We start from the raw sequence: 72,089 nt of genomic DNA, 5'->3' as shown, positions 1-72,089 counted from the left end.
TTTTTACTTGATTATGATCCCAATTGCTTATTACTATAATAGTTTTTAAAATCACTCTTAAATGTAAAATGCTTGTGTGCTATCGTGCATTATAATTATATACTTCAGTCTGTGGTTGATCTTTCGCGTATTAAGGAGGTTTGGTAGTTAATTCCTATTAACATTTCAAATATAATACTTCTTGCCATAAACTGTAAAAAAAAATTACAACAGTCGTTTGGGATGTAAAATTAAATATGTTCCTACATGTATTTATTAATATTGAGATTTTCTTCTCAAGGAAATTTATGCATTGATGCATAGCCCATAAATTGCAGCGACCATCGAACCCTCTTAAATTTTTGAAATTCTGTGGGAACAATATTGCATTTTTATTTGTAACGAAATATCAAACATCTGAACATATTAGAGAGGTCATACAACCGCAAGGACAATTAAAAGTTTATGTGACCTTAGCAAATCTTAATGCTAAAATTGATGTGTTTATATTAAAGCTATGATATCTTGATAAATGGCATCGTTATAATATTACTTTGCAGTGCGTGTAAGAATTAACGATAATGTATCGTTAAAAAAAAAAATGACGACCTCTAATTGTATTTGAGGTTTCATAGATCTGACAATTCGACACTCTTAACAGATGTAAATGTCATATTTCGCATGTCAGAATTGTAATTATATAACCGCGGCTTTTGATGCCTAATTAATTTTAGTTTGATTACAGAAATGTCGATTAAGAAGTTTGCTTTCTTAAATCGGTAACATAAAATATACATTCTTAGGAAAACAATAAAGGCATAGCATTGAAAATTGGCCTAGAAATATTTTTTTTGGCATTTTATAAAATATTATTATTAGTTATTGAATATATCAAAGCACGTCAGTGCTTATAAAAAAGTATCCATTCCATTTACAGCATAAATAAGAAATCGGTGACCTTTTTAGCAAATCAAATGCATAATATAAGTTAAAAAAGAATATTCAAGGAAATATGTGAACCAAAACTTAAAACAACTTGTATCGGAACTCTTTCATATAGAATAAATGAACCATCGTAAACATCAACTCCTTTTACATTTAATCACAATATATTATCATCAATTTACTACTCTCTGGTGATTTTTTTAAAGAATTTGGTTGTAGTTCATATAGAAATTCCATTGATTCCATTTTTTCTTAAAAAGAAAGACTCATCTGTTTAATATGCATAATACAAAAAAATGTCAAATTTTTATATCACAGAGCAAAATCAGTATTATTTTTTTCAATTTAATTACATGCACTTCAGTGAAATTATATTTAAATATACAACAACATTGGTAAGCAAAGAATAAACAAATAGAAGCAAAATTCCTTGCAATAGCTTTAGAGGAGTAACTAAGTTAAAACAAAACAATATCAAATAGAACATAATGCCTTTGTAAATTCTACGATTTAAAAGAAACACAATAGTACATACTAGATCAATACTAATGTAATCAAATTATTTGGTTCCTATAAATGGGAAACTGAAGCTAACACTTATTCCATTAAATCATTGTACAACTTTTATATAAAATTTTGCAAACTGTAAGCGTTAAAATGAATGCAATATTAAACTTAAAAATATAAAGTAAGATACATATTGAATTACAAAGGGAACTGAAAACATTACAATGGAGATTTACCTTTTTGACATTAATTGGTGTAATGCATTGACATATATTGACAATTACATTTTTTGATGTAGCATCGATTCATTTCCTCATTATTTAATTTTGAATTGTTCTCTTACAAAAACAGGCACGTTTATACATGTACAACATAAAATACATTTAAAATACATTATTCGGACAACCGATAACTGATAATATTAAATCAAGTGTCTAAGTAGTCGTTATCCTTTACAGATTCAAAGCTGCAAAAAAATAGATACATGCTTAATTGAAGTTAAAATGGTATTTCTTTATAGGAGAGAGAGAGAGAGAGAGAGAGAGAGAGAGAGAGAGAGAGAGAGAGAGAGAGAGAGCGAGTTCATTACGACTGGTACAGTGAGAACCGCGTAGCCATTTACCTCTGTGATGTCTTAGGTCAAGTCATTTTCCATATGCGCGCAATTACTAATTAGAACAAATATCATGTTTTGAAATTTAGATTGTGCGGGAATACGATGAATAATACATTTATTTCCTGAAGGTCTTATTTTACAGCTTAAGTTTATGTGTTTCCTTGTTAACTGTGGACTCAATCGTAACGTGAAAAAAAGACAAATGCTTCAATGCATATTCAGCTGAAAAAAGTAAAGAAATATGTACCTGTTTCTGACTAAATATTCTCACTTTCTTATAATGCAGTAGCCAAGTCGCAGTAGCTTAAGTGCCTGCATGTTCAAATTACTCCAGATTCTAGGAAAGACATATTGGTTTGCAACCTGTAAATTGTTTAACATGTATTCATCGATTGGTACTGACCATGCATGTGATCTATGGTGGAAAAATACCACTGTACCAAATTTTGAAGCCTTGTCGAAAGTTCAATGTATGGAAAAATATAGAATGTTCAATAGATTAATGACTATCAAAATAGTAACTTTGGCATATTTTAACAAACCCCTAAAATTGTTAAACGCATTTTGATAACAAAGCAAGAATTTTGAATTCATGGAATATTTCATTTTTATGACTGATCCTGCAAGACTATATCAATAACTGTTCTTACTTATCTAAAATATTAAATTATTTAACAATCTAAACTATGAAACATAATTTAAAAACTAGCTAAATCACCATGCTTATCTACAAAATTTGGTATCTGACACATTCACTAGACACAAATTCTTAGGCTAGGGTTTGGATCATTAGCAAAGTGGGGAGACTGCTTTTATATATTTGTCATTCTGTAGAAGTATAAATCACAGCTGAAGACTCTAAATGTATGCATGACATTGTGACAACCTATACGACCGTTTTAATTACAAACAAGGTGCAGCTGTTTGGGGGGTATGTTATCTTTGTAGTAAATATAATAAATTTTCATCTTACAATTCTTTAAGTTTTATATATTCAAACATATGATCAACCAATTTTTGTATGAACATGTTTAAATATCATTTTAATAATCATATGTTTTCATTCAATATTAAATAAAAAAAATTCTAACTTTCAAACAAGATTGTATAGCCCATATATAGCAAATAAATACTTATGTATTTTAGAGACTTAGTATTTGTTTAGGAACGCATCAGTGTATAGCAATGGCAAATACATTACGCAATGTATTAAGTGAATAATGTCTAACAAAGAATCTTGACCCGAACTTCCCGACCCGTAATTAAAGCGCTTGTCGGACATGACAACTTAATCGTCTTGGTGACAGCGACACTGTCCGCCATCTTGACCTCACACATTATGCCCCAACATGGAAGTCGCGCGAAGTGTCATGCATTATTTAATAATCAACGCTATGTACGTGATGGAATGTCAATTAAAAATTTAAATGAAGCCAAAAAACTTCAAGAGCAGAGTGGTGAAGGAATCTTGTGATTTTTTTAATTTTATTTCTTCGCACATAACACATCTGCACTTTATACTTTGTTTTGAATATTTGTCTAATGGCCCAATCGAATCTCATTATACAATCAAGTGCTAAAGATTTAAAAAAAAAATGATTAAAATGACCTTGACTTAGATTAGTATGTCAGCCAAAGGACTTGAAAATATGTAAGTACGATTTTTTAATTGCTTATTATGCTTATTTCAAATTTGTACAATGGGATCGGCTGATTAATTTGTGTTAGTTTTAAGATGATATAGACTGCGTGTATGGCATCATCAGCCAAATGACTACTCCGCTCCCATGGTGAACATTGATCAATGCTAGGGATGTTAATCTAATGTATGAGGTAAGGTTAGACTTAGTATTGTTAACAGATGTAATCTCTCTCTCTCTCTGTCTCTCTCTCTCTCTCTCTCTCTGTCTCTTTTTCTCTCTCTCTGTCTCTCTCTCTCTCTCTCTCTCTCTCTCTCTCTCTTCAATACTGGCATAAGAAAACTCTTTGTTCACATGATGGATGCAGTTTTAAAGCTACATTACTAAAGATGCCTAATTAATCAAGAGTACTCATTATTTTCTTTTTTTCATTCATTGACAGAAACTTGGTATAACCCTAACTCTAAAATAAGCTTTTACATGCAATACATCAAAACGCCATTTCATGAAGCTATGCTAAAACTGATTTTTCTTTAAACATTTTGACGCAAAAGTCAGACGAATTAGTTTGTATTAACACCCACGATCTAAAAATATGTCTCTAGTTCTTACTCAGAAAAGGTTTTAGTCATATTCATCTCATTCTAAAAGATCGATTATTATACGTCATTGACATTTTTGTGTTGTAAATGATCATTTTATGAACTCAGAGCACGTTCTGTTTACTTCCAACTAAAGATTAAAATGTTAAGGGAAATCCAAGCCAAATTGATAATAAGGTGAACACATTGCTATTGCAATATTCCAATCTTACACTTTTATTTAGCTTTAGAAATCCGACGTAATATTTAATTGTAAGTCAACGTATAAACACTTAGTATTTTTTAACACTTAAAAAAACAATGCAGTTGTAACGGGATGGGAGAAATAATGACGGGTCAGACCGCGATTCGGACCCAGGCCCCCTGAATCTCTAGTCAGGTGCTCTACCAACTGAGCTATCTGGCTATATGGTATTTGAACCGGTCTTACCGTCACCAGTAAACAATAAGGGTCTCTTCACCGTTTATTGCAAGAACATTTAAAAAAAAACACTGCGGGATATACAATAATTCGAGATATTGATGATTTAATTGCATAACCACAGAGGAGTTGATTTTCTACATTATCTAACGTTCCCCTGATAGTCGAAGTAACGATGCTCAAGTTTAGCTGCGTATGCAACAAAAACCGAAACATTTATTAACAGGTAAACAAATCGGGATGATAAAAGTTTATTTTTTAAGCTAAAATAAAATGCTGTTTCATGAGATCATAATTATATATCAAGTAGTTAAAACAGAAATAGCAGGATTCTGACGCCTAGAATTTTTTTTCAAAATAAGTTTTGTTTGTTTCGTAACCTTATTGAATCTTATAAAAAAGATATGATTTATGTATGAATATGTTCCACCTTTTTTTTTAATTTTGCAACATAAACACTGCATATCTACCTCATCACTTGAAACGCGTGACGTTATTTCTATATATATATATATATATATATATATATATATATATATATATATATATATATATATATATATATATATATATATGCCTTAAACTCTAACGGTCCACTCTTTCAATTCAATATTCTATCAATAAAAATAGACATAATGTTTAACGTTGGATAAGATTCACGTGTGCTAACATGAGCTTAGTGCTGAGCATGTTCTTTAATTGTTGCAAAATTATCATTCTTTGAAAAAACGGCTTCTGATGATCTGAGGTATCTGTCAACTTGTTTGACGATATATCTGTCTGTGAAGGTTTTTCTGGGTTTGGTTCAATTCAAGTTCGTGTCTTCCCGTGCATTTTCGATTTTTGTGATTCATAAATTGAAAATTTAAGTATGAATATCTTAATCAGTGGATTTTGGTGGAGTGTGCTTAAACCAATTGAACACCTGTTAGTTGTCTTTATGAGTGTTTTGAATTTAAAATGCAGAATTCAGTTGAAATAACCGTTGAGCAAATGCCATGTTATTTTTTTTAAGTACGTGTACGTGCATAACATGCTTTCTGGAGAAGAAACAACAACATGAAAACATATTTCCAGCAAGATATAAGTATTGAATTTACAAAATCGGCAGTGCTATTTCAAAATATAGGTTTTTTTTCAATAAATTGCAATTGCAAAAAAATTCTAACAAAAGTTCTATCTAGGAATTTGTTATTTAAAAAAAAAAACACAATTAATTATGTTTTGACTTATAACAACCTTAATTCAAAATGTCTTAAAATGGAGAAATTCAATAGGTTAGAAATATTTAATTTCCACATTTTGTCATAAGTATGAAACATTTGAAATTTATGGAAATACGATTTTGATGATAACTAATACTCGACAACTATTTATAAAATCAAATCCATCATTCACCGGTAGTGTTTCATCAAAATTAATAAGAAGTTCAACTTTTCCAATTTGGCGGTAATGTTCTTCTTCAACTCCTTAAATTTCTAATGACACAACCCTAATCTATGACAGGCCATCTCTCATTTGCATATATACCTCTTCGGGAGAGAACAAAAATTGACAGCATTAATAATTAACCATTCAAAATTAACGATGACGGTGATCCCATATATAAAGCCAATCGAAGCTTCAACTGTTTTCATAACATTGTATAGGTCTGAAGGTGCCACATCGCTGGATGAAGGTGGGAGATGTGGGACATCGGACAGAACACGATGAAAAGGCGACTGCACATATCCGCCATGTTGTTTCTTCTTCTACTGACCCTCCAAGCTTTATTTGTTTCATGCCAAGGACAATTCAACTTGCATATGCTGGTAAGTCCGATTTATTTATTTGTTTACAATAGTTAGTGATATTAATACTAAAGAGAAGACGCTTAAACTTATTGAAAAACTTATTCTGATACCTCATAGCGTTTACGAACAGGCCTTGAATTTAGAGTGTACAATATAATCATCAAAGCACATTATGACAGAAGCATTTCTATGTTGCATATCACGCATGTGCATTCCTACCAGCTTTGCTTTGATTGCAACTGTTAGAAACTTAAAAAAACGTCATAATTCAGTTTCAAGTATACAACTTGTGTATCAATAATTTTTCCCCAACTCGTATATATATAGGCTTGCAAAGACAAGATGCTTCTTCCTTACCTATTAGATTTAAATTATATGATTTATGAACTTTAAAAAGTTCCAATGGTATCAAAGGTGAATAGCTGTAGAAGTTTGACATGAATTCGAAATGAATCTGCCTTGCTTGTGTGTCCGGTTGGTTTGGTTGATTTATGGCAAAAGAGATAGTTTCAACATTCACTGGCATGTTGGCCCGTTGCCATAAAACATGCAATTATCTGTTTCGTGTTACCTTTGAAATTTTATAATTTAAGCCTTTCAATTTTCAAGGAAATATCACTAAGAAAGTTGGCTGAAGACCACAATTTAACATGTATTGAATTTTAAATATTGAAATCTTAAAAAACAGGAAACTATTTGACTGCTACATTATGCGATATGAATAGTATAAGTGAATTACAAAAAAAAAAAAATAACAACAACAACAACAAAATCTACCAAGATGTGGTTTAATAGCAGATAATTTATTTGCATATGTAATTCTTGAAAAAAAATTGTGAAGACATTACATGCAACCTACGTATACTGTAATACAGTTTTGTTGCCAGTACTGAATGCGCGCTTAAAACAGAAAACGGAAACAGGTGTTACATGTAATCACTAACCACAATACATGGAAATGTTGATCATTTGTAATAAATCACGCTTCGACATGTCATTTACAGTACAAATATGAATCATAATTCGCGCAGAGTGATCCATCAAATATTGGTGCTCATTTTCTTTTTCTTTTCAATTAAACATATCATCGATTATTCAACCTCTGCTGAATTAATTACTTTCATAATTAATTTCCTAGACCGAATGAATAAACGTTTATTTTGACATAAAACAATCAAACACTAATATATTATGTTATTATCATGTTATAAAAACCTTATTATGTATTGATGACCTTTTAATTATGCATTTCAGAGACAACATATGAGCTCGGGGCGTACATTTCCTCAACAAATATTGAATAACAGATTTCAAAATTTTAACCCCCAACAACTCCACGGACAAAATCGACCGAACCATGTCCAACAGCGATTTCAGCTGCCGAACATGGCTGCCAACAATACACCAAGACTTCCTATGCAACCAACTTTTCCTGGATCATCCGCGCAAGTGGTGCCACAGATTAACAGATCTTGGCAACAAATCCAGCCTCCAAGCGTCCAAAACACTCAAATACAGCAGCCTTCCCAAAGCAGCCCGACTGTACCAAATGCAGGACCAAATCCTCTCGCTGATCCTAACATCGTACAGAGGCAAATTCAAGAGTTCAATAGGCTTCAAGTCATGTTGCGGCATATTCAACAACAGAGGCAAAGACAGCAACAACAGCATCAGCAACAACAACAGCAACAAAGACGACAGCAACTGCTTCAACAAATTCAGGCGATCCAAAGAGCAAGGGCCCAGGGAGTCAATCCACAGAATACGGGATCAGGACACGCTTCTAAAATTTCCCAGATGGAAAAAATGATAAGAGACATGATCAAATACAGAGACCAGTTAAAAAAAGAAGCAGCTTTCCGACAAAAGACGAGGCAGGTTGAAGCAACTAATGCGTTACAAAGGGAAGATGTTAGGGCTGGTCCATCTATATTGGTCATGGACAAAGAAATGGTCACTGAAATCCCTGTAGTGACGACAAAGAAACCGAATGGAAGTCAGGGACAGAGTATGATTGTTTTTGCAAAAACTGCGAATATCCACTCAAACGTTGAATCACAAACAAATAACGCAGCGGACCAGAAACAGCCGGAGCCTGCAAGACAACCAACTTCTACAACATCAAATCCATTGGTATTACAAAATCAAGGCCAACAGCAACAACAACAATTTGTAATGCAGCATCAACCTAATAGTATGCCTCAACTTCATTTACCGCCTCTACAAACTGTTCAAGTACCCAAGATCCCTACAGAAGTCGCAACTTTTGGACAGAATTCTCAGAAAAGCCATCATGTCATGCCTTCCCAAAGTCTACCTCCAGCCCCAGGTCACCATCCAACCATTATGAACAACAATCATCAAATTGTACCTCATAAAAATGTTAATCCAGGTCATCCTCACCAAAATAGAAACGCAGCACATATCAACAACCGTACAGTAAACAGCAACCATGGTCAACAACATCAACAAATTCAACCAAAAGGCAACCAGGGTAGAGTACCACTTCCAAATAGACCACCTCAAATTCAGTTACCTCCTCTAGGGAATGTGCAACAACAACCTCCTATTGAGCAAAGAACTCCACCACCTCTTGTTCAGTTACCAACACTGAATTTACTGTCAGTGAAAAACCAACAACCAAGGATTCACACTGGCCCACGACCTTCCTCCGCAGGATCAAGCCTTGAACAAGTTCATGTAGGCCATCACACATCTGGAAGCCAAATGCCGTCTCATCAAAACAACCATATCCATTCAATTATAAGCACGGAGCCACCTAGAAAATTGAACCTAGAACGACATCAGTTTCAACACACAACAACTTCAACAACTACTCCACTTCCAGTTCATTTCCAAAAACCAATTTTTAAAAGACAATTCATGAAACGTCCTCCGAGACCAAGACCAGTAGGTACGACCACTACAGTAGCGACAACAACAACAAAATCTACAACAACCCCAGTGCCTTTTTTCCATCATCAGAATCCGTTACCGTATAATCCTAACTCCCATGTTCAGTCAGGAGCAATGAGACAAGAAGTACGAACTGTCCCGCCAGTCGTTACTCCACCATCACAACAATACATTCCTACGACTCTTCCAAATACAACACCAAAACCCTCTCTTAATGACTATTTCAACAGGATGTCTAGGCCAAGACCACAGAAAGTTAGAATCAGTTTTAGAAAACAGAATTCACTTGCTGGAAGTGCAGATATTCCTGTTCAGCAAGTAACAACCCCCGCACCTATTCCAACACAGCCCACAGTGATTCCATTTGTTCCAACGTCACCCAGGTACCAGCCAGAACCAACAACACAGCCTCCAATTGTACAAACACTGCCAACCTATCAACCTGCACCGCAAGGCATTCCAGTGTATCAACAACCAGTAGAACATGTTCCTAATCTTCTTCCCCCTCCTCCTCCGCTGCCAACAGTACAGCAAGTGCAAAATTACCAGACGAATTATAATCATCACCCTCTACCTGCACGGCTTCATGTATCAACAGAACCGAGTATTCAATATTACACAACTACAAGTACCGCTCCACATCATCAGAGAATAAATCATCACGGTGGACAAACAATGCCTCCTCTACATCCGATTCCCAACTTTAACAAGAATCAGAATGCACAGCCTAATGCCAATAGATATGTTCAACCAGCAACGACTACTCAAGCTACCACACTTCATTTAAGCCACTTGCAGAAATGGGAGGCTGAAATGAAAATTAATACACGTCAATCAAATTCACAATCTAGTCAAGGCAACAAAGGTGTTCCTATACATCACGGAGTGACAACAACAACAACTACAGAAAGACCTCGTTTTAATCATCCTACCCCACAACGCACAGACAACCCACTTGCAAAGTTATTGAAGCTGTTACAACGGAAAAGGTCATCCATTAAGTTTGCAACAGATCGGCAGAACCATCAACGCAATTCAGGAAATGAACAACGAAACATGCCAGTAACAACCACTGAAAGACCTTTAGAGCACAGATCATTCCAACATACACAACGCAATAGACAGTTAAAAAGAAATAATTTTGGACAAGTGCCAAGACCAACACAGACTCCTCAAACAAGCCCATGGTCTAGCAATAGACTCCCGACAGCTGATCCGACCGCTTCAACAAAAATGCAGACAGCTAGGAATAATTTCCGGCGCTTTGATGTTTCACCTTTCTCTACAAGACTCCCGGTGAATAACCGTAATTCTCGTATACATCCAACAAGTATCCCTTCAATCCAAAGAGCGGCTAACTCAAATAGGCATAGGCAACCGCCTGCTTTAACAAACACAAGAAATAGAAATATTCCACAAAGACGACAGCCATTTCGAAACGCCGCCAAAGAAGTGAATCAAAGAAAGAAAACTAACACCAAACCAGCTGGTCCTGTAAATCCTGCTCAACTTTTGATTGCGGCACTAATACAAGCTCTCCAGAGTGGAAATTTATTGAAACAGCTTCAAAAACACCAACAAAGCCAACAACAGTCGATGCATCAACCAATCCATGAACATCAACCAGTTGAGGAAAATCACTTCCAACCACCACCTCCTCCCCACAATCAGCCAGTTGAACAACAGCAAGAACTTACGTTAAACATAAAAGAACAAAACCAAGTTGATGTGCCGTATCACCATACGCAAGAAAACCATGTGCAGCAACATGCATTCCAGCCACACACTGAGAGACATCAACACTTTGGAAATGGAAACCAAAACAGTAATCACCACGAAATTATACGATATAATACAAAGCCACAAAAGAAGGCGCCAAAAGATATGCCTGATCTGAGTATGTTACAGGATCAGGATGTTCAGTTCACTGATGTGAATACAGGCTTTGGCGGAGAGTCCCCACCTCCGGTCATTATTCAAAGAATACCTAAAAATTCACGATCAAGGTCTAACGGTAATTCAAACAGTGTTTCGTATGAATTCCCAACAATGGCTCTTCATGAGAACAGCGCAGTTGTTATAGATACATCAAACGGAGATAGTGATGATACAAATTCAACATCCGATAAAATAAGTTCAAATTTTACTGATGATGATGAAGTCGCTCTTCCTAAACTTTCCACCATATTTGCAAGTAAAACGACTGTGAAAGCAGTAGTGTATTCAACAACTACCATTCCAACCACAAATACCAACAAGATCGATCTTTCAAAATCAGATTCCGATATGAAGGAAGACATAAATGAAGTAAAAGGTAGTGAAAAGATTGACACTGTATTGGTAGATGATTATAAGAATGGAAAAGTTGACAAGCAAAAAAATTTGGTATTGCCAAGTTTCTCGCCATTCAACCTAGATTATGAATCAAATGACCTTAGTACACCCCCACCACTTTTCGAAATAAAGAAATCTATTCCGTCGCCCAGTACAATCGTTGACAATGAATCACGTAAGAAGAATGATAGAGATGATATAACAACGACTACCGGTCCGTCAATGTATTCCACAACGACGACGCCAAAACCTTCAACGATCAAACTGGAAATGTCAACAATGTCAACAACTTCAACAAGTTCGCCGGCGACAACAACTTATTTAAGAACCAAAGAAACTGAATCAACAACAAGTAACAATCAAGAAATTCTTATGTCTAATAACCCTGAGGGAGAGGAGATAAATCAAAACTTACAGACATCTACGACATCTTCGACTACCACTGCAAATGTTCAAACAGTTCCGACAACAACTACACAATCAACCAGTATTCCTATAACATCACCAAGATCAACAACCTCTACCTCTAAACCTATAAAGTCAACTACTCTCGGTGTGATTTCATCGACAACAGAGGCACCTGTTACAACAAAGTCGAACACACCAACTCCAACGACAACTTTGGAAGCAATGACAACAAAGCCATTTGAAATATCAACAAAACCCACAACCCTTTCTGGAACAAAGATTGAATCTACAACTTGGCCAATTCCTGATTTGAAAATACAACAAGAAGGTGTTCAAAAACCTTTCAGTTTGGTGTCGTTACACGTAAAAGCTTCAAAATCGAATTTAGAAAGAAATGACGAAAACGAATACAATGCAAAACTTTTGATCACAACAACCACAACATCTAAGCCTAAAACAAGACCTGTTATCCAAACCACACCAGCTCCAGTTAAGACAACTACTGAAAATAGAGCATTTGATAACATAAATACAATGCCTTTTTTCTTCACAACTGTCGACTACCGTGAATTGTATCCTGAATTGTTTGGTTTAAGGCCGCTCATGGTTGAACCTGTCAAAACCACAACTACACCTCGCTTAACAACAACTACACCGCAAAGAACAACAACTACCTTCTCTACTACAACTACACCAACGACCACTTCCTTAAGGACAACTACAGTGAAACCATTGGTGACCGAAACAACAACTCTGAGTACAACTTCAACAACAGGAAAACCAATAACTACGACAACTACAACAAAGAAACCAATAACGACAACAACCACAACAACAAAACCAATAACGACAACAACACCGTTACCAGTTACTCTTCCACAATGGATCAGAGAAACAACACAGTATACAACGGATATGTCACCATTTACGTTTCCAACAACAATTGACTACAGAGATATATTTGCGGAAATGTTTGGAAGAAAACCAGTACCAAGCATCTATGGAACACAAGAGGCGGCGCTGGAGAAATTAATGATTCCTGACACAACCAAAGCTACCGTTACAACAACTCCACGACCTGTTGTCCAGAGAACTGCTTTTGTTGGAATGTCTCTAGAGAACTCCAGGCATTACAGACCAGGACAAAACATGTCGCCGACCGTCTTGACCCATGGGTCTAGTAATGTCGAAACTGGGATACCAAAGCGTACACAATTAACCAAAACCGTTGTGGAGTCTCCTCAATTTATAGTTTCCAGTACTCTGAATGGTGGCCATAAACTATCACCACAAACGTTTTACTCAACAACACCCCGAAGTATAAGAGTGTTAGGTCGAGATATCGTCGTGAAAACGACAGCTCAAAGTTTTACGGCGAACCACATCTCAGAAACAACACAGATGATAAACCAACCTGTAAACCATGTAACAGATTTCGTCCAAGATACCAAGGCAGGATCCTTGTCCCAACAAAGTGTTATTCGAGAACAACAGAATACTAATAGTCATTTTAACAACGATATTTCACAAAATGCCGGGTCGCAAGGGCAACATTTCGATGTTGTTGATATTCCGTATGATCCCCGTTCTGACCGTGCGGCTACTTTGCTTTCGGGAAACAACCTTCCTCAGCAATACAGGGAAGAACCAAAAGTAGCAAGCACCAACGTTCCAACAATTCAACAGGAACAACAGAATTCGGCATTTGCTGAGCCTGAAAACATCATTGATTTAAATGCTTTTAGCACAGGATCCCTTTCAGCAAACCCGAATGGTGGCGGTGTTGCATCACCTTCTAACGCACAAGGTGGTGTCGCTGATGTTTCTACCCAACTTGATTCGCTCCTGAGTGCTTTGGGAAGTGACATCATGATCCACGAGCAAAAGAGCAATGATGGACACGTCCAGTATAAAATACATGGCGGGCATAAGGACCTTCCAGCTTTTGTTCTTAGAACTGGCTACAAATGGGCCGATACATTTGGATAAAGACATTTTAATTTATTTATCATTGCGAATCATGTTCATTGCCAATCAATATTTCATTTCTTCATTATTATTTATTACTTTCATTTTTCCCATTTCACTTGCATCAAATGTCATAGCATTTTTGGATGAAACCATTATGATATATATAGTTCCTTGATCCAAGAATGAAACTTAGATTCTAGTCTGTGATATTAGATCATCTGGTCTTCATTTACCATTATTAGTTATTTTTATGAAATCCAACAACTGTTATCTCTTGAATAAACTACAAAAACTTTAACAACTCTTTTTTTTTTTTTTTACATTTTACATGTAGTGTCATAATCGGATAGCTGCAGTATACTCTGTTGTTCACCAGCATTATAATGACCGCAGATCAATATTTTGAGCTACGAATTGCTTATTACATTACATGTAGTACTAGGTAATGAAAATGCACAGTGTAATACATAATGTACTACATATTGAAAATATGTTAAAGTTTATTCTATAGTTTATCTCAAAGCATATAAACCAAGCAATGTTTTTCAATTGTCATATTCGTTTGTCAAGCACTTGTCAATCACTTAGCGCAGTTCTCTCGAGCTTATGAACTTTCATAGCGCCTTATCAATAGAACATAAATACAGTAAAAGCTTGTGTTTCCCTACATTATAATAAAAAAAATACGAAAAACGTATACAAGTGCAAACTTTAAGTTGTTTTACACAAGTTAGGAAAAAAAAACATTTTATCTTCTGTATCAATGCATAATAATTCAGTGATAGAGTACTGTGTTTTTTTTATTGCTTCATATTGTTGAATAGCGTCGCGTTTACATATATCGTAAAATAAAAAGATATCTTAAGTATGTTGCACGTTTTATTGTTCCTTGAACAGTAATCACCTCACGGAACGTTCATGGTCCTTCGTATTTGAATATTGATTTAGAACGTGATTTCTAATTTACATTGTATGTACGAGACGGCCACGGCAGATAGACATCAGACAGACAGGCGACAATAGCCCCGACCTTTGACCTAGGTCTTAAAAAACGGCTTGGAATCGAAAGACAGGACATGCATGAGTCTAAAATAAAAAGAGGATATATCACCCCCCCCCCCCCCCCCCCCACACACACACACACACACCTTTAGAAAATGTAACATGTTACTTTTTTTCAAATAATATATATACAAGTTACTGAAAATAGGCCACACACCTTCAAATAGTAAAACAAAATTTACCCTCTACTCATTTAGATATACAAAATGCTAAAGATAAATAATTTTAAAATGTAAAACTAGACTGTAATTGAAAAAGGTTTCTCTCAAAAGGTAAGGATAAATATCATTAAATTATAACACGACATTTAACTTAAATATCAAAGGGCTAGAATTCGAATTCCGACAATGCGTAGCGCACTGTTGAACCTAGTATTTAGTATGCTCTTGCTCCACCTGTTCGATTTTCCAGTCATTTTTTTAATAATTCAATTACTTTTGATGGCGACGGCCTGTCTGCCGATCAAGCTGTTAAATGTTTATGTTAACCTTGAAAGTTCACGGCGACGAACAGATCGAATTTTAAAAATGTGCCCCTGAACTTTTGCATTCTTAAGTGTTTATTTTACACCATCTTCTTTTTCCTTCTTTCTATCCATTTTCTCTCTTTCTGTCTTGTTTATCGTCTTTTTTTATTCATTTTTCTTTCTTTCTTTTGTTCTTTTTTTCTTTCTTCTTTCCTTTTTTCTTTATTTGTGTATTGCTGTTCTTTTCATCTCACTGTTGCATGTACAGTCTGAACATGTATACATTATATTTTTTTTTTCTTTTTTTGGTTAAATAAGTGTGATTAACTTTTAATCTCACAAATATTATAAAATAATTTACTTGTACATGTAATTGCTAAAAAAATAAAAAAAAAAAATAAAAGAACTAAAATGTGTTTGTCCATAAGCAATATACTTCTCTTTTTTACCGCGATGCAGCATGCCTGAAATAATTTTTTTTTTAATTTTTTTATTCATTTGGGGGGGGGGGGGGGGGATGGGTCCTGGTAGAATAATGTTGTGTGTAAGGGGGGGGGGGGGGTATCCGATGCCTATATTTGGTACATTTATTATGTAAATTTAATTCAAGATCATTTTTTTACGAGGATTCCTCCCCTTTTAGATTTGCGAAAACCGTTCAGGACCGTTATTCCAGCTTCAAATTTGATAGTATAACCAGTGTAGGGAATTAATTACGATATGACATACGCATACTGCAAAGTAAATGTATAATGTGGGGGAAAATGTAAATTTTGAAAGCTTATGGGTTACAAAGTCTCAGCCAAACAATAAAACATAGGCCGTGTCTTTATGGTTAGTTGCCATACTGTTTACACTGTTTAAACATTAATCTTTAATTTTTGTAGCTTAAAAAAAACGAAGTTACCAATATGCATTTTTATTTATTAATTATACTTTTCATGATTGTATCTAATTTGATACAAAAATAGTTAATTATATTAGCATTTTAAAAATTCAAGTTTTGCAGAGGTTCATTTCATAACAAGAAATTATTAGTCCCCTACCGGTTCTCACCGGAGGGGACTATAGCTTTCCTTTGCGTCCGTCAGTCCGTCTGTCTGTCTGTCTGTCCTCCGTCTGTCTGTCCCACTTCAGTTTTTCACACTTTTTTTCTTTATGCGTTTGAGGTATAATATGAAATTTGCTGAACAGCTTCAGAATGTCAAACTACAGATCAAGTTTACAGTTTTGTAGCGTCTGGTTGACATATTTTCGAGAAAATTAATTTTTTTATATTCCATTCTTTTAATGTTTGGGTTCGTCATCGGGTTCGGTGTGTATTGAATAAACGAGGAAAGTATGTAGTCAGTAATAATATCGTGCATTACTTGTACTATTCTTTTTATTGTTTCTAACAAACAAATAAATTCTGTAAAATAGTGTCAAGCATTGTGTTCTAATCTAAATATAATTGACAAGTTTTTTTGTATTATTGTCCTTTCTGACATATATTATTTTTCAAATAATATCTGCAATATGAATACATGTCAGAAAGGACATTATTAAAATCGGGTTCGTTATCGGGCTGGTCTGTTGATTTGAGGTACAGAAGAGGGTAAGAAATGGTATTCTGCACAACAGTGCATCGTTTTCACAAACTTCTACAAACCGGTAGGGGACGTGTATTGCTTATGCAATACTTTCAGAATGCTTCTTATTATAAAAAGAAACACAGATGACGCCTAGCGTTCTACTGAAAATGGGTTAATGTACTTCAGTCCTTGAGAGGAAATGTGCGTAAATTTCATACACGTAATGAGAAGATGAGAACGGATGTCGTAAATTATATTTATTTCTGTCGGAAAACAACTCTTCCGGTGGCCTAGTTAGTAACTAATTCATTAAATCAAATGTAATTAAAAGGACCGGGTCATATAGTCTCCGGTGTTAGTTAAAGGTATATATTAAGAGTGGTTACTGCCCGACACCACGGGACTGATTAGGAAGTATGCCGATCGTATTTTCATCATCTTTCATCTCAATCAGTGACATCAGGGGAGGTCATTTTTACATGTTTCATCCAATTTAACCTATATTTGTTGTTGTCTGTCTAATTCGGCGACGGAGTATCAAAAACCCGGTCATAATAAGTTTCATTTTGCTGACTAAATAATCCATTTTAATTTATATTAAAAAATGAATCACAGTATGTAATTAATTGTGAAGTGATTGTATTCAGTGCCCAAATCAATTACTTTAAGATCATTAATCAAATCAAGAAAAAAAAAGGAAACAGTTAGACCAACGTAAGATTGCTGAGTTTAACGAAAGCGAAGGATTTGTATTAATTCTGAAGTTAATTGTAATTTCCACGACAAGGTGTAAGGTTACTGTTTTTTTTAAAGGCGACTGAAATAATTGTATCACATTATGTCATTGTTTTAAAAAAAGTGGATCCCAATTAAAAGAGAATACGGAATAAATGTGTCAGTTTCATTTGTTTTATTCTAAGAAAAAAAAAGGTTAAAAAAATAAAAGGAAGAAATTGTACTGCCCACAAACTATAATATACATCTTTGCAGTATTATATAAAAAGAAAAAAAATAGATAAATGATAATAAAAGATAAACTCTAGTTTGTATTCTTTGTAGTGAATTCAGAATTAATTATTAATTATGAAATATTTTTATCAGACTCCATTTTGTTCTAGAAAAAAAAGAATCCAATTGATAGTCCAACTACCAATTAATCATTTTTTTTTAAAGATTGTAGATATATGATACCTTTCTCAAATTTGTGAAAACTCAAATAACAACCCCCCCCTCTCTCTCTCTCTCTCTCTCTCTCTCTCTCTCTCTCTCTCTCTCTCTCTGAGATAAAAGAACCCTAAAACAATCAGAAAAAAATCGATGTATTGCGATTAATGCAAAAATATTATGGATTTATTCCGCAAAATTACCTTCTTTTTTTACTTAATGCATATTAAATTCTTCGATTATCATATATTTTATACTTTTACAAAGACAATCACATGTACATGTTATCTGTATGATCATAATGAAAATTCCAGCCGATAGATCAATCAAGGACTCATGAGGTTTTGTAACAGCAGAAAATTTAGTCACTGAAATCGTGCAATTATTAAAAATTGAAGAGGCGCGTCGTTGATTTTATTATATCTGATTCATAACAAATCAATAAATAGTTCAAATAAATCAATAGAAAATGTCAAGGTTTGTGGTGAAAAACAAAACAAACGTAGAGTATATTAAGCTATAATTATCAAGGAAAGTTTGACGACAAAGTAGAAACCTTTCATTCGGACGTGACGTGACATTGTAGGACCCACAAACCCTCATTCAAGTTCACCGGTCAACATGTATTTTGAGTATCTCTAGCGACACGGCGTATAAATGACTAATTTGGAAAAGCATCAGGGTTTAACCCTTTTTTTTTTTTCGTTTTATTTATTTCAGTCTCAACACCATTGTGCAATGATACACAGAGATTGTAATTTCACTATACTCGTATATGAACATATGCACCTATAAAACAGCTTTGACATCTGCAAAAAAGGTACTCCAATGAACTTTGCCGACAGCTCCTATGTATAACAAAAATTCCCAAGTGAGCACGATTTTCTTTGTTGTTTTTATATGATGCACGTGTTGATAAAAAAATTGCTTTTGCAACACACGTTATCACATAAAGGATAAATGCAAGAAAAATGTTGAAGGTAAAAACATAAAGGAGCAAATAAAAAACGTAAATTTATTTTTTCCCCAGATATGACACGTTTTCATTAAAAGAACATAAAAATCATCATTAAAAAATTGACAACCATGTTTCATTTAATTAGCACCGTAGTTAGAATTCAATATAAGGAAAAAACATGCCGGTTCCAATTAACAAGAATATTAATGAACTTATTCTGCTTCATCATGTTTCAATCAGAGCTTGATGCATTAGGTTTAACTTTTTTATTTCTATGTTCCAATTAAATGCACTACTTAAAATTAACATCTATAAGAAATATAACATATCAAGCCATTATATTTAACGAAAGGTTTGACATTGCTTTGATGCAGATTAATGAAAACCCCTGATAATTTACTATTTGTACTGTATATGCACTTGAAATTATGGGGATACGCAATTGTAGTTCTGACAATTATTTGAATCATAAATTTCAGATATAAAACCGACACATAATAAGAAAAAATAGTTACATGAAAAGGGAAAAATGATTTAAAAATGCAATCCATGTATATTTAGTCAAGGGTATTTTAAGGTGACGCATAATATGACGAACTGCCAAGATAAATAATAAAATCAAGTACCATTTTATAATCTTTTTCTTTCACCTTACAGAGTAGCGTAATGGATTAGAACCTTAACTACGATTCTGTCAGTCATGAGTTCGATTCTCATCGGAGCTTTTATAACTTTTGCCTTAAGAAGATCAATTAAGACATATTTTTGGGTAAAAATTGAAAACGGTGAACGTATTTTAATCTCTTTTATCTACATTAATATTGACAGAAGCCCAATATCTCATATAGATCTAATTAGATTCCAACTGCTGTACTATTTGTTCAGTTTGTGAATTTAATATTTAGACAAACACATTCGTCTTTACAAATTATTACTAATTTCAGTCATTTTAACTGGTGCGATGAATCGTTTAAATCCCTAAAAAATATGAACAGGGAATCAAAAACCCCCAAAATACAATACAAAAATGACTGAATTCTTCAACAATAAAAATATCGCCGTAAAAGGATTTTGTTGGCCGCGGAACTAATTGTCACTTTAAGCGCTTCAAACTTTCCGCATGCATAAAAAGTCTTTAAGCTGATTTATCTAATATTTGACATGTTTGAACATTCTCCCATAATGTCATAGGACCATACGCTGTAATTCATTTTTTTTTATTCTGACGCAGCCCCCAGGGACGTTAAGTAGTTTATACCATACGTGATGAATGTTTTTCCTGGGCCATTTGTATGCCTGTATCAAAGGAATATATAAGTATAAAGCTGTGTTAAGGGTCATATCTTGAAAGTTTTACGTCTCGTCTATTGATTTTAATGGGCAATGAATATATTGTTCGGAGAATATTCTGGGTCATGATAACTCAATTTTATTCTCTACATGTAATAAAGATGAACTTCTCTACATTCATTCCTGAAAAAAAAAAATAGAAAGGGATATAGTATAAGATTCATAGTGATTATTTTAGTATATTTTCTGGTATTAGTTTTTTTTCACAAAATGTATCAATAAAGACACATACATGTACAAACAAGTGTACAATTTCTACAACCAGCAGTCAACTCTGTACCTCCATAGATTCTTGTTTGATTTAAGTGGGGGTGTTAATTGCTTTCCCCCTTTTTTGTTTTTTTTTATGTGTATCTAATAAGTCATCCATATAATGACATAACTGGGCGGGAATTGAGTAGAAAGATGTGAAAACAAATTGCATTTTGTGCCTATTTCCCATAGGTACAAAAACTGATAAGTACATGAACAAGAACCTACTTGAAATAAAACACTTACCCCAAACGGAAGAATTTGGTAACCGCTATGACCTCACCTGCTGACTAGGCAACATTGTCAAAGGAAATAAAAATATGCAAATGATAAGGACCTGTCCATTTTCAGCCAGAAACTTGTGTTTTAGTGTGAAGGGGCAGCTTTACACCGGTACGATTTTTCTTTAATATTCATATAAATATTTACACATCTGTCGAACGTGTCAATCGCCATCCACAGCGTGGGAACATGACGCAGCTTGTGACGTCAGCAAAGAAACCATCATAGTGGTACCGGGGTCAGATTGCTGATCCCGGGGGTCAAAGGTTATTTTTTATTGATCATAATTAGTGACTATGACATGAAAATCAATCACAGATATTGACAAATCACACAGGGTTCACGAATGGAAGATGATATAAGCAGTTGTATGGTGTAAATGGAGAACTCTCTCTCTCTCTCTCTCTCTCTCTCTCTCTCTCTCTCTCTCTCTCTCTCTCTCTCTCTGAGAAATGTGTATCAAATATTTTATTTTGTTTCTTAAAATAAAGAAAGAAAAAACCAAAATAATAATATTGATGAATGTTTTGATATGCATAATTTGATGTAATTGTATAGTACAGTGCTTAAAATTGTACTTATTTAATTAACTTCATTATGTATTAAACACTATACAGATGAACACACGTGTGTTATATGCGTTAAAAAAAAAGAAAAATTGTGAAAGTTACTGTAAGTCTGGTCCTGTCATCTTAAAAAGCCTCTAAAAATACCTTTAAAGGCAAATAATTTGCGTTTGATCTAGCATGGGTTTTTTCATAAAGTATGCTGAATCTATTTATTTACCAAAAAATTTACATATACATTAAACAATAACGCAAAAGAACACTGCTGCACATAACTAAAATTATATTTTTTTTTATAAGTGGGATAAACATATTTGAATGTTCGACAACAAAAACAGGACAAATAAAGTTGAATGAAACGCAATAGTTGTGCTTCATTCAAGATCATAAGTTAAAAGTTGTTTTTTTTATATTGTCGAGAGACCCCGCCCTTCCTGTTTATACATGTACGTGGTAAGACAACAGTGGAGTCAACAAAGGTTTTTATAAGGCATTTAACAAAATATCTCACATTATAAGGTTCATCAGACAAAAGTAAGATCTTTTGGAACTGGTATGTAGAGTGGCAAAGGATAAAACACTTGCATGCGCGGATCCTATTTTTCCCCGGGGGCCACAAGGGATAATTGTGTTTGCCCGGGGGGGGGGGGGGGGGGGAGGGGTCCGAAGTCTATTTTCATAAACTTTACAATGGGAAATAAATAAGTCTGAATTTCATTTTCCAAGGGGGTATAAACGATGACAATTACAATGACTCGTTTCAATATAATTTTTTTTTATTTTGATTTTTTTTTAAATCTAAAAATCATTCGAATCCAGTTCTGGAATTAATTTAAATATTCACTTACTTTTGAAACTTCTGAGAAAGACGAAATTGTCCAAACCTAGTTTTACTTTTAAGTTTAAATTCGCGTGGTGCAGCCAAAACAAATCTTTTAATATAGTGCGTTACAGTCAGGGCACTTACATGTAAAAACAACCACCGATAAATAAATACATAAATGATTAATAAGATAAACAAATAAATAAGAACATAAATAAATAAACATTAAAAGAAACACAATCCATTGATAATTTTTATAACTACACCCTGATAGAAAATGTGAGTGCCTTCTCACCAAGTTGATGTTGTGTTGAGAAACTTAATACAACACATGTAATGGTTTGTTCATGTGCTAAAAGTGCTTAAAAAATTTGTAATTTTTTTTCTCATCATTTGATCTGTCATTATCACAACAAATGTGACTTGAATCAAATCTAAGCACAGCAACGCTTTGTAAAACAAAGCATTTAAAGATATTTTTTCACCAATCTAATGTTGTAGTTATGCAAGGTTAACTCGGTTTTTACCTTCTTGTGTGATACGATTTCTTAAGTAATTTCTGACATGCAGTGCAGTGTTGTAGAGAAATATATTTCCTGCATTCCCAATTGTGGTTTTGTTTTCGGAGAATCATTAGCTTCTGGGTTTTTTTTTTAAATTAAAAAACAGGTTTAGATTCCCGGTGTGCAAAAGTGAAATTAAAATCAAACGATTTACACGTGATTTAGTTTCACGTATGGCTATGCGTCTTTCACAAAGAAAATAATTGATATTTCCTTGAACGTTCAAAAAGTGTTGTTTTATAAATAAAATAAATAAGAAGAAAACATACAAAGAAATTTTAAACGTTTAAACAAAAACTCAAGAAAAAGCTACGTTGGTGTACTTTTAAAGATCTGAGTATCGTAAATTGAATTTAAAAGAAATGACATGCCTTTTCTTTCATCTTTTTTGTCTTCCGAGAAAACATTATAAAAAACACCTTAAAACATCTGTTTTAATTAATTTTAATGCTTTGCTCATTGTCAAATAATTAATTAATTATTCAAAACACCAACAAAAAAATCTACATAATTTACTTGACAGGAATTCTTGTTTAAAGTGATACCTTTCAGACTAATGATGAATATTTTATGAACTAACAATAAATAAAAATCTACATAAATGCCTTCGACATGCATCCTTGATAATAAATCTAATGAGCTTGACCTCATGTCCATCAAAAACAAGCGACCGCCGTGTTGGTATTTATCGGGAGGTCATGTCCTGTCACGGTTTCCAAATGGTACCGAATGGCTTCGTGACGTCATTTCGGAGATCCTTTGGCCTTTACGTGTTGAAAATGACTTCGATTAGCATTGCTTGCATTTGTAATTTTCAGGGAAATAAAGTGAAAAAGAGGAAATCAAACACAAAGAGGCTTAAGTGTGATTATTATATGGTAATAAAATGATTGTTTGGTTTACACATATTTTAATAAATTTGCATGAATTGATCTTGAGATGTCTATTATATCCTCATTGCGATGAAACATTTGATGGACATACTGATGAACTGCGGTTGTAACATGTGTTTTTAACGAATACTAATAAGCTGAATTTTAAATTAATTTTTAGAGAACAGTTGCTACTATTACTTAGTTTGAGCCCCTTTGCTTCGCTTATTTTCACACACGTTTTAACATTTCTTTAGTAATAAAATCAATTATAAAAGGAATAAACTAATGATTTAATAAAAAGCATTAAATAAATTTTAAAATCTATTATCAAAACTTAATCAAGATTATGTTGTAATATCAAATATTCTAAATGAACATTTTTTTTAAATTAAGAACTAAGAAATGTATGGGTTTTGTTTGCATTTTGTGACCAATCTGCCATTTTTTTCTTTGTGTTTTTTTTTCTTTAGATTTATTTTTGCTCTAATAAAACCAAACAGTTGTTTATATTTATGAATCGCTGTTTTTGTTAACAATATTTATGCATTTCAAGTTTAGTTTTAAACTGGCATTTAAAGAAGCATAAACATTTCGGTGTAAGCAACACAATTGTGATGTCATAAGAATTTCTCAGAATTTTCCCATTTCATTTTTTATTTGATTGCAACGAATGCTTTATATGTATGAACAAAGTATATAAAAGAAGAAGACAATATTAAGATTTTCAATTCTTTTATTTGACATAACAGTGAGACCGTCGGATTTCACACGTCATCACAAGATTTGGCACAACTTCTCGCAACACTCGTAACAAAATAAATATCCATACACACAGAACCACACACACACACAACTCGAGACGTTGCTGTCTTCTTAAATTAACATAAACGGGTTACATGTTAATGTACAATTACATGATATTAACTTATTAACTGTCAATTAATACTGTATCCGGTGCGGACAAGAACGCCCGTGAAATCCCTGAACCCAACGTTACCAGTTCATCTAATCCATTGGTGATTTTTTTTCTAAATAGCTCGATACATCAGCCATGCTCGAGGAAGGCAAGGTAAAATCGAAAATAAATAACAACGAAAGACTCAAGTCCTAGCTTCCCCTAACAATGGCTGACAGATGATGGTGGTTTATTTTTTCTGGTAGCTGTTTTTCCTCCCCTGGTTTAAGGCTTTTTCTTATGAACAACGACTGAGCCTGCTTCATAGAGAGCCATTTGAGGCATGCCTCCAAGGAAGTCGACGGTTGGTACAGCGCTGTTGGTAACTGGATCGATGAACTGCATTCCTTGACCCTGGCTAGCTGCATAGCTTCCTGACTGTTGGTGATGGCCGGCGGAATAACTACTTTGATGTGCACTGGCGTGATGACCGCTGGATGCAGCATAGGAAGACGCTTGACTACCTGCAGCCTGGCCACCGATTCCCAGGAAATTCGTGCTCTGTAATTGAGAAGTGAGAGCTTCGATCATCATATTGATTTGGTCTGGGGCGATAGGTTGACCAGCGTTTCCTTGAGCAATAAGAGCGTCAAGCATTTGTTGTGTGGCTGGTGGCAAACTTCCCTGCCCTCCGGCGAGAACCTGTTGAGCCAGTTCCATGATTTGAGACATCATCATGCTTTGCTGTCCCCCCTGTTGGCCGCCCTGCTGTTGTTGTTGCTGTTGCTGTTGATAACCGCCCTGTTGTTGCTGTTGTTGTTGTTGACCACCTTGTTGTTGCTGTTGCTGACCATATTGTCCTCCTTGTTGTCCAGCCTGCATTTGTTGCTGTTGTTGAGCATACATATCATAAGCGCTGCCTTGGGAACCTCCTTGACTTCCGCCTTGACCGCCACCTTGACTTCCTCCTTGACCGCCGCCTTGACTTCCTCCTTGGCCACCACCCTGACTTCCGCCTTGTGAAGCTTGGAATGCCATCTGTTGTTGTGCGTAAATGTCATAAGCGCTGCCATGAGAACCTCCCTGACTTCCGCCTTGTCCTCCCTGACTTCCTCCCTGTCCACCCTGACTTCCTCCTTGTCCACCCTGACTTCCGCCTTGACTAGCACCGTGTCCTCCCTGACCTGCGTGAGTGTTGGAAAGAAGTTGCAAAAGTTGTTGCATGTGAACGTTAACGCTTGCTGATGGTCCTTGCCCTTGTCCACCTTGAGATCCTTGTGGTCCTTTCACTGTAGAGCCCTGGGGAAGGTTCTGAAGTTGGTTCTCCAAACCAGCGAATGTACGAACTTTGTTTTTGTTTCCAACAATCTTGACCCGGTTTTTAGGCAAGACTGTTTCATGGACTATTTTCTTTGAACTGTAATGCGCGTTGTATTGCCCGGCGCTTTGTTGCCAGTGAGAGGCTCCTTGTTGTTGACCGTGAGCACCGCCTTGTTGTCCGCCTTGCTGTTGACCGTGTCCGCCTCCTTGTTGTTGTCCTTGAGCACCACCCTGCTGCCCGTGGCCGCCTTGTTGACCTTGACCTTGTCCTCCAGCTTGACCTCCTTGTGTTTGCTGTCCGTGAGCAGATTGTCCGTTGTAGCTGGCACCCTGGTGACCTCCTGCGTTGTTGTTTGGTGCATGGAGAGCAGTCGCGCCAGCGTTATTGCCGTTTCCGTGGATGTTCATCATATTCTGTGGGAAGTTGTTGTTGATGACCAAGTTGATTGGGATTTTACCATGTTGGAGTTGATGGAAGGTTGTTTTTTGTTTGTATGCTCCCTGGGGTCCGCCTTTGGGCTGAGGTCCGCCGCTTGGAGGTCTTGCGCCCTTTTTAGGTCCTTTGGGTCCTTTAGGTCCCTTAGCTTTAGGTTGAGGAGACTTTGGCCTGGGGCCTTTCTTGGGCGCTCCTCCTTTCTTAGGTGATTTTTTGGGTCCCTTCTTTGGTCCTTTCTTTGGTGATTTTGCTTTAGGTCCCTTTGGTCTTGGTCCCTTTTTGGGTGTAGCTCCTCCAGGAGCCTTTGGTTGAGGTCCTCCATGCCCGGCATTTACGGCAGGGTAGAAACCATTCTCAATTGGAGCGTGGAAATTGATGTAAATGTGTGTCTTCTTGGGATCTTTTGGAGCTCCGCCTTTTGGTCCAGATTTCTTCGGTGCTGGTGGTCTTGGTACCTTCAAATTGATGTTCAAGTTGTTATTCATTCCTTGGTTATTTCCGTATCCACCCTGATAACCACCGGCAGCACCACCGCTAGCACCACCTTTTGGAGCTTTGGGCATCTTAGGTTGACCAGCAGGGTATCTAGAGCTAGGGCCAGCATTATTGTTAAGATTGACATTGTTGTTAAGACCTTGGTATTGATTGGCGTTTCCACCGCTGTATTGATTCTGGTTGTTGTGAATGTCAACATGCATATTAGTATATGCACCAGGTGAACCATGGCCTCTTTGAGCTCCTCCTTGAGCTCCTCCTTGAGCACCGTGTTGACCTCCTCGGGCACCACCTTGTCCACCGGCTCCTCCTTGTTGTCCAAACACTCCTTGCCAGTGGGCACCAAAATGACCTCCATGTCCACCCTGAGCACCGCCTTGTCCTCCTTGAGCACCGCCCTGTCCTCCTTGGGCACCACCATGACCACCTTGTCCTCCCTGAGCACCACCATGACCACCTTGTCCTCCTTGGGCACCACCATGTCCTCTTTGAGCACCACCTTGTCCTCCTTGAGCACCACCTTGTCCTCCTTGAGCACCACCTTGTCCTCCTTGGGCACCGCCATGTCCTCCCTGGGCACCACCCTGTCCTCCTTGAGCACCTCCTTGACCTCCTTGTTGAGCTCCTTGCCAGAATGATCCATAGTGGCCACCTTGAGCACCACCATGACCGCCTTGCTGAGCTCCACCATGTCCTCCTTGAGCGCCACCATGTCCTCCTTGAGCACCACCATGTCCCCCTTGAGCACCACCATGACCACCTTGCTGAGCGCCACCATGTCCTCCTTGAGCACCGCCATGACCTCCTTGAGCACCACCATGACCGCCTTGCTGAGCACCACCATGACCACCTTGCTGAGCACCACCATGACCACCGCTTTGTTGAGCAGCACCGTGTCCGCCATGGTAGCCATTTCCAGCAGCATATTGATTTTGATTGTTGTGAATACCTACATGGAAATTGGCTGGGCCTCTCCCGTTGTTATTAGCGTTTACATTGTTATTAAGTCCTTGGTACTGGTTAGGCTGTCCTGGAGCAGGATGCCAGGGTGCCTTGGGTGGTGGTCCCTGAGCAGGAGGTCCATGAGCAGGAGGAGGTCCTTGAGGTGGGGGTCCTTGAGGTGGAGGTCCCTGAGGAGGAGGTCCTTGAGGTGGAGGTCCTTGAGGTGGAGGTCCCTGATAATATCCTTGTCTACCAGCGTATTGATTCTGGTTGTTCCCAATGTTAACATGAGCATTCATTGCGTGAGCGCCTCCGTTATTGTTAATATTCACGTTGTTGTTGATGTTTTGGTGTTGGTTCACATACTGGGGAGCATAGTAAGGTTGAGGCTGGTATTGCTGAGGTGGAGGCTGATACTGAGGGGGAGGGACGTACTTGGGTGGTGGAGGTGGTGGAGTAGTTGTCGTGGTTGGTGGAGGTGTAGTCGTGGTTGTTGTTGGTTCAGGTGTGGTAGTTGTCGTTGTTGTTGTCGTCGGTGCTGGCGCTGGGTACATCGGGGCATTGTGCTGGGTTCCCACTGGAGAGTGCACGTTGGCGTTCTTAGCGAAAACAATAGTGTTGTGGGAGTTCTTGTTGGTAGAGCTGACTCGTCTGTACACGGAGTTGTCCACTACAGCTTGTTGTACTTGGTGATTTCTGACTAAGTTCAAGAAGGTTTCCAACATTCCTTTCTTCTGAAGATCGTAGCTTTTCATGAAGACTGTCAGTGGATTTTTCTTTGCCTTGGGGGTATTAAGTTGCTTTCTGTAGTTCATCAGTTCGAGGATCATGTTCTGGATAAGTTGAATCTGGGAATTCAGCTTGGCTTGGTTAGAGTAAGACCCAGTTGCTTTCATGTTGACAGATTTTCCCAACATCTTTGCCAGAATGGTTTCGGCTGTCATAACATTGCCTGAGTGCGACATATGGTTGTGTCCGTTCTGGGTCAAAGAGGCAAGCATACCGAAAAGCTTGCGGTATTCGTTGACCTGATGTTGTTGCTGCTGTGAGCTAGACGACGAAGCAGACATCGAAGTATGGTACGAGTTCTGTGATTGCTGAGCTGCTGCAGCAGAGTTACCGGCAGAAAATCTGCTCGCAAAAGACGAACTGATTCCAGCTGGAAGATTGGGCAACTTTGGCTGCTTGGGGGCTGAGTGTCCTTTGTTGAAATTCTGGACTGGTCCGTTGTTCTGTGTGCCGATCATGGAGCCGACATTTGCAACATTAGCCACTAACATTTGGTTCTGACTATTTGCTACAGCTTTGGATACGGACTGACTGATGGATTGCGCCAGAGAGTTTTTCTGTAAAGAAAAATAAAGAAATATTTACTCTACAGTATGAACAATGAATCAAACAAATGTGTAAGTAATTTTATGAAAAATATGCTGACGGGAAATATCCGAAATAGTATTTCTTGCAATTTAAAAACGAATGAAAATGAAACTGACTTTTTAGATCCTCTTAAGATATAACTAATTAAAATCATATCTGCAAATTATTCTAACCGATTTTGTTAAAGGAAATTATCCTAAAAATATTTTGCGGAAATGATACATTTAAAAGATAGCAAAAGTAAAAATAAAAGTGCAAAACAAAAAAATAAATAAAAAAATATTGACATACCATAGACGGATTGAAGAAGCCCGAACATTGCGAGATCATCAAACATATGACCCCCGCTAGAACCTGTAAATTTCCCATGTTTGAAACCACAAGGAGCTTTTAGGATCCAATGTGGCTACTGAACAGATACTGAGAGGTTCAATGGCACTATCACCGAACACGTCTCTCCTTTTATATCCTTTGAAAATTTATGCAGGTTCATTAATTTCAACAAATGAATGCCGTCAATCGCCGAATTAATTTATTCCTGATGTGTTTGACAAGCCCGTACCCCTTCGAGAGCGAAAAGAGATTCCAAATAATTTGAATTTTGATTATCAAACTTCCTAAACGTTACAAATTAATTAACCTTTCTCTAATTACTTATTCGGTGTGAGCAATAGAAAATATTTGTCTAACATGGGGACACTTCGGCCTTATGGCTGGTAAATCACATCGGCAGTACACTGATAGATTTATCATTAGCGTAAGCTGGAAAACGTTTTCCACGTATATTCTTATCTTTAATATGTTTCTGTGAGGTAAATTGGATGTTGCTTTGTTGCTTATAAGGTTGGTTGCTTTTTGTTGTTGCTTTTTGGTATTTTATTATTATTATTTTTTTTTTTTTTTTTTTTTGGGGGGGGGGGGTTTGTTTAAACGACATTAATGATACCGATTGTAAAAACACTACGTTAACAATGATGTTTATTTAAAAGTAAAGCAAAGCGCCGTTATGATGGTGGCTTTGATAATTTTAATCAGAATTAAACAATCGTGTGATATTTAATGATAGTTCAATACATTTAGCGATTTTGTTTTGAAAGGTTGAATCACTCTCCTAACTTCATGGAAATATTATTTTTTGTATAATTATCTGCTTTGAAGTACTAGTAGAGTTAAGAGTTTTGATAATGATTTCATATATTTTTTATTCCCGTGTTAGCATATATATCTGTATGACAATGCTAAATAACAATTGAAAAGAATCAAAACGCTCACTCAACGTTGATGCTATTTTTCATATCTTTTTTTATGTCTTTATTGCAATTCAACAAAGGCTATAATTCATATTGAGTGATGAATTTGATGTATATTGCATGTACGGGAGGTAGACTAATTCCATGAGTAAGATTTACATGCGGGCGGGATTTTGCGTAAGACGACATTTTACTTTTGTTTTTATTTATACACATACATACATCAAATCAAACGCGAGATTCGTAATTATGACAGTCAACATATATATTTCTGGTTAGTGATATTCAATCGATTGATCGATTATATGACATATATATCTTTTATTGAAAAAAAGTTTTATAAGGTGTTGGATCAAATATGTTTTAGGCTAAATATGAATCATGCTGGTTTTGTTTGAATCAAGAATTAGTCAATAGGTGTGTCAATGTTGATGTATACACGCTTTTATATAACTGTATATTATTGTTATAAAAATGCTTAGTAATGCATGTACATATAGAGATCGGTCTCGGTCATCATAGAAATGCTTGTTATTGCTGGAAAGAGAATAAAACAAAATATGTTTTTGCATGCAGCTTTATTTCAGAAATAAATGTTCGACCTTTGACCTGCCTGCATTTTTGTAAAAAAATAAATAAATAAAAAATAACCCATTTCCCTAAATTAACTTTGTTTTTGCCAAAAGGCTTTTAATCTACACAGACTAAAATAATAATAATAAAAAAAAAACCTAACAGGTATGACTAATGTCAAGAGTTCGCAATTTTTTGCTTGTACTGCAATTTCGTTAATGTTTTGAATTTTATTTGAAACGTATATCTTCTCAGTTTCTAATATTGTTCGAACCATATCTGCTTTATGATAAAGTTTGTTGTTTTTTTTTCCTGAAAATAAATTGACCTTCTGATTACAATATGACGATAGCCTATTAATTTGAAACACATGTAATATAACTTTGTTCGATGAAAAAACAACAACACATTTTACACAAATGATACGAATTCGAAGCAGGATAAAAACATGTTTTTCTTTGTTTTCATATTTGGCCTATGCACCTGTAAATGGCCCATTTACTTTCTTTGCTTTCAAGTGGCATCTATAATTGGCCTATTTGTACTACATTGTATGACTTAGTACAGCATCTCAGAAATATAAATACTGACATCATCAAAACAAGACATAACCAATGCGTGTTAACCAATTCAGTTTGTCGTGTACTCAAACGCTGAAGTGACGTTTCCTAATCTATAAATCAAAGTCGTTTAAATGTTCAATCAGACAAATCGATTTGCGGCTGTGGTTTCTTCCTAACAACGTTTGTGGTTTTACCGATGATTGGCTGTAGGGAATATGTGAAGTGACTAATAAGAAGATGTATTGCAGAACGTGTTTCTCTTTCTTCTTCTTCTTCTTCCCAGTGCACCGTTGTAACTAGTTATCATTGAACTTGGAGGACTTAACTACAAACAAATGCATGGCACGTGTGTTGAAACCAGTTTCAAGTAAACTGAAAAATCAAATACTCTTTTTGTTTTCTCCTTATGCATCATTTTGGCTATTTAGTTACACAAACGCACGTTCGTTGGAACCAGTTTAACGTAGACTGTAAAGTCACCTATTCTTGGAATTTTTTTTTCATTCTTCTCAACTCATCATTTTAACTATTTAACAGTAACCATAAAGAAATCAACACCATAGTCATGTGTGTTGGAACCAACTGTAATAATACGGAAAAAATAATCCCCTGCGTTGGTTATAAAAATTAAAAGATGATATGCAAAATAGCTTCTTTTCTTGTAATGCAGCAATTAAACTAGTTATGAGTGAACTTTGAGAACTAAACGTACATGTGAGAAGTAGTTTCAGGTGCTCCAAGCAATTTACAAGTGAACTTTGAGAACTAAACGTACATGTGAGAACTAGTTTCAGGTGCTCCAAACAATTTACTAGTACTTTGCTCTGATACATGTAAGAAGAAAAAGCCTAGTCCAGACGATTTAATAATTTTATCTCATGCATAGGCGTTTGAATATAAAACGTTTTCCCTTTAAATAATGTCCGTTTAGAAGAAACAGCAAACACCATATTTCTAAATAGGCGTTTACACATGATAAACGCCATAAAGCGCTATTTAACGATATTCAATCGAATTCCTATGTAGTGTGACATCGTTGTATTCTACATATGTACAATCTACTGTTAATCAATTCTAATTCGCGTGCACATAACTTTTGCGGGAAGAGCCTCGTCGTCGCGCACATTTCTCGCTGCAATTTGATCCTCAAACGTGTCTGTTATGCTATTTTTTTCCGATTATCAAAATATCGATCGCTAAAATTAGTCGCCTCAAAAACCATTGTATCTCTGAAACTTCGCAAAAAAAGGTGGCTGCTCACATACGTTGGTTTAAGGAATATGATAAGTACAGTTGATTGCAGTGCGTTTGTATTTTTAGTATTTAACATTAGAAATATAACCCCACTGTTATCATGTGCTGGTTAACGTCAAACATATTTTACCACGTGTGTGTTGGATTTTTTAAAAATGTGTACCACATTTACGTAATATTTGAGTATTGTGTGCATATTAAGAAATATTTCTATTTAAGTAATCAGTTTGTTGTATTTCCACGATGTTTTGTTTAAATTGATGCAAGCTAACAGCTACACATTGTCAAAAAAATGGCATAGCCAAGTTGCCAAAGTAAATGTGGAATTGAGCTAGGCATGCGTGAATTGACAATGTACTCGCGATCGGTTGAGAAAAAATCTAGTTATTTAGCCTTGACAGGAAGATATGGTTACACATTAAATCATTGAATTTCAGTGCACGATTCAAAACACAATAACAACAAAAGAAATATCTGAAATTTGACGGAAGCAATATTTCTTCATATGACGTACTAAGGACCCGAACCAACTATGTCAAACTCCAAATTCCGAAACGTTACGAAAGGAATGCTTCGGTACATCTAAAGAGATAAAGACTTCAAACTGTTTGACAAGGCAAAAATCTTATTAACATAATGACACCGTGTTAACTGCACTTATAATACAAGACAGTATAAAAGAAAAAAAAATTCGACATTATGCAAATTTCCCCAATGTTCGATGATGGCGATTTACTCCATTACCATATAAGGTCATAACCAAATCATCGATGCGTGGCGAGATCGGAAGTCAAGCATTGCAACGAACTTCAAATCATGACTAGAATTAATTAATTATGTTGATCGTTGCTTCCATTACGACTGCAATGAAATTTACACGCTTGACCCTGTGTTGTCAATTTATGAGTTAGCTGCTAATGTTATGGTTTTGGGGTTTTACTGTACTCTCTCTTTAGTGTTGAATCAGTCAGGTCACTTGTAAAGGATGGCGCGTTGCACCATTATGACGTGCTAGTTTTTATTTTTTTCATTATTTACGGTATGTTTTGCAAGAGAGTTCTAACAAGTCATGTTCATCAGGCGGGTCATTAAAGGGCCGTAGATTAATTAGTTTTTAGCTTGATTACTGACTGACTTCATCAAGTCTGAACTATAATGCTGTCTCCAAGAAGGCCTTCAGAACTAACCTGGTTTGCGGAAACATTCTTTATTTTTTGGCAGATTGCAAAAGAAGATTTACGGCACTTTTGATGTATACGTGTCTGTGATAATTTACTTACTAACCATCGTACGTTGTGCAAACAATTTGCAGCATATTACTTGCACTTGGTATAATTATCATCCATATATATCAATAATTGTTATCTAATTATTAGTTGTCATATATTTCATTGCACGAACAAACTTGATGAATCATTTACAAATTATCATTATGAATATAAGTAATTAAAAAAAAATGGTAGAAGAACTAATAGTATTACATGTATTTCGCCATGATACTGTAGATTTCTAATTAAACGCGAAGAATTGATGTCCGCGTAAAGTTGCAAGAAGAACATTTCGCGTATTTTAGAACCTTGCTTTTATTTTTCAGACATATATAGGCTTAACTCTGATAAACATTTAGTGATCGCAACGCGGAATTAAGTTATCGCGTAAAAATATGGCATATACAGCACACAGAGCTTTCAAGAAAACGTTTGATTATTTCAATTTTATTGCGCTGTGTTTACATTCATTAAAAAGGCTTCATAGTCACAAAGCGTCAACAAGTAATTACATGTAGATGTTTTGGGGTTTTTTTTCTGTACGAAATGTATTAGCTTTTCTCGCTTTTGAAAGAAAGATAACCCTAGAAAAAAATAAAAATATCAAGTTGCAATAATACTTGTTTGTCATAAAAAAAATTATCTGCAGGAAATCACCCCCCCCCCCTTTTTTTTTTTTTACCTTTTTCTTACGCTTTTTCTGATGTCAAGGAATCTGGAATCTTACGGGCAAAAGGCACTTGCTGAAACATGTATTAATAGTTTCTGGCTAGGTCATTGATGCATATTACATGTTGTATTTTCAAAGATATGTTTAAGAATCGCATGCAGTTTAAATTTCAAAAAGCTTAGCGGTCAAAATATATCTGATCTGTATGAAGAAAACAAGATGAAAGAGTATAGCAATAAAATCTAATAGGTATCAATTGATGTGACCATTTTAAGAGAGTTGATTTATTTCTTCGACATTAACGCCACATTGCACAACCCGCCATTTACATACAAGTTCACAAACAATAACACAATATAAAAATTACCAAAATCTTTCACATTGATCTGATTCATACGAACACGAAAACACAGGTATGTACATGTACCGAAATTTATGACAACATTCAAACGTTATGAAAGTGTAATATTTCCTTGTAGTTCTTTTTATGACGGATCATGAATATGCAGACATTGGCAGCATTTGATGTGACGATAAGAAAGTCAGAATTTTTGAAGTTTGCTGTTTATTGTGGTTTACAATGAGAGTTCCAGCTGTTTTATTTATGAACATGATATTGGTTGACATTGTTTAGTATGCATGTTCTCAAAGCCAACGCACTATAGTCAATAATTCCTTGTATTCATTACATAGAAGGGTCCCTGAAAATTTCTATTAAAGAAAAAAAGGATAGAGGTTAACCGAATATTTAGAGATCAGATTTTCTTTGTAATTATATGATGTGCAATGACACAATCATTATCAAATGGGGGTCAAGTAAGGGTTAAAACCTGGACATCACCATCCCCACCCCCCCCCCCCCCCCCCTCTTTAGAAAATTCGAAGTTCTTGAATTCAAAATTACCGAAAATATGCATCAAACCTATCATAGCAAACTCAAATATCAACAGGACCCCCCCCCCCCCCCGAAAAAAAAATATGGGTCGCACATGCAAGTAACAAAGCATGCCAATGTTAAGTTTTGTGATAAGCTAGCTCTACTATTTCATGCATACATGTATTATGTGAAAGTTATTTCATATCAATTAACAGAATACGTTATTTAATCTTAGTAATATAGAATGCAGTCCTATGAAGCGTGTTTCAGTTTTGCTAAAAAGAGATGAAAATACAAGTCCATGCATTATATTAACCTTCAATTATATCAATTATGCAGGAGATACTGTGTGGGGGTGGACTAATTGACTTAATAACGTTTTTTTATCAAACACTATCAGATCAAACAGTAATAAAATCATAATCGAACTTCCTATCATTAATCGATATATTAAAAAATAATACATATGAACTTCCTCTTATCACAGAGAAGATCAATCATTTAAGATTAAAATAAGCTTTTCACATTCAAATTGTAATTAATCTAGCATCTTGCGTCAAAAAGATAAAAGTCCGCATGTGGGTTGATTTTGGTGTTATATCGACTTCTACCTAAAGCGCAATCAAATTACAGTATGTAAGAATTGGCATATTGGAGAAGCGATGTTTCTCTTACTTCAACATTGCATGAACATTGTTTGAGGTAAACCGCAAGCTACAGGCGAATAGGTTTGAATGATTTTCGAAAATAATGATTAGAAAATCCAATTGGCTGTATGAATTATTGCTACACCATTGAAGGTTAAATTGAAATGGAATTCATATTTAAGGCAAAGAAGGAGCTACTTTTCTGTTCAATGTACATGTTCAACTTGTTAAAGTAAACACATTTTGTGCTTTCGTTATCCCGCTTGGAAATCGTTAGACTCGCTTCTGCACTACTACAATGCATTATTTCCTTACAGATAAACCGAATATTCAATCAATACTAATCATATACATTGTAATAAAAGTGAAAAAAGCTGAAGTACTCTTATAACAGTTACTATTTTTTCAAAACTAAATAAATTTAATAAAAAATGGTGTTAAGAAATCAATTAAAATTTTAAACACCACAACTTTAAAACATCGTTTGAATTTTAATTTCAAGCATAAATTGAGGTGACCGTATTTTCTTATTGCATAAAAAAGTAAATGATCTAATTTACCGATGATCAAAACAGTGACATTGATTCAAGACTAAATAAGATATCATAATTTTCCAATTAATCAAAATTCACATAACATAACTGAACATCCTCTGTCTGTTAGAACAGGCGCAACGTCGCCAATTCCTTTCAAAGAAGATCTTGATTTTTCAAAAAATTTCAATATCTCTGACATACGTCATTTCAGAAAAAAAGATATGTCCTAAATATTGAAATAGAAAAATTAATAAGTCGAACTATTATTTATATATAAAATCAGAATTTAATTTCCGTAAAACATAATCGATTAATTTTATTCAAAACATTAAAAGACATTTAGCTCGTCAAAAATATGTTTTGACACTTCTTGAAGAATCCATCATTATTTCTAAATCAAAGCATATTAAAAAGTCAACACGATTGTAAAAATTATTATTTAAAGATGTTATTATTTATTCAAGCGTGTTATTAATTAATTTGTTTACACAATCTGTCAATTTCAACATTAAAATTCTTTTAGAATACTGAATTAATAATATGTAATTTAAGTACAATAACAATAATTTTATATGTGTAATTATTCAAGGCCTGGCTGTCTTAATGTGTTTTTCCTTTAAGAACATCAATAAGAGTGCAAAACAAAATAAACACAACATCTGTCTTCCTTAATGCTAAATATCAAATATTTTACGGACATACATGTGTATTTCGTAAAAAGGACTACGTGTTGCATTTGCAAAAACATGTATCCATTTTTTTGGGTTTTTTTTTTAATTCACTGAAAGGGTGAGTGGATCAAGTACATGACATTGTATATAAAATCATGATTAACATTGCACAATTTGACCGATACAACATACTACATAACAAACCTCACGGTAACGCTTGACAAGGCAAGGCAAGGTGATTTTTTTAATAGAAAGTCAATAGTTAAATGCCTTCTTTGACTGTTCATGAAGATAAGGATAAAGCTACTGTAGCATTGAAGAATATAAATATATCCCTCTTCGGCGGTTATACATATTTTTCCTGGCAATGCTACATGTAGCCTTTATCAAAGAACGTATGAAAAAAATAAAGAGCACATTTTACTGTATATAGTTGCATGTACATATTATGATGGATCTTTTTTATTAATACTCATATATGAAAAGCATGTCGTTTTGTTGATCAGCATCTCACATGCTCATAAGTAGGAACAACTTGCACATCCTAAAATGGAAAAGTTTACTATGTATGGAAAACATTCAATGTTTAAAGAATTTCTACAAAATGACCATTGGGTTATTCAACATTGATATAATTGATCTGATTATCTAAACGCATCGTTGCAAAACATTTCAGTTTTGAATATTAAGTCTCGTTTTACATATTTTTGAAATTCCTAATAAACCCTGATAAAATTCTACGTGGGATTAAAGGTGCATTACAAAATTTCAAAAAATCTCCCATTGATTTGTCAAGTTCATTGAATGGTGATATCACGGAGAGATCTCAATAAATACCTTTGAGTTAATATAATCAATGCATTGTGAATTGCCTTGTCAAGTTAATTTTAATTGTTGCGCAATACAAACGTCTACTTGTATGCACTTGTATTTCTATTTTTTTAGATATATTTTCAGAAGGGGAGGGTAGGGTTGTTGGGAAGACAATTTACGTGTTTAGAAAAAATAGGAGGCCTACATTGTGCATTGGATAAGTTTAAATTCTCTCAACAGAGCCCCGCCACCTTAGATCCGCACATGGTTATTTTCAAAATGTGTGGATACATGTTACTATTATTAGTACATTGTAGCCTTTTTAATGGTTATATCCTTCTACTATTAAGATGTACGAATGGGGACGCTCCAAAGCTGCATGGCTTGTTTTGCATATTTGTACAGGTAAAGGGAACAAAAGGGATTTTCTATTCATCAAACATTCTCGAACATTGCAAATTCATAGGAACAATTTTGGGCATTAAAAACGAATATAATTGTCCATGCTAAAGTAAAAAAAACCTGTATATGACAAACCTAATCATTATTATATTATCATATTATCATAATAATCACTTAAAAGTATATTCAACTATCCGAAAGTTTATATCATTGCAAATATCATGAGGTTCCAGGTTAAAAGGGCTTTTCCGTCCATTAATTTGGGTCAAATTGTCTTGAGATTGTGGAACACGTTTTCCTCTTACAAACAAGTTTGACACCTCTCCTTAATTATCATTCTAATTACTGTTCTGTCCTAATTAATTATGTCTTATTAATTAGGAGAAAAACTAAGTGAAAAATATCTTTGACATCTTTGCGATGCAGTACAGTGTTTCGTGTCAGTACCTGACAGGTAATCTAACAAGGTGCCAAAAGCATGAATGTTGATTATAAAATATGCCGTAATTTTTGCATTTTTTGTTATTGAAGAACTCTCCAAGGAATTCGACATTTGCATGCAATTTCAAGCGGTATTGGTTTTTTCTACACAAATGATTAAATTTGCAGACGGAATCGAAAAATAACAAAATAAAATGAAACATTGTTCTTTCTTGAGAAAAAAAAACCAAAGTCTAACGCACGATTTATTATTTAAGCCAAATGTAAATGCTTTTTAAATGTGCATGCATTTATTTTCCACTTACATTAACCATTGTTAACCACTGATTTCCAATAGAACTTTGCTAGGTTACAAATATATAAAGGAAATGCGATGGATCCAAAAAAGGGGGGTGGGGGGGGGGTCGGAATTTTCAATAAATAAAATTATGCGAAAATAGTACTGTATGAATTACACTATACTTGCTTAATACAATTTGTATTTATAAATATAAATTTAGTTAAACTATGCATATCTCATTATACATGCGCGCACCGGAAAAAAAATAAATGAATGAAGTTAGAGGTTTTAAGGTTTGTGGTCACTGCTTTGGTATCCACTGTACGCGGTTTATCTTTTTGGAACTACGTGAGGCGTTTTACGGGTCAGCAAGAGAAGGTAAAAACATTTTTGTTTCTTGTCAAGAATCAAGACAAAACGCATTTCAAACACTCAGAATCGTTTTTTTTAAAGAGGTAAAGTAGACCCATTATAAGGGATTATGAAACACAAAGCGACATCACTTAAGATCAAGATCTAGTAAATGACAATGGCCGACATATTTCTGAAATTTGAGAACTGAATTCTTTCACAGATGCTTCATTACAAAAGCGTAGTTTATAAGGTGTACCGAGGCTTAGTGTGAAGATTAACGTAGAGTTGAGTTGAGTTTTAAACTGTCAATTTCAATCAACTTTAAAGAAACTAGCAACAAATCTAAACATTGTTTTTTTTCGTTTCTGGAAAATGCATTATATCAAGACTACATAGACTATTTCTATGGAATCAAAGAGAGACTACTCTATTACCGAAATTCCATTTCTTTTTTTTATTTCCCAAATTTTGTTGTTAAATTGTCCATGTACCATTACTGTTTGTCAAATTGACTGTTTAGGAAAAATGTTGAAATAGGCAAACTGTCTGCCTCTCAGTCCTGATTATGTAACATTTCTGCATAATAGAATCATTTATGTTGTTTAAATAAAAGAAAAAAAACCCAGGCATAGTTGGCGCAGCTTAAAGTTAAGGAAATCGTATTATCTGGAGGCTAACAGGATGCATAACTCTTTTGAATAAAACCATTAAACAAGAGCCATTGCACGCATTTGTCCATTCATTTTTTTTCAATGTACTATAGTACATATATTTTGGAGGAAATAGAAAATAATACCTTTTACAATCACTTGCGAAAAAATATAAAACGATGTTTATCTGGTGTTTATATCCTAATACAAATGTAATTTTGGAATATTCTTTTTTCCTATGCACACAGAAAAGATAACCAGTTCACAAATTACATACATAAAATTCTAATGATAACTCCCAAAAATGTATCGATCAAACAAGCAAAAAGAGCGATAACTCCAAACGCATTATTTTTCATATAAAAAAATTGTACTGGGAAAAATTTAAGAACAAATACATATTTATATATGTTAAAAGATATTTGAATGACGCATTGTTGTAACCAACAAAAAAAGCTAAATAATTCATAACAGAAGATAGGTCAGTCAATATGGCACGTAGGTACATGTACAAGCGCAGATAAGACAAATAGATAAGCTCAATGCCATTTTTTGTCCTCTAATATAGTTAGACTTTGTTCTAAAGTTAAAAGGAAATCAATGCTCTAGTTATACAAGTAATACAGGTAAACTGAACGCTGCAGAACATTGTTAATAAACGCATGGCTTTCAAACGGTATATGTTCAATTAAATCTTTGTATTAATATTTAATTTGCATGTTTTGTTTGATTTCCAAGAAACCTTTAGAACCGACAAAAAAAGTGTTTGCCCATGAATAGGTATTCCTAAATTAGCCTTTTCAAACAATATTGATATTGTGAGATTCTATGTGCTAAAATATAAATGTTTACGTACGCTCACATATGTGTGCTTTAAATCGATTTACAAAATAGGTTTTGCGAAGAATTGAAAAATAAAAAAAAAATATAAAACAATCTTGGTTTTTTTAAAAAAAAATAGATGAGTAAAACTTACGCATTGTATTGGAAACCAACACTAAGCTTGAATAAAATAAACCAAAAAAACAAAAAAAACCCGGCATCGATAATTTTGCATTTTGTTTGTTTTTTAAAAACAATTTTTTGATAATCATACCATTGATATTCAGGAGGGAACTGGCGGAAAACATATTGCGTCTGAAAAACATTGTTGTTTTTTTTTTTTTTTTTAACTAAAGGCTTTGATATGTTTATAAGCCTGGAACATATGCATAAGTATGCACTTGTAATTCATTTCTAGTTTGTTTTTTTCTGACGGGATTATCTCCCGTCCGATATCCTAGAGCTATTTTTATTGCTCTAAATGATCCGCATCTGAGACCGTTGGTAATTCATTGTAGACATTCTGCTGTTAACTCATTGCAAAATCGTTTACTCTTGCACCTTGTGTAATGTCATCAGAGTTGCCGCTTTGTTTATAAAGTTCAATCTTTAGACTTTGCTGCATTTTCCTTCTGAATAATAAACAAACTCGGATTTAAAGTGTTTTAATCAGGATCATTGTCATATCATATACCTATTTACAGACTATGATCGGGGAGGATAGCGAAATCGATGTCCACAAACATAGCAAATATTTCCCGAGACGAAACAAATAATTACTGTCGAGAGGAACAATAATCTGGCTATTGTCGTAATAGTCAGTAAATTTGTATTTCCTTACACCAAAGAGGACTTTTACTTGTCGACAATGAAACTTTTACTGATGGTAAAGATATTATAGTTATCAAGACCTTGCCATGAATTTAACCTAGCGACTTGGATGATACCAGAGGTGTACCGAAATTAAAAACAAGGGGAATAGAATGCCGCCAGTGACTATTTACCAAAGACAGATAGCACGGATTATCAATTCGAAATATTCTCTGTTAATGTTCATATCTTGTGTTTGCAATGAAAATAATAAAAATACCCGAAAGTGAGAGAGATTTGTCAGAATGCATAGACACTAATGCATTAACATAGTCACAAGTAATCACTGAACCCAACGATACATGCTTACCTATGTCACATTAATTAATTCACACCACACGTTTTTTTTTTTTTTCTCTTCTGTACCTTTTATTTCTAGTTTGTCACTTCTATTTATATTGCTAAAAACAGCGATCATCACAATTAACTTACCTTAAACGGATTATGTAGAAAACTAAAAGGCCATTTAACAGTAAACAGAAAACTAGAGTTAAGGAACTGACGTACAAATGAGTAGACGTGTTTTCCGACTCATCTTTATCTTCTTTAACTAAAAAATTAAAAATCAGTTTTGTTCAGATGCATCACTTTACTTAAAATTTAAAAAAAAAACTTTTTTCCGTCTAATTTTGATATTTGACGCAAAACGTATGCAATATAAAACTTAGTATTTATTTTTCATATACTAGTTTTAGTAAAAGCAATTTGAAGTATTAGCTTTAATGTGTGATACTTTCATAAACCTTTACAGAAAGTTTTTTTTAAGTCAGAAGAAACTGCTGTAGTTCAAATTTCAATGCAATTCTTAATTAATAATACGACGTTTTAGTGCCATATATATGCCGTAAATCATGTTAATTTCAGGGTGTTAAAATTTCACGATTTCTTTAAAAAAAAGCCGCCTATGATGTTGATTCACACTTCAGGAGTCATCTATCGTTACTTCTGCATTAATACATTGTATGATACATTTTTTAATTTTTTCAGCTTTATAACTTGAAAAAAGAACTTAGAAAAATGCCTCAATTTTTACTAACGTTTGATTTTTTATATTTATATTATTTTTTTTTTTCATAAAAAGGTACGGCATTCTTCTATCAACTTTAAATGAAAATATATTTAAAACGTTGTTTGGTTTTTTTTTTAAGTTTGAATGGTCATTTTTCTTTAAAAATATTCATTGTAAAAACGGATAAAAATGCAAAACTGCAATGTGAGATCACTTGACGTATCAACAGACATTGTGACTTTATGATATCTAGAGAGATAATTCGTATATATGTTTTGATACTTAGCGATATCGATATCGATATCGATACATGCATGTAAAAACAAATACGTGTGTGATATAAAACGTTTTGCTATAATGATGTTAATTAGAGTAGCTCTTAATTCATAAGTTGAAATGTACTTGCCGTAACTATCTGCTAAAAAGATAATTTCCAAGAAAAGAACTGTCCATATCAGATCCATTACACGTACCATGATACATTACTGCAACCAGAAAGAAAACTGCAACGAAACTACGTCTGAAAACTACAGCAGAATAATCTAGTCGTTAGGAGGTTTAAAAGTACACCCGTGACTCAATATGTTTACAAAGGTGGTCAGTCATTCGTAGAAATTGGATATTTAAATCCTTTTTTTTTTTAATTTCAAACCTTGGGTTCACAGATGTTGGGTTTTTTGTTTTCTTTATATGATGTGATATATAATTTTGCAAGTTTTTTTTTAATCTCATGGTGTAGATCAGTAATTCAATGTTGTAAAAGTGAATGTTACAAATTTGTTCAAGTTTAACTCAAATAAGTACAGAGACTTAAATCAAAATTTGTTAATGGATAGACATGTCCAGTGACAAAATATCTATTAAAATCATGTTCTCGAGCGTATCACAGTTATAGCTGTATTTAAGGGTTCAGTCATTGAAGGAGACACCAAGTGTGCAATCAAAACCGATATCTCAAATTTGTAAATATAGAAAATTGGTGTGTATTTTACAATATATTTTTTGTCAAATTATCGATGCCAGCGTGCAGAAATATTGTGGGGTGTCCAAGAACAGATAGCCAAACATAACACACTCTGAACGTCCTGGTCCCAGCACACCTGGACCAACCGTTTTTTAAGGTCTTTGGCTACATGTACCTCTCTTTAATTTTTCTTACAATGTGAGGCATTTCTTTAAAAATAAATCAAACAAACACACAAAGTGATGGTAGTTGCATGTCTGAAAAATAAACTTTCACAAGTACATATCATTTTAAGATAATCTAAAACATCTAATGCGGTACGTGTTTAATGATCGTGCTTGTGCTACGACTTTTGCTAATTTTGGCTTCCATTGCTGATTTTAGCGTTAAAATAGTGTTGAAGTAATGGAGTGTGCAACTTTAGATAAAGTGACCTTTGACGTGCAAGCCATAGGTGTCAGGTACAACTTTGTACAACGACGTGTTGTCACCCGAAACATGCGATACTATACATGTACTTGAAAGAACCGTACTTCCGTATAACAATCAGAGTGCACCAGACATACACGTACGTTTGCCTTGCAAAAGGCAATAATAACATGGTAGCTTACTTACAGGTCAGTTCTATCAACGTCTTTCTGTGTCCTACGAGAGCTGCATAGACATTTATTAGTTTTCAAACTAAAAAAAGAACTTTTGTTTTCCTTGGACAAGTACTGAATATATTTAGCGTAAGCAACTAAATAATTAAGCATCAAAAGAATCTGTTGAAAAAGAAGACGATTAATATGGAGTTGCCACTTTGGTGATTTGAGTAGTTAAACTGGAAAAACACAAATGAAGAATGTTTTCAAAACTTAATTCATCTTTCTTGTCTAGCTTTGATAACTTCTCTGAAATGAAGAAGAAAAGGTCCTGCCAATGTAAAATCCTTAAATGCTTTCACTGTTTTGTTACTATTTGTCAAACTGTAGACTATCTCACATATTTTTTTAAATACTTTAAATACGTTAAATTAACTTTCAATACAAAGTAATAAGCAGCATCGAATAACTTCCCTTTTACAATTGCTTTTACACATGATATGTGGTGACAACTTTGTGTGTTCTAAAATCAGAAGTCCAAAGGAAAAACAATATAAAACAGGTCCAGAGCAAACAGAGACATCCACCGTGCGTGTTTTGCGGAAAGCTTACGTATTTTAATTTTTGGGAGTTGATTTTATTCAACTCTCCTATGCACTTACTCGGGCAAAGCGAAAGTGAAACGGTGTTTGGATCTAAGCACAAATCAATACATCTGACAACAATTAGTTTTCGAAAATAATAGATAAAATCGATGCTATGTATTCTGAAGCATTGTTTTTCACGAAAACTTCTTTATTAATACCATTGAAATAATAAGATTTTAAATTGTACAAACAGTTTAGATATTTTTCAAAGTCGTATTGTATTCCTACGCTAGAGTTCAATGTAGTCTCTATTAACCAGACGCTTGGCTGTCTCCGTTAACATAAAAAAAAACCACAGAGTCTTTTTTGCTTGTCGGAGATAAACGGAGAAAGCCTTGCGTTTGGTTGCACACTACAAGAGTTCAATCTTGCCTGGATCCATACAATTTCTCAGAAATATTTCGATTACTGATACTACTTGCCATGTAAATTCACATATCGTTGACTTTGAATAAATGATAATCGATAAAATCAACTCCCGTCAGTACTTTAGTACTTTGATTATAGGATGCAGTAGCGTGTCTCGCGAGATTCTCATCCCGTAGAATTTAGAAAAGGTGGGATCGACATGTTTTGTGTATTTTTTTTTTTAAATTGACATTATTGGTATGTTTATTTATTTCTTTTTTGTAAGTGTCTTGATTGTTTTGTTACACAAACTATTTAGCAGAGTTATCTGAATAAGGAACAACATAAAAAAAATTTTTTTCTCAGCAACTGTTTAATTTTAATATATAATGTGATAAATTTAAGAAATATTTTGTTTTAAACGTTTATTGTATTAAAAGCTCATAAAATATAAACATTTTTGTGTAATACGAGTCAACACTCTCATTTTTTACAACATCAATTTGTTTTACTTTTACTCCATAAACTACGGCGGCGTGGAAGGGCCAGATGAAAAAAAAAATTAATCTTATTCGTTCGGACGAATAAGCTATTTGTTCGGACAAATAAGTTATTTGTTTGGACGAACTAGGATTTGTTCGGACAAATTAGTTATTTGTTCGGACGAATTAGCTATTTGTTCGGACGAATTAGGATTTGTTCGGACGAACAAGTTATTTGTTCGGACGAATAAGGATTTGTTCGAACGAATAAATTATTTGTCCGGACGAATTAAGATTTGTTCGGACGAATTAGGATTTGTTCGGACGAATAAGTTATTTGTTCAGACTTATTAGGATTTGTTCGGACGAATTAGGGTTTGTTCGGACGAAAAAGTTATTTGTTCGGACGAATTAGGATTTGTTTGGACGAACAAGTTATTTGTTCGGACGAATTAGGATTTGTTCGGACGAATTAGCTATTTGTTCGGACGAATTAGGATTTGTTCGGACGAATTCGCTATTTGTTCGGGCAAATTAGAATTCGTTCGGACGAATAAGTTTTTTGTTCGGACGAATAAGTTATTTGTTCGGACGAATTACGTATTTGTTCGGATGAATTAGGATTTGTTCGGACAAATTATGTATTTGTTCGGACGAATTAGGATTTGTTCGGACGAATTAGCTATTTGTTCGGGCAAATTAGAATTCGTTCGGACGAATAAGTTATTTGTTCGGACGAATTAGGATTTGTTCGGACGAATTACGTATTTGTTCGGACGAATTAGGATTTGTTCGGACAAATTAGCTATTTGTTCGGACGAATATTCAAAAAGTTATTAGTTTATATGATGAGTAATTAAGACTATCTGCTCTGGTAATGATGTAGATGAAAGGGGGGGGGGAGGGTCAAGCCACCCCTTTCCTTCAAATGATAAATTGCTCATAATATAGACATAGGTGTTATATTATCTAAAATGTATGCAATATCTGACATATTTTGCTGTCAAGCTCAATTTTCAAACTCTATCTATCTAAAGGATTGGAGTTATATTATCATGGTGCCATGGGTTTCCGATAGTCTAAAACTAATGTTGTCTCTTTAGTCAACTTTGAATCTATTTAATTTTTAAAATCAGACATAGCATCAAAGGTCGTCGATACAAAATCAAAGTTAATCGTCATCATATGCAGTTTCTATCTATAAATAATCTGGATGCCGCATTCGACCGATGAAAATAGGCGTCGGATGTTTCCGATAGTATGATTCATAAACAATATTTTTCAATAATAGTTAAGAAAAATGAGATACAACCTTTTGAAAATATTGTATAAAATTGTCAATTGTCAATTGTTTTCACCTTAAATCGTCCAATTATTTTAATTTTCCCCAGAACTTGATTCAATTAGTTATGATCATTATTATGATTATTGATAACTTTTTTATTTGCGCTCCTAAGATTCCAAACAAAGGAAAACTTTATAAAGATAATTTTAACATGTAAATACGTCATCAGAGGTCTATTTGATGGACAATAAGTATTTTTATCATTAAATTCTATTTTTATTATTTTATATTATAGTTAGGATGTTGGGTTATTTTGCTGACTTAATATTATAAAGTATAAGTAAAAATTAGTTTGTTTTATAAGTCACTTAAGTAATTGTACATGTGCGATTATTACAATTCCACGAAGCATATTAGTTAACTTTGATCGTATGTACATGTATATGTATAAAGTTAAGGCGAAAGATAATTTCGTATGTCCAGTGTCCCAAGTAAACAGGAGAATGACTACATTTTCAATATAAATATCGACAATCAAAATCCACGTGCGGAATCATATAATTTTGACTATTGGAAACATTTCTTCTGGCATTACGCGAAAAAAAAACTTCAAGCTACCAAAGAAAAAACATGCGCTGCCTAGAGTTGGCTTACACCTATACGCGGATCTAGAGCTGGGGTGGTCGGGTGGCCTTGGACCCCCACCCCGCAAACAAAATTATCTCTCAGACCCCCCACCCCCACCCCGTAAATTTTTCTGGATCCGCGCATGATCATGTAAACTGATTAGACTTTTCACATTTATGTATCCATTATTAAATACATCTCTCTCTCTCTCTCTCTCTCTCTCTCTCATACATGTACCACTATATTAATAACTTATTCGTCCGAACAAATCCTAATTCGTCCGAACAAATATCTAATTCGTCCGAACAAATCCTAATTCGTCCGAACAAATCCTAATTCGTTCGAACAAATAACTTATTTGTCCGAACAAATATCTAATTCGTCCGAACAAATCCTAATTCGTCCGAACAAATAACTTATTTGTCCGAACAAATAACTTATTTGTCCGAACAAATACATTCTGTGTACGAACGTACATATTAAAACAATGTGCCATCCGGGCTTTAGCTTTTACACAGTAGAAGACGGTGCAATATGGCGGATTGTAGTCACGGTAGTGAGACTGAGTCTGATGATCTCAGAAAAGTCACTGATTTTATGTGCAAAAGAGGATACACTGAAGAGGCCATTAAGAAAGTAAGAAGAGATCGAGTAAGTAACAGTTCATCTATCAATAACAGTTATGTACATATGCATATTCGCTGAATCAGGAATGCAAGCTTGCATGCACGTGGTGCATAGGACCTATGGACATTTTGCAAAATGACGATAGGCCTAATGTGCAGTGAATAATTAAAGGATTAATTTAAAGGATAAAGGATTTATTGAAAAGTCACAAAATAGCATTGCATCTCATTTATTATTAACTTGTGGAAATACAGCTATCATCACTTCCAGCCGGTCAGTTTTTTTTTTCAGTTAACAGGTTAAATAATTTTGGGATTTCCTAGCGAGGTGTTGAATTTTACAAGATGGCGTCTGCTGAAGTTGCTAGTTGCTAACCTTCTTCTCTTTTTATACCAGTGGTATATGCATTTTTTGTACATAGCATATTTCGCGTTAATTGTGATTTTTTTAGGGGGGGGGGGGCGTCCCCAAGCACTTTTGGTAGGAATTAGTCTGTTTCTCATTTATTAACAACTAATTGATAAAATCGCGGACTCCTGTATTATTACAAAATCGACACAGGGGATGGGGAGGGGGTATGACGAGAATGTGCTGTCAAAAAGGAATAATAACACCCTACTTATACTATGTCCCGAGTTTTTGCTTCCACCACTTTTTGCTTGATATTCCAATAATAGTAAATACCTTTGTGCTCAAACTACGTTCATCCACTATAAATATGAAAAATGTCCAGATTATCTGTTCTGACGCTTCAGGTTTCAATACACATCCCAAAATAGAAAGTCTACGGGAATTTTGCATTGCATCAGCCATGATTAAGCGCGGATGATAACGTTGAAAAATTGTGCGAGATGTCCCAAGTACTTCCGAATGGAGAAAAGCTGTAAACATTTCCCATTATAAATCTCCATAAGAAATTTTTTTTTCATTCCTATGAACTTTTATGAGTGAAAAATGATAATTTGTCAATGAAAATATCTTGGATATTTTCCCTTTTATCGATTTCAACAGCATTTTTTTCACAGGTGTGTGTATTTTTATTAAAAATTATCAAAAAGTGATGGAAGCAATAACTTGGGACAGACTATAGTAATTTAAATTAACATGCGCATCGACATTATAGTGTTAACAGAACAGTTCAAAACTCATCGTCGGTGACCCACGTGTGATTCACATCGATTCTCTCCATCATCACCCGTGGGTCACCAAGAAAAAAACAGTGTGCTTTTAATTATATATGCAAAAACTCTTTGACCTTTATCTTATCCAATGAAATCTCCCTTTACATATATCGATGCTCTTCTGTATTGGGAGATACGTTAGTCGATACACATGGGAGGTCAATGGCGGAAAAAGGTACCGAGAAAATATGCGGCTTATGTAGAAATACAATTAAAGATAAAAAATCGTATAGATTAGTGTCAACACATGAAGATTTCTCAAGGATATTCAAAGAACTCAGTTTAAATGTTAAAAATTATGTTTGCAAATTTTGTGTAAATAAACATAATAGACTCGCGAGGATCGACGACGATATCAAAACAAGATTGACAAAACCGTACGAGAAGAGAAACGAACTATTTTCAGAAATAAAGGAAACTGTTATTAGTAAAGCGCATTTACGTACACCTGTTAGCAACAAACGAGAAAGGCAAAAGAACACACCAACACCACGGAAGCCAAAGATAAGACGAGTGTTGCCATTCAATTCCCCTGAGGTTAGGACTGCACTAATTGATAAACCTCTTGCAGAGCGGTCTATTTTACCGCAAGAAAAAGAGCCGTGGATCAAACGTTTGGATCAATCTAGCACAAATGATGCCTCTACGCAAACAAAGACTTACCATGAGAAAGACTTTGATGTCAAAGTAAGTTCAATTAAATTACTTACAAATAAGGAAAACAAAAAAATTGCACACACTAACATTATGTACATGTAACATATTTAACAGTTTTTATTCAGGCTTCAGGTTATACGCGCAAATTCAGAAATTTTTCCAGGGGGGAGGGGGATGTCCGAAGGATAATACTGTGTTAGCCGGGTAGGGGGTGTGGTGGTCTGAGGCATATTTGCGACAATTTTGCTGTATTAATTAAATAAATTTTTATTTTCCAGGGGTTGGGGGTCGCCCCCCTCCCCTCTAAGTCTGCGCATGAGTTTTTCTGTTTCAGTCTAAAGACCAAGAAAATAAGCACCACCTTCAAATTTACCTGGTCAGTGTAACCCTGTCAATCAACTGAATTGATCGAGGCCCCAGATTGGATTATAGAAAATGATTGACATTTGTTTAATCGTCCTATGTATACCATGTCTAGTGCTCATGACAATCATGCAATTAACTTATGTCTTTTGATGCTTAATGTGACGCCATGTCTTTTAGCACTATGACAAGAAAAAACTAGTGTTTGACAGAGACTAATTTTTCTGCTATTGAAAATAGTAATTAAAAATTTACTTGTACTTGGTTATGTACAACACCAAACGCGCTGATTATCCGCAGTCTGTCAAATTCACATGACGCCGATCATCCATGAAAACGTCCTTTTATTAATAAAGATCTTGAGAATATAGAGAACATAGAATTAAATTGAATCAAATATTGCGTCCACGATTTATAACCTTAGTTATCATATTTCTTTGAAAATATCATCAAGAGCCGAAACCAGAAAGGGAACAAGTACAGACAACTCTGGTACATGCGTAGCTTGTGCACTTTAGCAGCTGATCCCCAAAGTAATACAAACATATGCTTATCACTATTGAGTTGTAAAAGTCAAAAAGGTTAATATAAAAAGATTTGGCCTCCATTTGCTGATTTGACTCCCATTTGGTGGTCAATCACCCATGTGATACATGTACTTCTAATATGAATTTATCTACCTAATGGTGGTTTAACTTTTTTTCATCTCAAATTACATATTTTTGGGCATTATGTCAAATAATAGGACAAGTAATTTGGCAAGTTAATCTTAAAATATTACATTAAATATTCTCTTTTTAACAAATTATTTGTGTGGGTTTATTGAACATGCATTTAAAAATATGATCACATGACATGGATTGCATGCAGGAGGTCGTTATAAATCAATGTGTCTGTGTTTGTTCAAACGACTGATTTTTTTCGGAATAGGACATAATCTCAGTTATTGTGACTTCTACTTTCAATTTCATCATATGGAAATTTCCGAAAATTGAAATACATAGAAGAAAAAAAACAAAACAAAGATCTTCACAGACAGACATACCAAATGGGGGTTGAGTGGGCCGGGGGTCAAACCTGATAAATGGATTTTTCGAAAACTTGGGAAAATGGTTAAGGATGTCAAATAGAAAGATTACAATTTCAGTAACACATTTGTCTTTAATTTTTTTAATTATTCTTAGTAACTTGTTATTTTGAATTTTAATTGTTGATTTAAAAGTTTAATTTTTTTTAAATAGGTGTATTTTAAAAGTGAGAGCACCTTAGTGGTCATGGGCGTTAGGCCAGTAACCGAAAGGTCGCTGGTTCAAACCCCGCTGTGGTCAATTGATGTTGTGTGTTGTGCACTTAGACAAGACACTTTATATACATTGCCACCCAGCTGAAATTGGGTACCGGCTTACGCTGGGGGTTAACCTGCGATTGACTGGTGTCCCATTCAGGGGGAGTCCAATGACTCTCATCCGCTTAGCACCACGGAAACCTGGGATAAGCACCGGCCTTATGTGCCTTCATGGCACGGAGAAGGATTTAATTAACTAACTTATTTTAAAAGTGAACAATTTTTTTTAAGTACATGTTTATTGATATATTTTGCCAAATTAATAAAATATCCATGTTCCTCACTTTCACTAATTTGGGGTTGGCTGCCATTCAATCCGCTTGCGGTGTACCTATATTCTGTCTAAAACTATAGTTTTTCGATGAACCTTTCAGTTATTGAATCTTTGAATTTTTGGTGCTACACAAAACAATGAGGCCCATGTGTGATATCTCCATTCTGTGGAGTGGTTACATATAAAGTAAATTTAACTATTTTTTTTCAGATCATGGCAAAGTATGGAAGTAGTCATAGATCATCAATAATTTCTGATCCCACCCAGCAAGCAATATGTAAAGCTATGCTTAATGGTAGGACGAGTTTTGTACACCATATGATGAAGTCAGACCAGTACAAACAAGCTGTGTTGCAAGAAGTGTGTAAGCACATACACAAAGAAATATGTGAAATTTGCAGAAAAGAAGAAAATCAACTTCACTATCATACAGAAATTGCAGACTGGGAGAGTCTTTTGCATTATATAAAGGGAAAAGCCCCTGTCACTATTAGGCTCTTACAAAGTGTTTTATTGAAAGATGCATCAGAACAAGAAGTGAAAGGTCATAAGGTTATAAGCCTTTGCACAGGATTTTCAGTCTTTTTGTATAGCAGAAACCACACTCTATCAAGACTGCAATACACAATTGGACTGCTGTTGGATCAATGTGGAGCCACAAAAGAGGTAGGTTGATTTTTTGGATAGTTTTATTTTTCATCTTATATGTATTGAAGGAAAACAAAATATTAATTTCTATCTCTTTAATTACTGTTGTTTCAGTGTTTGATATTGCACATAGATTGAATTTTTATTTTTTATATAGGCTATATCTATATTGCATGACCTAGGATTCTCGGTTTCACCAAGTGCATTGCATAGGAAAAAAAGAGACATAGTTCTGAAACAAGAGGAGAGAATTGACAATACAGTTGCAAGATATGTGTCCGAGAGGCGAGAAATTATGACATGTGAGAAAATCATAAAGGACTATGAAGACACAACCTATCAGCTGACTGAAAAAGTGGAAGGTCCAATTCGAAGTCCTAGAATACCAGTATGCAACATGCACTGTACTTTGTTATCAAATTGGTGTGGTGCACAACTGAATGCTTTTACAACTTTAGAGCTTTGGGATTGCTCCAGAACAGCTTTTTCAAGTACAAAGCTTTCAAGTGAAGTTACTTTTTCAATGAATTACAGAAACATGCACACTACTAGTGCCATGCAAAAACCAGAGACTGTAGTTTTTGATACAAGAGTGAACAAGGTGTCCAACACAGAGACACTTAACTCGTCAGGAAATCAAGAAAACATAGTGGCATATTTAAAGAAGAAGATGTTAAGAAGAAAAGACAATCCATGCATACCCATTGAAATTCTGGGGGACAATGTCGACATTCTCATTACTCCTGCAAATATGACTTCAGACAGACAAAGGAAATCATGGCATTGGTTTCTACTTCTGGCTACCCAGAAGAGAATAATTGATCAGGAGCTCCCTACAAAAAAGCCTGTAGCCGACATAGAAACAATCAGTAGTTGGGTGTTTTTTCCATCTAAAGTGGAAATTCTTGATTTTCAAAGAAATCTTCAATTTCATGTTGCCAGAATCTTGTCAAATTTTATTGGAGAACTCAAATCATTCGAAAAACTTCTTCCAAACTATATACTACACCCACAAATTGAAAAAACGTCCCAGAAATCTGTGTTTATAAACTGTGACTTAATTGACGAGAGTGAAAATTCTTCCGATGGAATGATTAGAATAATGCAGAGAGTTCACTCTCTAGCTGTGCCATTCATTGACGGAACCGTAGAAAAAGTAGTTCTAGGAGTTGATGTTTTGACTAACGAACGTGCCATGAGTGCACAACAAGCGATGAGAAACAATGAGTCAAGCTATGAAAAGCTTCTTGGTGTAATACATAGACCTGAGGGACTGCACAGACAGATGAATTTTCTGATGGTATCATGGGTTGTAGTTGGTTATCTTTGTGAGTTTTGTTTTGTTCTTTCATCAGTTTGTATAAAGTTTTGCATGTTAAGAGAAATTTCAATTTCAAATCTTATCATACATCATGATTTCATAAATTTTAATTTGCTTTGCAAAAATTTTCATGCAAGACTTTATTAAATGTTTCATATTTTATAGTTCTTTATTCTAGCTTGCAAATGTTGGTTCAAATCATTGTATCTCAAAATTTTTCTTTCCAAAAAAAAGGTTGGATAAACAAATATATTAAAGATAAATTCTAATTTTAACTCACCAGAACATAAATAATATCAAATATCTAGCATTTTGAATAAGCTCTTCAATTTAGGTATAACTATGCTTGTTTTTAAAAATCTTATGGGCATACTCATTTAATATTTTATTTTTCATGGAATGATAATTTAAAAGAGAAATTTTTTTTGGAGGGGAGAGGTATGAGATCAACAACTAGATTTGGCCAAGTACTGGTACATGAATTAACTATGGTATTTGTTATTGTCATTGTTTGTGTTTACACATTTTTATTCCATTGTGTTTAGAGATGTTTCACCATTGAAGTTTGAAGGTTACAGTTTTTGGTTTACTAATTTCTTGGGTAAGTCAATTTGTTTTGGCAAAAATCAGGTATCAAAATGTTTATGTAAAAAACATGTTGATTAATTAATTTATTTTTTGGAAACATAGAACTAGGTAACGATTAAGTTAAAATATTTGTATCAATCGTATATTACAAATAGTATACTTGAGTAAGCAATTTAACAGTATAGTGTTGAAAATCAATATGTGTCAGCATGTCAGGTTTAGATGTTTTTTATTTACTTCAGAGTGTATATCAAGAGTTTTACAAAGAAGAAAGCAGCAGCGATGGGGGCAGTCTCTATCAACTTAGAAACCTAATCAACAGGAGAAATGTATCTGGAGCAGAGCAGGTCACTAAAGATTTCAGGTAATAGATATGTTTGTATTATCTTTGTGGTTAAAAACTTAATATTTCCATTTTATGTTTGCTTAGATACCGGTACTTTTATGGTTGGCCAAACAAGATTATGTGCAATTTGTCCAGCTATAAGCAAGATACAAAGCTCAAAGGATTTTCTTTATTACCTATATAGGTCACACATGAAGTTTGTGGTGGATGCAATGAGTGGATATGTGGTTGCAGCATTTATGAGCCTACACAGCATGAATGATATGGATGACAAACCTGGCAGCTTTCCATTATTCTCCCTCATGAATGAAAATCAGAAAACAGACTGGTTATATGATCAAGCCGATTTAGTAATGGATATTCTAGGAGTTAAAGATACAGCATATATAGATGAGCTAAACGAAAACATCAAGCAGTTAGATATAGACTGTAATGAACTTTGTGAAATGAAGAGTGCAACTGGTTTTCAGTGTGCATTGTGTGACAAACACTATGTAACAGAGGGCCACTTCAGGAATCATCTTAAAAAGAAGCATCAATGGCAGTTCCATGAGAGTACTTTGACAAAAAGATCCGACAGTGTTGTATCAAGTTTTATAAGGATGGCTCTATTGCTAGTCGACACTTGTGATGCCTGCAGGATGGGAGACGGTGAACGTTGTCTTCGGAATGCTAAATTTGAATGGATGTATGCAGGTGCGCTTGGACATACTAAATATAAGTTGTGGCTGTGGAGATATATTGCCTACATTGTTGCGATACTCAGCCCAAAAGAAAGTTTCGAATATAAATGGAACATATGCCAGAATTTGATGGGAGGAGTGGACCAAAATATACCAAATGATAACTGTGTGGAACTACAGATCAAAAAGATAAAATCTCATCTGAACACACAGGGTTCAAACAAGTCTTTCAATTCTGCCAAGGTAGTTACAATGTCCACACAAGTTATTGATAATATGAAACAAAAACTTATGCAAGTAAACAATACAGTGAGAGCTGGAAGGAAAAGACCACAGGTGGACAAATCTGTGGATATCGGTCGAATTGCAGAATGTGTACTCAAAAATGGACACGGTGTTGTAAAAGATTGGCCATCGTTCAGTAAATTTAAAGACCCACTATCCAAGCTTGATCCCAAAACCTTGCATCAGTGGATGGGCACGCAGAAGAAAATTGCTTCTAAATCGCTGCAGTGAAATGTTAACATTGGTCCTTCTTCACCTATACTCTCTTGTATGTTTTGACTGAATATACATGTCCATATGGTATGTGTTACACACAATATCAATATTACAAAACTTATTGCATTGCAGTATCTTATTATCAATTATGTGATATGAATCAGAACTATTTCATTGATACACATATCTGACTGTATGAATATGTTGCAGTGATTTTCAAATTAACTTATAATATTTAAGGACTAAAATCTCTAATCCTTGGTAATCGTAAAGTTGCAATGTTTACTTTGACCAATAAGTATGACCTTGTCCTTTATGCTAAAGAAAATAAACCAATTAAATTTTATGTTGTTGCTTTGAATGGGTCAATACATTTGCAATTCCTCTTGGGTAATTTCTATACCATGTACCAGGTAATGAAATACATGCACTAGAAACTCTTCCAACAAAAGATATTTCAGTTGGAAAAAATCTGGTAATCCCTCATTTAATTTTGAAAAAAAAATTCATGCAAGTGTATTAAAATATTTTACTACATGTACTTTTATTAGGACAAAAAGATATCGCACAAAAAAGAATTAATTTGAAATTTCATCGCTCCCAGTTATTTTTTTCCATCTGGAATAGCCTTTAGCCTCTTGAGTAATTTTCAATGTCAAACAAGTTGCATTGGATAAAGTAAAAAATTAAATCTGGCGAATACAGGAAAAAATGTATGGAAGGGTTAGAAGGCACTTTTTATATGTTTTTTTTTTTAAGGTAGGGGAGGGAATATATTTAAATGTGAAGGTGGGGTAAAATGGAAAGTGCCTGTCCCTTTACATTTATTCTTGGAATAGCCACATTTATTCTTGAAATAGTCAAGAAGAAAAACTAGAAACATTGTTTCATTCAGCTAAATCCTTCCATGATTTCTAGTTCATCTGTTATAAGTTGAAACAGGAATAGACATTAACAGTTACTAAATGCAAGTGTATAGAATTTAATATTAAAGCACGAGTATACTGTGTAGCAAAAAATATATTTAAAAAATCCAGTTCACCCTTATCCATAAAAAAGGTAAGGGTTTTTATTTCAGAGGAATGTGCCCCCCCCCCCCCCCCCCCCCCAATATCCTTCCTCTAAAATTTTTTAGCAACTTAATTTTTGAAAAGCCATTTAGAATTAATGTCTATCTCACTAAAAACAAGTTGTGAAATCAATGTTCAAGTGATAAAGAACAAAGTTTAATTCATAGATTTAAATGGTTTATATTACATGTACATTGTTTTAAATTTTATAACAGTGAAACATTGGAAAAAAGCTTTCTTACTCCAACTCTGGATATGTATCATCTATATCAAATACATCATCACATTCTAAGTCTGTGCTATCTGACATGCAAGAGTTGTCATCACTAGAAACATCATCACTTTGAAATAAAAAATATGGATGTTGATACAGTTCACAACAGTCACCACTGCAATTACAATTTTGGGAACATATATCACAACATAAATGTTTAACAAGTTCTACATTAGGAAGCGAATCATATGATTCCAATATTTGAAGTCTACGACACTTATCTTTATTTTCAATATATGTCTTCATGTCAGCTTCAAGTTTATGAGTATGTCTACTATTATAAAGAAGCAGATGTAAGGACTGACTACCATCACGGCCAGCACGACCAAGCTGCTGAACAAAGCTATCCATATCTTTAGGAGGACTATAATGTACAACATTGTTTACTCCTTTGTAATTCACTCCCATACCTGCAGCACTAGTAGCAATTAAAACTCTAATATTTCCATTATCATCATTCATGTCCTCTCTAATTGTTTCCTTAACATTTTCAGATGTACATGAATGAAACATATTAACAAATTCCATTACAGAGATGTCTAACACCATTAAAATGCAGTGTATATGTCTGCACAAATTTTTATGCTTGAACAAAAAATAAGTGTTCTTGGACAGTCTTTTTTTCTCGTAGATAAATCATGTGTCAACCAGCCAAATGTTTCATCGATGGGCACAGTGTTTTTTAACTTTTGAACAAATAACTTTATGTTCTCTCTATCAGGACTGTCAATAATGTCCACACAGTTGTTTAAAGCCAGTCGCTTCTTAATCACTTTTCTTGCCTCCTTGCTAGCAGTGGCTGTAATCACTAGGGCTGGACAACTTATCAATGACCTGATCTCACCTGTCCGTGAAAACCATTCCCTGAAAGCTTGTCCATGTTTTGTATTTTCACCCCTAAAAATAAATTAATAAAAAAAGTAAATACCTCTTAAGTTAAAAGTATGGTACATGTACCAGTAATACAAATCCTACACACATTCAACTTTTTATCTTTAATTTTTGAAACTTGGGCCAAAATAATGAAGCACTCTGAGAGCACTGCGTGAGCAGTATATATTCCCTACCGGAATCCCCCATTCCTCATATTTCTTACTATTTATTAGTCCCCTACAGGTTTCACCGGAGCCTTCCACGCTTTTTTCCTCTAAGCGTTTAAGGAATAAATTAAACTTCCTATGTAGGTTCAAGTTGTCAAACTACAGAACAACTTTTGTTTCGTTAGATCGACAGATGATATCCGAGAAAAATAATTATTTCCATACCATATTATGGGGATCAAAATATAAGAAACAATAAGATATCCACCTTCAAGTTATTGCCACAGATTTCCTTGGCAAAATAATACTGTTTGCATTCATATAATTTAATAAGTAATTAGTATGAATTAATTTGGCCAAGGTGTCAACATCTTGGTGTTGCCAAGGTGGCAACACTCATTGGCCGAAGTGTCTGTCTGCCAATCAATATCCCCCTTCAAAAAACACCTCTCCCTCTTTTGAATTTGTTATGCCATTGCCCTTTCAACATAACTTGTAATTACTACTGTTTAATATTTTTATATACTTACCAATGAACAAGAGTGTGGGCTTCATCCACAACGAATAATCTAAAGGATTTGGATCCTGACAACATATCCCGCCATTTATCGTTCTGCAGTATAGCTTCTGGTGACGAAAAGAAAAATTGGTATTTACCGTCGAGTATCGAGGCATCCTCAGACTTGTCTTTGCCAATGAATGTGGCGGTAAACCCCTTTGATGCTAAAAGATCCGTCTGTTCCTTCATAATGGACAAGAGGGGACTAATAATAAGAACTTGTGGTTGCACATCCAATGAATTGCTATATTCATAAAATATAGGGAAGGCCATGTAGCACAAAGACTTCCCACCACCTGAGTGAGGAACACATCCTTCTTTGCCAAAAGACTGTCGATAGCTTTTTCTTGTTCTGCGCTTAATTTCTCTACTTCAAATATTTCCTGCAATGTTGTTATGCTGGGCGCCGCCATTGTTACTGTACTTCCAAATATCGTCAGTAAGGCGTTCAGTGATTGGTTTGATATTTTCAGACTCTCCGAGTAAAAACTTGCTCGGGTGCAATTTGATTGGTTTATTAGGTTCATGCATAATTCATGAGAATCACGCGAACTAACTTCGAGACAACCACGGGTTTGAGGAAACTTGTGGACTCAAAACTGTGGTTTGCGACGATGTTCAAAACTGAGAACTATAATTACACTAAAGGGCGATTTTGTACACATGCAACCTGAAAAAATTGCACATTTAACAAAAATGTATGACAAAAAGCATCACCTGTATATATATAACCTCTACATATAAGACAGTCGCAAGTAACAGGGGTTAACTGAGGCTGTGAAAACACGTTTTGAATTCATAATTATCAGTTTATTGCCTTTGGGTTAAATTTACTCGATTGTGAACTCAGAATACAAGGCGACTTAAACATTTCTTTAAAATAAAATTCCGACAAAGTTACCGATGAAAAAGCATCAAGTATATGTCAACCCCTAGGTTGGTCCTAATTTATTTATTGTGAGGTACACAAGGTACAAACAGTTCATGATTTATCTCTTCTTTTCAATCAACTGATAAGAATCAAAATGTTTCCACACTAATTGGAGACGCCAATGCTGAAACTAAATCAAATATTGGAGCCGATGATGGAAAGTGGGCTGAAAATTCAGGAAAAATTTGAAAATTGGCAAAAAAAAAAAGTTTAGGGTCGGGGTATAAAATAGGGACGGTCGGGTGACCGGAACCACTGGTATTTTGTTATTTGGCCTAATATAGTTCTTTGAAAAAAATAAATAGGATTAGAAAAAGTCCACAAAAGACAATAAAAATAAAACTTAACTTAGAAAGCTATCTTTTTTAAGCTCTCCTGAACTGAAAGCTTAGATGAGCTTTTCTGATCACATTTTGTCCATCTTCTCCAGAACCACAGGGCAAAATTCGACCAAACTAGACACAAAGCATCCTTAGGCAAGGGGATTCAAAGTTGTGAAAATTAAGGGGAGATACATGTAATTAGGAATTTCACAAAATTTTCAATTTTTTTTTCTTAAGAACCATTTGGCCAGGAAAGCTGAAACTTATGTGGAAGCATTCTCAGGTAGTGAAGATTCAAAGTTGTGAAAATCATGACCCCGGGGGGTAGGGGGGGCCTCAATATGGAGTCTGATTTTTACATTAGGAATATATATAGAGAAAAATCTTTTAAATTTTCTTCTCAAAAATCAATCAGTCAGAAAAGCTGTAACTTAATGTGTGGAAGCATCCTCAGGTAGTGTACATGTAGATTCCAGTTGTTAAAATTATGATCACCAGGGGTACGGTGGGGGCCACAATTGGGGGGGGGGGATATTTACAAAGGAATAAATATAGGGAAATAAATCTTTAAAATCTTATTCTCAAAATCCAATTGACCAGAAAAGCTGTAACTTTAATGGAAGTAGCCTTAGGTAGTGAAGATTCAAGTTAGTTCAAATTATGATCCCTGGGAGTGCGGTGGGGCCACAATGAGGGGGCCAATTTTTACATAGGAATCTAAAGAGTAATATCTTTTTTACGAAAATAAAAAAAAAAAGCAGAAAAGCTGTAACTTTTGTGGAAGCATTCTCAGGTAGTGTAGATTCAAGTTTGTTCAAATTATAATCTCCAGGGGTACAGTGGGGTCACAATGGGGGGGGGGTCAAATTTTTACATAGGAATGTAAAGAAATATCTTCTTTTCATAAATTGATTAAGGAGAAAAGCTGTAATTTGTGTGGAAGCATTTTCAGGTAGTGTAATATATGGAGGAAAATCTCTAAAAATCAAATAAAAATGGATAAGACCACAATTGGGGGGGGGGGGGGGGTTCAAATGTTTACATAGGAAAAAAATTTGATCATGCTCAAAATACATAGTATATAGTATTACTAATATGCAAGCATATCGACATTTGTTGATTCTCAATTGTTTAGACAGTGGACCTGGATAATTCTTGGGCCACACAAGGGGTTCAAAGTTTGGTGTAGGTTTATATTTATAAGAACAGTTGTTCAAGATCTTTTTGAGAATGGCATTGCTCAATATGTGGTATAACTATGAAATCAGTTACAAAAGGGGCTCAACATAAGAACTTCTGGAGAAAACTTTGAAAATCTTTTACTACAGGATCTATTTTACTCATTCATTGTCCTGATATTTTGGATATGACTTCATAAAGCTGAATTTATTATGTCCATTGCTGCTCAGGTGAGCAATGTGGCCCATGGACCTCTTGTTTTATAATCATATTGTCCAAATTTAAGCCCTGATAGTTTATAACTAGGTGACCTATTGCAATCAATTTTTGACCAGGTTTTCCAAAGGAAATTATTAAAATGATGAGAAAATGGAGGGCGACTGCCTAAATTGTATCCCTATTGTACAGATAACTTCTCCTACAGTTTTCAAGTTAGGGAGTTGTTTTGAAGATCAATTGTACATATATCAGAGATGTGCATATTTAATACTTTGATTTTGATTTTTGATAATTTATGAAAAAATACCACCTGTTGAACTTAGTAATATTTTGGCAAAAAATTGCATATAATATATAGAGTACCCTCATTGCTCTGAATAGGTAGTGTTTATCAATTCAGGGTTGACAAATGGATTATGGATACTGTCCACACAAAAGAAAACCCAGTTTGCAGTCATATTAACAGCTTTTTTCTTGTTGTCTGTTTTCATGTGCTGTCTTTCATGTGTCAACATTTTTCAGCTTCTTCTTTGAAACTACAATGGGTTATATTGCTCAAAGGTATATTTGCAGTTTTATTCATTTTCTGTCCCCTAATATAATAGTTATATAGAGAGTATAACAATTATGCTGAAAGGTAGTGAAAACATGCACAATATACAATGTAGTTTACATAGGTTCAAGTGACGTCATGAAGATCACATTTTTAAGTTCACCTGAACTGACAGTTCAAGTGAACTTTTCTGATCACCTGTGTCCGTCATCTGTTTGTTTATTTGTCCATTTGTTCCTTTTTATATTTTCGACATCTTCTCCAGAACCACAGGGTCAATTTTAACTTAACTTGGCACAAATCATCCTTGGATGGTAAAAGGAATTCAAGTTTGTTATATTAATTAAGGGCCAACAACTCTTTTCAAGAGGAGATAATTTGAAATTATTGACAAGTTTGCATTTTTTCAAAAATCTTGTCTCAAAAACCAATTTGGCCTGAAATTTGAAAAACAGAAAGTTGTTTGAAAGGATCCAAAAGAAGTGTAGATTCAAGTTTGATAAGGTTGTACCACAATGGGGGATTACATTTAACATTAAAAAAAATCTTTGAAAAGATCTTCGCCGCAAGAACTTAAATGTTGTAATTCATGATATTTCTTATATGCAAAGCGTCTATTAAACAATATTTTGATATTGTTAAATAGATTTTAAGTTGTTCAAACCATAACCCCAAAAGTAATGCTGGGGTCTCTGAAGATGTGAAAAATAAAATCTGAATCAGAATAGGAATATATGTAACATCTGCAAAAAAATAATTTTTCATTAATGTATTGACACAAGTTTTTTAACAAGATTTACTAAATTCTCCAGATATTATCACAGTTATGGCTATTGTTGCTCAGATTAGCAACACGCCCCCCCACCCCCTGGCCTCTTGGGTAAAGAAAAAAAACGGAGACCTTTACCTAAATTGCATGGCAAAATAGAGTTGCAGATTCATTGATGAATGTTCTTTAAAACTTTGATATGAAGCATTTATAAATTATTTGCTTTAATGACTTACTGTATATAAAAAAAACTGGACCAAATTTGAAAAACAATTGATTCATGAAATGACATTCCACAAAAAAGTAGGGGTGCTGTAGTTAATAAGCAATATATTTATACCCCCGCAAACGAAGTTTGGGGGGTATATAGGAATCACCTTGTCCGTCTGTCCGTCCGTCTGTCTGTGCAATCGTGTCCGGTCCATATCTTTCTTATAGAGAAACATTAGAAGTTCTTACTAAACACAAAGATTGCTTATGACCCAAGGGTGTGTCATGACCTTGACACAAGGTCATTTGGGCAAGGTCAAGGTCATTGGCAGAAAAGTGCAAAATTTGTGTCCGGTCCATATCTTTCTTATGGAGAAACATTTGAAGTCCATACTTCATACAAAGATTGCTTATAACCTGAGGGTGTGTCATGACCTTGACCCAAAGTCAATTGGGGAAATTCAAGGTCATTGTTTCAAAAATGCTTAATTCCTATCTGTGTCATGTCATGTATTAATGGAAATATTAGAAGCTGGTTAAGTTTTAGTTGCAGCTCCTGTATCTAAGCTATTATTTGTCCTCTCTTCACCAAAATTACATGGATGATGCATCTGGACCTACTGAATCTGGTTCCTAACTTTCAGATGATGGAGGAGGTGAAGGTTTTTTGGAGCAGGTTAAAGTTTTTGTTGCAGGTGCCCTTTAATAGCGATATCTAAGTTACTGCTGGTCCGTACCTTATCAAACTTGCATGGAAGGTGTGTCTTATGGTCCATATCTTTCTTAAAGAGAAACATTAGAAGTTCTTACTAAACACAAAGATTGCTTATGACCCAAGGGTGTGTCATGACCTTGACACAAGGTCATTTGGGCAAGGTCAAGGTCACTGGCAGAAAAGTGCAAAATTTGTGTCCGGTCCATATCTTTCTTATGGAGAAACATTTGAAGTTCATACTTCATACAAAGATTGCTTATAACCTGAGGGTGTGTCATGACCTTGACCCAAAGTCAATTGGGGAAATTCAAGGTCATTGTTTCAAAAATGCTTAATTCCTATCTGTGTCATGTCATGTTTTAATGGAAATATTAGAAGCTCAAATTTGACACAAAGCTTGCTTGTCTCAGGCCACATAAAATTATTTTTAGGTTCTCATCCCTGTCTCTCTGAAAATGGCCTGCCCCGATGAATTTTTTTTTCTGAAAAAAAATTTGTGGAAAATTTTTTTTGGGAAAAAATGGGGCTCAGTATACTAATAATTCAAAATATTTAAATATTAAATGGCTGCTTGACATGTGGATTTCATTTGATTTGAGTCATGATTGTTAACGGAAGGATGCAAATGTCCTCATGCATTAACTGTTAACTTAAAATATAATGGAATTAAAGGATAGAAATTGGTTTGTTTACTCATATTAGCATTAACACTTTAAAAAAAAGGCAGTTGTTATTTATAGAAAATGGATAGTGAAATAGATTATTCCAATATTTTCTATAATAGCAAAAATACTTGTGTTATGATTTTTTTCTTAGCGGAGGGTATCAATTGTGAGCTTGCTCACAGTACCTCTAGTTATGAACTGCTTATCAATATAAAATACCCTTAAAATGTTTGTTTTTAGTACTGATACCAATGTATGTCATTTTAGATTGATGTTTCTGCAGTTCAGAATATGGATGATTCAGAATTGAGCAGATATATACCTGCATTTGGAGATCGAGTCAATCTTAGAAGTCTATCCAAGCCAGACACTGGAAGAAAAGCAGCTCTATTTGATAAACTTAGAAGAAAGATGAAACTGCAGACCAAGGGAAACTGTGATGAATCAGATGCTTGTAGCAGTCGTCCTACCAGGAGTTTTAATTTACGAGGGAACAAAAATGCACAGAAATTAAGAAGAAAAATTGAATTAGGTTGGATGCACAACGGAAAACATGTCCGAAGTTCCAATGGTGGAGGTAGCCGTAAAATTGAACTTCCGAGAGATGCAAAAAAAGCAGACATTTTAGAAGTGGCAAAAGAAATATTTTTCCCAAATGGTCAATCAAAGAAAAATATTTTGCTAATAGCAGTTTCATGTAATGTCTTAGATTTTGCGCAGACAGAGTTTGAGGATAAGATTTCAATTGCAGAAATGTATGATACAGTAAAAATGGGTATGTTACGCTTCCATCTCTGTACCAAGACCAAAAATGGTGCCTGTTCTGAAAACAAAGAAGATGAACTTACAAAAAAATCATCAGAGGACTTAGAAACAGAAAGTGACAATGAGCTTCCTGAGATAGAGGAGACAATTAGTGATGTAGAAAGCATAAGGGATCCCGTCCTTCCAGATTCAGACGTCACTCCTACAAAGAGGTCAAAATTGTCTTTAACTTTAACATGTCCAGTTCCAGATAATCATGAGATTGGCACCTCTACTGTCAGAACAGAAGAACCACTACCAGTTTTGATGGACAGTTTTAATGAAGCATTTTTTAATACTGATGTTGAAATTACCATTGAAGAAGTGATGCCAAGAAGTCCATCTCCTCCTCCAGAGGAAAAACTAACCACAATTGTTCACAGAGTAAAAGTACTAGAGGAGCTTATTGAAATGTTCAAGAGCCCACAGATCATTAAAAAGTCCATTCAGTTTTCATTCATTAATGAGGCAGGTGCAGATCAATCTGGTGTTTCACGAGATGTTTACACTTCCTTTTGGGCTGATTTCTTCTCGAGGGTAGCAGAAGGAGAAGACTTCCGTGTGCCTGCTCTTAATCCCCAGTGGCAAGTGGAGGAATGGAAATCTGTTGGAAGAATTTTAGTCAAAGGTCTTTTAGACCACAACATTTTCCCCCTGAATTTTGCTCCAGCATATGTAACGGCACTCTTGTTTGGAGAACATTCCATAAGCGAGAAAACTTTACTTGATTCTTTTCTCCTTTACCTAAGCAAATCAGAAAGAGATTAGCAAAAGTTGCAATAGAACGAAAGCTTTCTGCAGATGAAAATGAAGACTTCTTGGACATGCTTGATCGACTTGGAAGTAAAACGATCCCAACATTTGAAAATATGCAAGAAGAACTTTTGAAAATGGCACACAAAGAATTAATTCAAAAACCAAAATATGCTTTAGAAAAAATGGCTGAAGTTTGTAGAAATGAAATAATTGTTCAAATTCCAAGTGAAGTTGATCTACTTGAAATGTACGAATCTAAGAAGCCATCAGTCAGAAAGGTTTTGAAGATGATAAGTTCAAACCCACAAACACCTGCTGAAAATCAGTGTTTACAATACTTCAAACAGTATATTAAGGCACAGGAAAGTCAGAAATCAATCCAGAGATTGCTTCGTTTTCTAACAGGAACTGATATCCTTTGTGTTGAAAAGATTGAGGTAACATTTACCAAGTTGATTGGAATAGAAAGACGTCCAATTGCTCACACATGTGGACCAACTCTGGAGTTACCATGTACATACATGTCTTATATTGAGTTTCGGTATGAATTAGACAACATTCTCCAGAGTGACCACTGCATGGAAATGAACATTGCTTAAAAGTTTTGAACTGTTTGAATTTCCCCCCAAAATGTCAATTTCTAAGAACAATGACACTCCTGTACTCAAAGAAGGTCACCTTTGGGGTGGGGGGGGATGAGTTAAAAAAAAATGTTAACTCGTGTTAAATGGGCTTAAATTTTCTTTATTGCATGTATGTGGTTATGTTGAAATTTTGTTCACTCTTGCATTTGAAGATGCGGTTTTCTTGCAGTCTTACATGTAAGTAAGAAAGTAGAGGGATACTAAGTTTGAGTTGAGAACTGTTGCTCAGGTAATCACAGTGGTCTCCTGTGCGGGTTGTACAGTTTAATTTTATAGAGTTCCTTTATTATTGTTTTGAAAAAGAGAACTCGTCTTCTTCAATAATAATGATATGTGATGAAAAATATGATATTTGTGTCCTATTTTGCTCTTCATTTGTAGGTAGGGAACAAATAAATCATGTATTTTTACTATTTTGAAAGGAGAAAAGGCCTGTCTTTTTTATTATAAGTTCTTAATATATAAAGAAAAACAAGAATGTTCAAGAGATGCATAACATCAACTCTTTTTGTATCCTAAAACTTAACTTTGATTTTGATAACCTTCAATTGAAATGTGAAAACCTGTTATATAATGTTTTTATTCATTTTTGCTGAAATGTTGAAATAGCTATGCAATTATTTTTATTAAATGAATTTTATTTCATGGTTCTGTGAATGCTAAAACAGACTGTTTTTTATTTGAAAATGCAAAATCAGCATAGCGTTATAAAAATTTAAAGTATTGAATATTTGTTGAGTTTTCTTCATTCTATTTTATGATTCTTTATGGGTCATACATATGCTTATGTACATGTGCTGTCTAAAATATAATGGTTTCTTTTGAATTTTTAGCTATCCCCTATTTTGAACGGCCATATAACGGTTTAGGCTTTCCCATCCATCAGTCGGTTAGGTTTTTGGCTTTTTTGAAGAAAAAAAAATGTGTCTGTCTTGAAATGTTTTTTTTTTTTATTAAAAATCCACTGCACCAGAAATGCCAAAAAATATTGTATATTGTAAGTTTATTCCTACCATGACCCCTGGGGAATAAAATTTGGTTCGAAGTTCTTTTTAGAATGACATACATGTACCGTTAGAAAAAAACCTTTTAAATCTTTATGGAATAAGGAATCATTCTTTGAGTATTATGAGGTGATAATTTCGGTCGGGACGTGTTAAAATCCAATAAAGCCCTTCGGGCTTTATGATAGATTTGACCAAGCTCTGACCGAAATTATCACCTCATAATATTCAAAGAATGATTGCGTATTACTTGTATTATTTCCAATTTGTACACTTTTAAACCACTTTTTTTTATGTAGCACATGCTACATGTATTACTACGTGATGCAGCCAATACTGTTTTTTCGGTTATGCTATAACGACCATTTTGTGTCGCTCATGTTTTATGAAGTTATTGGGTTGTAGGGTTCAAAATTAATTCGTAATGTTATCACAAAGACATCTGAAAATGAAAATATTTTTCAATAGAACAGAGAGGCAAGAAATTACTGTGTATGGTAAATAAACTAAAAGATGGAAATTTTAAGGGTTTCTTTTTAGCTCACCTGAGCTGAAAGCTTAAGTGAGCTTTTCTGATCACATTTTGTTTGTCGTCCGTCTGTCTGTAAACTTTTCATATTTTCAACATCTTCTCCAGGGTAGGATGGGGTCACAACGGGGTGGGGGGAGGGAGACAAATTTTTGACATAGGAATATATGGAGAAAAATCTTCTACAAAACCATTTGTTTAGAAAATCTGTAACTTAAGTAAAAGCAACATTGGGTAGTGTAGATTCAAATTCGTTAAAATAAAAATCTTGAGGAGTAGGGTGGGGCCACATTCGGGATCCAATTTTACAAAGGAAACATTTTTAATTCACAAAAACTGAAATGTTATATATATACGGTAATAATATATGGTATTTTCCCAATTTGTGATTCTTTAAAATTGTTAAGACTTTTGCCCCTGGACGATTCTTGGGCCTCACAAGGGGTTCAGAGTTTGATTTAGGTTTATATCCCATGTATAAACAATTGTCTAGGATCTTGTTGAGAACTGCGATGCTCAACATGTGATATGAATATAAAACCATCCTGTTAGAAAAGGGACTTGATTATAAACAGAAGAATATCTACATGTATTATACTATATTGTCCAGATATTTTGCATTATGTCTCCATTAAGCTGATTTTATCCTGCTTTTATTGTTGCTCAGGTTGTGTGCGATGTGGCCCATGGGCCTTTTGTTACTGTATGTTTCCCTGGGGGTCAGAGATTAGTTAGATTTGAGGGGTGGGATTTTACAAAAATACATGTAGTTTTGATGAGGAGAAAAAATTATATGATCACAGAAGAAGCTGGTTTGAAGAATTTCTGATTAACTAATGATATCTGGAGGTCATACAACTGCTGTAATCTATGGAAGTGTTCCTCATTTTTTTAAAAATTTTATTTGGGGGGGGGGGGGGGTGGGGGCTCACATACACTTTCTGTCACTGTATCCATTGATAGATAGCGAGATAGATGGAAAGAGAGATATTTTCAGATTTAAATTTTTAAAATTACGAATTAGCATTTAAAAAAGAAAGCATGAAGACGTTAAAGTAAATTTTAACCACAGTAAATTAGAATTTTAATTGAGATAGCAAAGCTTTTTATTTATTCTTTAATTTTTAACTGTAAGTAATCTGAGTCTGCAGGTTTTAAATTATCGGTTTTTAATACATACATTGATTGACTCTTATTTATTACATATATTTATACTTCTCATTCTCTCTCTCATATATAGAAAAAAAATAAAAGATAGCATTATAAATTTAATGAATTAAAGAATAAATCAATATATATAATTCTGTTTTCAGCGACGTTTAATTACCGTAGCTTGATTTTCAGTCGTTGTATGCATATGCACTCCAAAATCTTCAAAATAATTCATTTTACATCACTAAATGCCTTTTACTTATTTTGTGCTACGTTCCCGCAATCACGATTCGCAGTGCGATTGAAATCGTGATCTTAATTGTAGAGTAATCGCATCAGATCTTAAGGTCACATTATAATCATGTTATCATAGAAAAAATTTAACCGTCAAAAGTTTTCCGCGATCAGCACAATTTTCAATCGGTATCATCGTATCGAACTGTACTACATCGTTAATAAGAGCAGCATGTAATCGTGCCCCCCCCCCCCCCCCCCCCCCCCCATACTTGTGATGATCGGAATCAATCTTTGAGGAGACAAACAACACGTTGCGCTGCGTTCAGTTTCGACGTGTCAATATGGTCAGACGGGCTTTATAAACAGTGGCGCATTTAAGGGGGTGGGTGGGGGGGGGGGGGGGGTTGCCCCCCTAAATTTGTCAAACTAATGTTAAATCATACTTCTATTGGCAAAGAAAATGTACATTTTGCGAAATTTTTGGATACTCATTGAATTTCTCTACATTAGACTTATTTCAACGATGTAGTGTGAAGAAAACCCGTGGGTTCAACGATATAACGTACATAAAAAGCCAACTTAGTTGGGTTCAAATTTGAGGGTGGGGTGATCTTTTTTAACGCTTTATTTTCATTTCATCGTTCCATTGAACTTGATTTTTTTAAACTGATTATTTTACAGTTATTCGTAAGAAAAAAATAATAAAAGGACATGTTTCTTATATTTCTGCAAGGCAGAGGGTTTTGATGGGATTATTTGCAATAATATTTGCAATTATGCTGATTTGCAATAAGTTTTTGAAAAATTCATACAATACACATGTATTAAGAACCTGATTTTCCAGAACTACATTTACCGTATTTGTACATTTTTCACAGTATCCAAATCATCTCGCCGATAAATGGATTTTTTATCAATGGATTTTAAAGCCTTAAAAAGTATCGTAGTTTCTTTTTACTTGTATTTTTTTTAATGTTTGAACAGATAGATAATTCGAATTTAACACAGTGAATAACATCTACATGTAATTAGAATTACAAACTCTGAAGTATGTTATTTCTCAAAGCATTGTACAATCGTTTTGCAGTGTCACTGTTAACCGGAGGTTGCAAATTGTTCTCTGCCATCAACAAGCAACATAGCTCAAATATATCTCTCTCACACGGACAAGGTCCTTTAAAAGAACATTCTTCTTTACAAACGCGAATCTTTTCCAGTGAAACTTGGCATAAGTGATGCTCTGCATTGTACAAATGGGGAAGCCGGTACATTGTAAGTGGCCTGCCGCTTGGAGACACTTGGTGAGGAGATTGACGCATTCGATGCGTGTTCCAGAGATGAACGACTTCTTGAAGTTCGTCCTAAAATAACGATGATAACAAATATAAACATAACAGAATCAAAATCAATATACATTTCTAAAATAACATTATTAGTTATAAAGAGGTAAAACGTACTTAATATACGATGTCGCCTACTAGTATACCATATACATGTAGCTCT

General features: G+C 34.6%; 2 protein-coding genes and 3 pseudogenes across 2 annotated transcripts; 3 read left to right on the top strand and 2 right to left on the bottom strand.

Annotated features, from left to right (window-relative positions):
* The first annotated feature begins 7,889 nt into the window (after positions 1–7,889).
* Positions 7,890–13,108, top strand: LOC128169418 (putative uncharacterized protein DDB_G0291608). Its single transcript, XM_052835569.1, has 2 exons — positions 7,890–11,759; positions 12,824–13,108. Exons 1-2 carry the CDS (start codon positions 7,890–7,892, stop codon positions 13,106–13,108), a joined length of 4,155 nt encoding a protein of 1,384 aa, XP_052691529.1.
* An 11,708-nt stretch (positions 13,109–24,816) lies between these two features.
* LOC128169409 (hornerin-like) lies at positions 24,817–29,947 on the bottom strand. The gene is made up of 2 exons (XM_052835564.1): positions 29,824–29,947; positions 24,817–29,501 (listed from the first exon to the last, which is right to left on the bottom strand). The coding sequence occupies exons 1-2, from the start codon at positions 29,899–29,901 to the stop codon at positions 25,248–25,250; spliced, it is 4,332 nt and encodes a 1,443-aa protein (XP_052691524.1). The 5' UTR covers positions 29,902–29,947; the 3' UTR covers positions 24,817–25,247.
* Positions 29,948–48,953: 19,006 nt separating this feature from the next.
* On the top strand, positions 48,954–67,628 carry LOC128169412 (uncharacterized; annotated as a pseudogene).
* Positions 50,205–55,969, top strand: LOC128169413 (uncharacterized; annotated as a pseudogene).
* On the bottom strand, positions 58,859–60,464 carry LOC128169414 (ATP-dependent DNA helicase RecQ-like; annotated as a pseudogene).
* Positions 67,629–72,089: the final 4,461 nt, after the last annotated feature.

Source organism: Crassostrea angulata, unplaced genomic scaffold, assembly GCF_025612915.1.
Source record: "Crassostrea angulata isolate pt1a10 unplaced genomic scaffold, ASM2561291v2 HiC_scaffold_127, whole genome shotgun sequence".
Lineage (NCBI taxonomy): Eukaryota > Metazoa > Mollusca > Bivalvia > Ostreida > Ostreidae > Magallana > Magallana angulata.
The sequence above is the reverse complement of the archived record's forward strand: the minus strand, read 5'-3'. Positions and strand labels throughout refer to the sequence as shown.

Bases quoted from the DNA above. Each gene is read 5' to 3' on its own strand.
- LOC128169418 (XM_052835569.1), top strand. From the start codon at position 7,890: ATGGCTGCCAACAATACACCAAGACTTCCTATGCAACCAACTTTTCCT. The intron at 11,760-12,823 runs GTAGATGATTAT...TACACCGCAAAG, and splicing joins AAAAGATTGACACTGTATTG to AACAACAACTACCTTCTCTA.
- LOC128169409 (XM_052835564.1), bottom strand. From the start codon at position 29,901: ATGGGAAATTTACAGGTTCTAGCGGGGGTCATATGTTTGATGATCTCG. The intron at 29,502-29,823 runs GTATGTCAATAT...TTTTCTTTACAG, and splicing joins GCTTCTTCAATCCGTCTATG to AAAAACTCTCTGGCGCAATC.